This window comes from Juglans microcarpa x Juglans regia, chromosome 7S (assembly GCF_004785595.1).
Source record: "Juglans microcarpa x Juglans regia isolate MS1-56 chromosome 7S, Jm3101_v1.0, whole genome shotgun sequence".
Taxonomy (NCBI): domain Eukaryota; kingdom Viridiplantae; phylum Streptophyta; class Magnoliopsida; order Fagales; family Juglandaceae; genus Juglans; species Juglans microcarpa x Juglans regia.
Genome location: NC_054607.1, coordinates 5,725,807 through 5,797,895, shown reverse-complemented (window position 1 = coordinate 5,797,895; position 72,089 = coordinate 5,725,807). Strand labels below are relative to the sequence as shown.

Sequence of the window (72,089 nt, the reverse complement as noted above, 5' to 3'; positions counted from 1 at the left end):
TGGTTTTTTTATGTTTACTGATGGTTTTTATTGGTGATTTGTTTTCAGTTGATTTCCCAGTTCTGTGAGGTGTTCTTGGGTGTGGATCAACTGAACTTGCTGTGAGTGCATGATTATTCAGTGTAATATTTTCTTATGGTTGTTTAGTATAGTGCTTTCTAACTTTTTTTTTTTTTTTTATTCATTGATTATTGCTTAGTATTGCCTTTGAGTTATTTTTAGTGGTTTGTTTTCAGAACTTGTTAGTTGATAACTTTCAGATCTGCTGATTTTTACTGCTTCTTTTCTGGCTTGTTTTCAGGTTCTTCTAAAGTGTTCTCAGCCTGAGATTTAAAAAGCTGCAACTTTCTGTTGTTTAATCACTGTGAGTGCATGATTGTTTAGTGTAATATTTTCTGATAGTTGTTTAGTATAGTGGTTTATGACTTACTTTTTTTTCCCCTTTTTATTCATTGATTATTGCTTAATATTATCTGTGAGTTATTTTTAGTGATTTGTTTTCAGATTGCTTAATATTATCTGTGAGTTATTTTTAGTGATTTGTTTTCAGATTTTGGAAGTGTGTTGTTGCTATCTTTCTAGGTGCTGAATGTGAAATAAGAGGGGAAAAAATGAAGTTTTAAACTAACTTAAACTTAGTCATCTAGCAAATGAAATTTAAGCCAAAGTTCATGCCTTACATAGTGAAGATATAAGCTGAAAATGAAGGAAAAATTGCTGCAGCACAAGTAGCAAACATCATTGAGATGGGTTTAAATTGCAGCAGCACAAGTAGTATTTTGGACTCTAACAGGTTGGTTTAAACCTGTTACTTTCGGACTAAAAAGTTTATAATTATTGTATTATTATTACATGCACAGTAACAAATATAATATAAGATATCATTTATTTCCTAATTTTACCAATCCAACTAAATAAGATAATGAAAATCATGTTAAATAGTGATACATTTTGGACTCTAACAGGTTGGTTTAAACCTGTTACTTTAGGACTAAAAAGTTTATAATTATTGTATTATTATTACATGCACAGTAACAAATATAATATAAGATATCATTTATTTCCTAATTTTACCAATCCAACTAAATAAGATAATGAAAATCATGTTAAATAGTGATACATAAGTGTTAGAAAAAATTTCCAGAGCATAAAATTTTTACAACTCATTCTCAAACAATCAATAAAATTGTTTCATTCCATTAAAAGTAAATTTTAGTAGTATAAAATTACTCTACATGAAATCGGATCAAAGCAACCAGTGCAATACACACAATATTCACCCAACAACCAGCAGAAATATATTACAGATGAATGTTAATTTCCCAAAATCAAGTGATTTTTTTCTCGTTTGTAAATCTCCACATATTTCAGATTTGAAATTTGAAAGTAATTTTAACAACACAAGTCTAAACACAAAACCTAATAACACAAACAGAACCACAAAAATCCTAACTTTCGGATCCAAAAACCCTAATTAAACAATTACATAATATCATGAAGCAGATTTGAGATTTCAAAGTAATTTTAAAAAGACAAAAAAACTTACAATGGGGAATCGAAGACAGAGAGTGAGGTGAGGCCGACGGTCCGTGAGTGGTATCACTGGTAGGCTGCGGCTAGGTTGTGTGCGACGGAGAGTGGAAAGCAGAGAGAGGACGTGGTGGTGGGAGAAACAGAGAGACTCGAAAACAAGGGTGGATGAGTTCGGCGAGATGGGTATGGCGGCGCATGGTTCAGCAAGAAGAAGAAGAAGAAGAAGAAGAAAGAAGAAGAAGAAAGAAGAAAGAAGAAGAAGAAGAGATGGGAGAAGGGAGGGGAGGGTTCGTGCGGCACATCAGAGAGCGGAAGAAAAAAAAGTTTGGGTTTGAGCAAGAAGAAGAAGAAGAGGAAGAAGAAGAGAAGAAGAAGAAATGGGAGAAGGGGATGGCTTCGTGCGGCGCGATATGAGGGTGACGAAAGCGGAAGAAAAAAAAAGTTAGGGTTTGAGCAAGAAGAAGAAGAGGAAGAAGAAGAAGAGAAGAAGAAGAAATGGGAGAAGGGATGGCTTCGTGCGGCGCGATATGAGGGTGAGGAAAGCGGAAGAAAAAAAAAGTTAGGGTTTGAGCAAGAAGAAGAAGAAGAAGAAGAAGAAGAAGAGAAGAAGAAGAAATGGGAGAAGGGATGGCTTCGTGCGGCGCGATATGAGGGTGAGGAAATTATGAAACCCTTAGGGTTTTGATTTCAGATGTGCCAAAACGGCGCCGTCCGAAGGGCTGGGTTACTTCCCTTTACTCTTATACGGGCTGGGCCCGAAGTCACCCACAAAATCTAACTAAAATAAATAACTATAAAAAGCCCACTCTCAAACAAATAAATCACTTATATGGGCTTCCTTTTTTCTTTTTTTCTTTTTTTTTCTTTTAGATCTGAAAAATACATAAGTGTTAGAAAAAATTTACAGCTTAACTATAAAATGTTAAATAGTTTTTCATTACTGTATTTAAATGTTATTGTTGTTATTTAAAATGTTATTCATATTATTTTACTATTTTACAATAGTAAAATAAAATAATGAAATATTATTAGAAAATTGAAGTTTATATCATATATTATTGTGACACAGGAAGCTCAATCTGAAGAACAAAAATAATATATACGAAAACACATTAATACAAAATACACAATAATTTTTGCAATAGTAAAATAAAATTATGAATACAATCATAATAATAATAATAAATTGAAATTAAAGAGACAATAATAGTATAAAATATTATTAGAAACTGAAGTTTATCTAATATATATTATTGAGACACACACAGCCCAATTCCAAAAAAACACCTTAATACAAAATACACAATAATTTTGACAATAGTAAAATAAAATAATGAAGATGCTCATAATAATAATAAAAAAAAACGCACTCTCAAACAAATAAATCATTATATATCCCTTATACGGACTTTTTTTTTTTTTTTTTCTTTATATCTGAAAAATACATAAGTGTTAGAAAAAATTTCCAACCTAACTATAAAATGTTAAATAGTTATTCATTACTGTATTTAAATGTTATTGTTGTTATTTAAAATGTTATTCATATTATTTTATTATTTTACAATAGTAAAATAAAATAATGAAATATAATTAGAAAATTGAAGTTTATATCATATATTATTATGACACAGGAAGCTCAATCTGAAGAACAAAAATAATATATATGAAAACACATTAATACAAAAATAATATATAAGAAAACACATTAATACAAAATACACAATAATTTTTGCAATAGTAAAATAAAATAATGAATACAATCATAATAATAATAATAAATTGAAATTAAAGAGACAATAATAGTATAAAATATTATTCGAAATTGAAGTTTATCTAATATATATTATTGAGACACACACAGCCCAATCCCAAAAAAACACCTTAATACAAAATACACAATAATTTTGACAATAGTAAAATAAAATAATGAAGATGCTCATAATAATAAAAAAAAAAACACACTCTCAGACAAATAAATCATTATATATCCCTTATACGAACTTCCCTTTTTTTTTTTCCCTTTAGATCTGAAAAATACATAAGTGTTAGAAATAATTTCCAACCTAACTATTTAAAATGTTAAATAGTTATTCATTACTGTATTTAAATGTTATTGTTGTTATTTAAAATGTTATTCATGTTATTTTACTAATAAAATAATGAAATATTATTAGAAAATTGAAGTTTATATCATATATTATTGTGACACAGGAAGCTCAATCTGAAGAACAAAAATAATATATACGAAAACACATTAATACAAAATACACAATAATTTTTGCAATAGTAAAATAAAATTATGAATACAATCATAATAATAATAATAAATTGAAATTAAAGAGACAATAATAGTATAAAATATTATTAGAAACTGAAGTTTATCTAATATATATATTATTGAGACACACACGGTCCAATCCGAAAAAAAACACCTTAATACAAAATACACAATAATTTTGATAATAGTAAAATAAAATAATGAAGATGCTCATAATAATAATAAAAAAAAACGCACTCTCAAACAAATAAATCATTATATATCCCTTATACGGACTTCTTTTTTTTTTTTTTTCTTTATATCTGAAAAATACATAAGTGTTAGAAAAAATTTCCAACCTAACTATAAAATGTTAAATAGTTATTCATTACTGTATTTAAATGTTATTGTTGTTATTTAAAATGTTATTCATATTATTTTATTATTTTACAATAGTAAAATAAAATAATGAAATATAATTAGAAAATTGAAGTTTATATCATATATTATTATGACACAGGAAGCTCAATCTGAAGAACAAAAATAATATATATGAAAACACATTAATACAAAAATAATATATAAGAAAACACATTAATACAAAATACACAATAATTTTTGCAATAGTAAAATAAAATAATGAATACAATCATAATAATAATAATAAATTGAAATTAAAGAGACAATAATAGTATAAAATATTATTCGAAATTGAAGTTTATCTAATATATATTATTGAGACACACACAGCCCAATCCCAAAAAAACACCTTAATACAAAATACACAATAATTTTGACAATAGTAAAATAAAATAATGAAGATGCTCATAATAATAAAAAAAAAAACACACTCTCAGACAAATAAATCATTATATATCCCTTATACGAACTTCCCTTTTTTTTTTTTCCCTTTAGATCTGAAAAATACATAAGTGTTAGAAATAATTTCCAACCTAACTATTTAAAATGTTAAATAGTTATTCATTACTGTATTTAAATGTTATTGTTGTTATTTAAAATGTTATTCATGTTATTTTACTAATAAAATAATGAAATATTATTAGAAAATTGAAGTTTATATCATATATTAATGTGACACATGAAGCTCAATCTGAAAAATAAAAATAATATATAAGAAAACACATTAATATAAAATACACAACAACTTTTACAATAGTAAAATAAAATAATGAATACAATCATAATAATAATAAAAAATTGAAATTAAAGAGAAAATAATAATATAAAATATTATTAGAAATTGAAGTTTATCTAATATATTATTGTGACACACACGGTCCAATCCGAAAAAAAACACCTTAATATAAAATACACAATAATTTTGATAATAGTAAAATAAAATAATGAAGACGCTCGTAATAATAATAACAATAAATTGAAATTAAAGAGCGAATAATAATATAAAATATTATTAAAAATTTGAAATTTATCTAATATATTATTATGACAAAACAGGAGAAGTATATAAATAATTCTCATATCCTCATTAGGTTTGGGATTAATGAGAAAGTTTTGAATAAAATACTATAAACAAATTTTAAAAATTGTTTAAAATTTTTTGCATCATTCCAAAATGTTTGAAAATGATATATTTGAACAGTCTTTTTGTGCTTATAATAGTGTGTATGTGTACAATACAATCAAAATTTACAATGTATTTTGTGTCTAGACAGGAATTATCGTCGTTGTCAAGAGATCTAAATATATAAAAGACTCTCTACTATTCGTTACAAGACATGTAAGTGCCTTTTTATATAATATATATATTTCTTCTTTTGCTAGACCCTACTTGTACTTTTTAGTAGGTACTTACTAATAGCAAATTAATTGTTTATAGCATTTAAAATGCGACATGAAGGTATGCATTTCGCATTAAGTAGTTATTAATTATTCATTTAGTCTTCGTTGTGTGGAACAGTATCCAACCTTTTGAAGAATTGTTTGCTTCATTAACATAATGAGAAGTGGTAAGATTGTGTTAATAAATTATGTAACATTTATTTTTAAATAGTAATATTAATTTTGTAAAAGTTAAGCTTGAAAACTCTTTTTTGAAGATCATGGAAAACAACCAGCAAAGAAAATCCCGTATAAAGATTTACCAGAAGAGAAAAAGGAAGAAGTCCGTAGAAAACAAAGAGAAAGATATGCTAAAAAAAAAGCGTTTAGAAGCAATTCCATCCAGTTAAAAGATTCAACTTTATTTGGGGATGATCAAATGACTACGTCAATTGATGAACCTTCAAATAATGATGTCCAACATATAAACAGCATTCAGGACTTCGCTGTTCTACAGAAGGTGTCAAAGAGACAACGAATTTTTCGCGCTAATGTTGACATCAATGAATTGACTTCATCTCATGAAGTATGTGTTCCTCCTGGTGTTAATGTCTGTATGGTTGGTTCTGAGGCAACTTCATCATTAAACAATGTGACGAATCATTCTGATTGTCCGAGTGATTCTATGGATTCTCTGATATGCAAATCGGGAAACACATATATAGATGAAACAACCGTCTCTAATCAGCTTTTAATTCAACAGGTTTTCCTGAAAATATTTTTTTTATCTTTCTTATTCAAGCAACCTTATATTCTTTTTCATTGAAATTTGAAAACATCCTATTCAAATAGGCTCCATATGTTATTCGAGAAGAGTCAAGCTTTGAAACAAGTATACCGCCACCGTGTAGGGGTAAGAAACAAGTATAATTATATTATTCGTTCTTCTGATTCTTTTGTCAACTCTTGTCACTCTCCCAATATTGTCCTTAGTCAAATCATTCAAAGAATTCGATGGGTTTACGCCTATTGTCTTGTGTTCATTTTATTACTGAATAGGTGGGGGTCATCGCCGCTCTGTTGGACTTCGACAGTTATTACAAGTCGTGCCATATGAAGCATATTCTTTGCCATATGTCCCTTGTTGCAGACATTGTAAAGCAAAACGATTCTATCACGAGACAAACGGATTTTGTTGTGCTGATGGGACAATTTCTTTGGTCGCAAATGATGTCCCTGATCAGCTTTATGATCTTTTTACCTCCAACACAGATGAAGCCGTGCATTTTAAAACCTATGTTCGAACTTATAATAACAAGTTTGCATTTACATCTTTTGGAGTTAAATTCGATAGAAATCTTTGCAGACGGAATAGAGGGATTTATACATTCCGAACTCAGGGACAAATCTATCACTATATCAATGATTTAGTGCCTTTAAATGGCCGTCCTTCTTATCTCCAACTGTATTTCTATGATACTGAGCATGAATTGGAAAATCGCATTTCTGATTCTGGCAGAATGAATCCATCAATTATAGCTCAACTCATTGATATTCTTCGCATCAATCCATACTCTGTGTTTTTCCGGTCTCTTGGTGATTTGCCAAATTTGGAAAATCAAGTAATCCATATAAGATCAGATGCTGGCCTAGATCAGCGTGTATTCAATGCCCCGACATCTTCACAAGTTGCAGCAATATGGGTTGAAAATGAAGATGCAGATCAGTTGGAAGGACGGGACATTTGTGTCTTCAATCATTCCGGTGGAAGTCATATAGTTCAGTACTATTTTGGCTGCTATGATCCACTTCAGTATCCGCTGTTATTTCCTTTTGGGGATACTGGTTGGCATCAAGGCATTCGAAAGGTCAATAGAGGAAGCATATTAATACGTGATCAAACAACCCAATCAATAGATCCTCACCAATCAATATCAGCAGAAGAGTTGCTTAGAAGAGAACAACGAGGTGAGAGTGTAAATTTAATCTTCCCATTTTGTACTTAGTTTGTAGATATCCAATTTTATAATGTTTCATTCTTCTTCAACTTTTGTAGCATCAAACAGAAAAACGAAGGATCCCATTGTTTCATGTCGTGAATATTATTCCTACAAATTGCAAATCAGAGAGAATGTCAGATCGATTTTATTACTATCTGGTCGTCTATTGCAGCAATTTGTTGTTGATATGTATGTTAAGATCGAGACATCAAGATTAGATTATTTTCGTACCAAACAACAACATATTCGATCTGAGTTATATCAAGGTATTGTTGATACTATAACACTTGGGGAAACTAATGCTTCGAATGTTGGAAAACGAATCATTCTGCCTTCGTCGTTTATTGGAGGTCCAAGAGACATGCGAAAAAGATATATGGAAGCAATGGCTTTAGTTCAGCGTTATGGTAAGCCAGACATTTTTTTAACAATGACATGCAATCCAAATTGGCAAGAAATTTCAAATGAATTACGCGTCCATGAGGAGAGTCAAAATCGGCCTGATTTGGTTGCTCGGGTGTTTCGTGCAAAATTAGAAGAATTAAAGGATCGTTTATTCAAACGACAGATATTTGGAAAAGTTTCAGCATATGTTTATGTTATTGAGCATCAAAAAAGAGGGCTTCCACATGCTCACTTTTTAATCATATTACAGAGGGATTGGAAACTCTATGCACCTGAATCTTTTGATGAGATTGTGTCGGCAGAAATACCTGATAAAAATACGAATTTACACTTACATAATGCTGTTGTCAAGCATATGATACATGGACCATGTGGGGTGTTGAATCCAACAAATGTTTGCATGAAAAAAAATGGTTATTGCAAAAACCATTATCCAAAAAATTTTGCGTCGCGTACAACTGTTGGAAATGACTGCTTTCCAATATATAGGCGTTCTGACAATGGAATAACTGTCAACGTGAGAGGTCATAATTTGGATAATCGTTGGGTTGTTCCATATAATCCGTATTTGCTTGCAACATTTGACTGTCACATTAATGTCGAGATTTGTTCTACGGTAAAAGCAGTCAAATATCTATATAAGTACATTTACAAAGGGCATGATCGTGTTGCTTTCAATTTGGTTTCTGAACAAAATAATCCACAAATTGATGAAATCCAACAATTCCAATCGGCTCGATGGATTGCTCCGCCTGAAGCTATGTGGAGAATATATGGCTTCATTGTTAATGAAATGTATCCAGCAGTGTATAGCTTACATTTACATCTTGAGGATCAACACCAAGTAACTTTTCGAGCAAATGAAGACTTAGTCAATGTTCTCAACTCTGATCGGTCTGCAAAATCGATGTTAACAGAATTCTTTGCATTAAACCGAGTGGACGAGTATGCCAGGACGTTGTTGTATAAAGAATTTCCAGAATTCTATGTTTGGAACCAACAATACAAAGAGTGGACTTGTCGAAAAAATAAAACTGTTATAGGTCGAATTATTACAGCAAATCCATTTGAAGGTGAGAGGTATTATCTACGGATATTACTAAATCATGTAAGAGGGCCTTTGTCATTTGAAAATCTTAGGACAGTTGATGGTGTTGTGGCTCCAACATTTCGTGAAGCAGCGACTATGCGTGGTTTGCTACAGAGAGACAGTGGCTTAGAAGATTGTTTACATGAAGCAGCTCTATATCAAATACCATCCAGTTTGAGGCGACTTTTCGCAACTATATTGGTTTATTGCAATCCAACCAATCCGAGAGAGCTTTGGGAACGTTTTGAGCAAGATATGTCGGTTGATTTTAGGTCAACTGAAGATTCTATGTTCAATATAAGAATGCAAGTTTTGCGCTCAATCTCTTTTACACTTGAATCAATGGGAAAAGACATTAATTCATTTCATCTTCTTGATGACAATATTTGTTTCGATGAAGACCAATTCGAATCTAGAGAAATTGATGATGAATTGGCTGTTGAAATTCCAGAAGAAGATATTGCTGCATTAGAATCCCTTAATAGTGAACAACGACATGTTTATAATGAAGTTTTGGGAAAGGTTTTTTCAAATAGAGCTGCAACATTCTTCGTTGATGGCCCTGGTGGGACAGGAAAGACATTCTTGTACAAGGCACTTCTCGCAGCAGTGAGATCAAGAAAATTAGTGGCTCTTGCAACTGCTTCATCTGGTGTTGCTGCATCTATCCTTCCTGGAGGTCGAACAGCACACTCACGCTTTAAGATTCCATTGGATACTGATGAACATAGCATGTGTTGTGTCAGTAAACAAAGTGCCATTGCAAAGCTATTGCGTGTAACAAAGTTAATTATATGGGATGAGGCCCCTATGTCAAGAAAACAACACATCGAAGCATTAGATAAAATGCTACGAGACATTAATGATTCAGAGTTAACATTCGGTGGAAAAGTTATCGTTTTTGGTGGAGATTTTCGTCAGGTTTTACCTGTGGTTCGTAAAGGAACAAGACAAGAACAAATCGACGCCAGTTTGGTTTCTTCCTATTTGTGGCCTACATTCATCAAGTTTCATTTAACTCAAAATATGCGAGCAAGATTGGATCCAATTTTTTCAGAATATATCTTAGAATTAGGCAACGGAATGCCACCAATCACAGTTGATGAAACTATAAAGATTCCTGATGGTATGCTTGTTTCGTATGAAGATGACTGCACTTCTTTGGATCATTTAATAGATGCCGTTTTTCATGATATTCATGAATATTCAATAAATATTTCAGCTATGATGAATCGGGCCATATTAACACCGAAAAACAGTTATGTTGATGAAATAAATGCATCGCTAATTCATAGATTTCCTGGTGAGCTTAGGCAATATTATAGCTTTGATGAAGCAATAGATGCATCTGAACAATCAATCATGGAGGATTTTTTGAATACTCTAACCCCAAATGGACTTCCTCCTCATGAATTGTTACTGAAGATAAATTGTCCCATCATGCTGCTTAGAAACATCAATCCTTCAGAAGGACTATGCAACGGAACACGCCTAATTTGTCGAGCTTTTGATCGAAATGTCATTGATGCAGAAATCGCAGTTGGACACCATTGCGGAAAAAGAGTCTTTATTCCAAGGATCCCATTCTTACCAACTGTTGATGAAAATAGTGGTTTCCCATTCAAACGAACCCAGTTCCCTATCAGATTAAGCTTTGCAATGACTATAAATAAGTCACAAGGGCAAACGTTGGATTTTGTTGGGATATATTTACCTCAGCCTGTTTTCTCACATGGTCAATTATATGTGGCTTTATCAAGGGCTAAGACTGCATCTACAGTAAAGGTTTTAATACGGCCAGTGTCGACTGAACGATCAGAAAAGAACTGCACAAAAAATATTGTGTATACAGAATTATTAAGATTGGGATGTTCAGATTAATATTATATGGGTAATGATTCAATTGCATAATTTGAGTTTTATATTATATTCTTGAAATATTTATTGTATTCTTTAATTTTCTTTGCAATTTCCTTTCTAAATTTAGTATTGGGTTTATCATACTTATACGTTTAATATATTTGTATGTGAACAGCTTTAAAGATGAGGACGGTTTATACATCGATAAAAGATATCACTCCAAATATAAGAAATTGGAAAATAAAAATGATCGTGGCAGACAAGTCACCCAAACGAACAGGGCAACGCTCGCCAGTAAAGTACCAAAACCTAACGTTGATTGATCCAGAGGTATAATATTTATTTCTATCTATCATCTTTTATTTTTTTCCATATACTAAAAACTTGTAAATGATTTTCTTATTCTTGCATCCTATTTATTAAATTTGTTTATTTGTTTTTTTACTACTGATTTGTTGGGTTTTTTTTTTGTTTCATTTTTTAAATCGTTTCATATTATATAAATGTAGATGATGTTCCGTTTATTTAGTTCTCTTCCTATAACACATTTAAAAGAAATTATTTTTTTAAAACCCAAAAACAATTTAAAATTAAACAAAATTATTATGCTCAATTATTCACAATAATTTTTTGTTCGTTTCAATTTCTTATACTGTACAGGGAAATCGAGTCCAAGCCACAATGTTTGATAAAGATATTGACTCACGAGATAATACTTTACATCTTTTCCAGTCATATTACATCAGTAATGCATATGTGAAGCCGCTTGATCCAAAGTATAGAATTGAAAAATATGAATATCAATGGATCCTAAATTCTAGAACGATAATTGAGGAAGTTCCGAAAGATGAAGAACAATTGGAGCCACCGAAGTACCAACTCGTTCCATTCAATGAACTAGATGCTTACAAAAATTCAATTGCAGAAATAGGTAATTGACTCTTTATTTTAGAATATTTGATTATGAATATATTAAAAATTTAAATCTTATTTCTCAGATATTTTGGCTGTTGCAATCCACATCAAGCCATGTAGAGAGATAACTTCAGCGCATGGACCTACAACTATTCAGGAAATTTACGTCATTGATCAAAGGTAAAAATATTTTTTTGGGTAGGTTACTCTTTTAGAATTATGTTTCATTCTTTATTTCTTACATATTTTGTTAATTCTTTTTTTTATTCCAATTTTGTAGCTTAAACCCCATATGTTTAACTATGTGGGGTCAATTTGTTCAAGATGAATGCAAAACAATCTCAGAAATAATAAAGACAAAGCCAGTTATACTTGGAACAGGAATAAGAGTTGGTTCTTACAATGGTATTTTTAATAATTAACAATATTATATTTTTTTTATATTGTATATGCTTGCATTAACTATGATCTCTATTTCCAATGAAGGATTGTCTCTTTCATCGCGTCCGAAAAGTAAATTTGTGATCAATCCTGTTCTTCCTGAAGCAACTTCATTGCAGGAGTGGTAATTATTACAAATATAAGTCATTATTTGTTTCATGCCACTTGAATATTGAAATCTCCATATTTTTATTTTTTATGTTGCATTTGTTTTTATGAATTTTAAGGGCGGTGATTAATGACTTATTACTTGAGAGTATTATTGCAAAATGGTTGACATACCCGTCAACATCTCTATCTTCTGTTGGTATTCGAGAAATTATCAAGAATTGTGATGTTGCTGAGTTTATTAAAAGTTTACAACCCATGCAGGTAAAATCCTATTCTTTGTAGCAAATTGAAATATTTATGCAATCAATTCACCTAAAAAATTGTTTCTAATGTAATGTAGAAAGCAAGATTTTGGATAAAGGCGAAGATAATTGTGGTTGACTTGCGCCAGATATTTTTTTACATGTCATGTATTGGCTGCAATAAAGGAACTGGGTATGATTACAATGATACATTCCTTTGTTACCATTGTAAACATCAAAGCATTTCTCAACCACGGTATGTATCTTTCAAATTTTTTGTTTTATTTGATGATTTACGTAATAGATTTAATGTGTAGCTTTTATTGATTCTAACTTAAAATGATATTTCCATCAAATTTATAGTTCTCGAGCATATGTTGAACTCGACGATGGTACAGGAAAATTATCTGCTGTTATGTTTGGTGAAGTTGTAGAACAAGCATTCGGTTGTTCGGCAGTTGAACTCATGAATCACACTGGTGATGTATGTTTTCTTATTTTTCATTAAATTTATTGTTGTTAGTAAAAAAGTTCATCTTAGAATTTTTGACATGTTTACTACATTATCTATGAGCACATTGAGTTTTATATTAATTTCCCATATTTCTGTTCTTTAAATTTTTATTAATCATGGAAGCTTATTAAAAATTTTCTTTACAGGAGCATCTACCATATATTGAAAATCTTGTAGCAGAAGTTTCGCAAAAAGAATGGATGATCCAACTTTTAGCAGATCCCAATCGAATCAACCAGCAGCAATACAAGAATTTCAATGTCGTCTCTATTGATGCAGTAGAAAATGACACAAAATGATGCATCATAGTAAAAATATCAAATGACTCATATTATGAACTGATATTTTAGTTAGTTTTGTAAATATGTGTTTGATTATGTTATATTATAAACTAATGTTTTATAAATATTAATGTTTTACTGAACTAGGCAAACGTGCTTTGCACGTTGTTCCGACCTAGTATATATATATAAAAGAAGAAGAAGAAGAAGGGGAGGAGGAGGAGGAGGAAGAAGACAATTACCTTATAGTTGAAGCTACGAATCTGTCAAATTATTGAACCTAATACGACATTACTTAAGGACAATGATAGGTTGCACGTTAAATGTACGCTTTAAATATGCACGTTAATGCAAATGGTTTTTTTTTTTTTTTTTTTTTAGGTATTTTTTAAATATCTTTAATTATTAAAATATATATATATATATAAATTTACTAATAGTCACTTTCTTAATTATTAAAAAAATAAAAATATATGAGTGAGTACATTTAGGCCTCGTTTGGATGTTAAGCTGAGTTGAGTTGAGTTGAATTCTTTATGAATATTAGTGAGTTGAGATGGTTGAATGAGTTTTGTAGGGCTCACCTAATATATTTTAGATGTGTTTGGATGTTGAGATGAGTTTAGATGTATTTATGAAAAATTGAAAAAGGTTGTGGAGTTGAAACCGCACCCCGCCTCCTGCTCAACCCAATGACACATCAGGTCTAAAAAAATTTTATACCCAAATTATAATATAATTGAAATTATAAATTGAAATTTATACATTCAAAAAAAAATATAAACTTATTAGAATTGTATTTTGGTTTGTCTTGACCTCTTAAACCAACCATTATATAGGAGGCCAAGACAATATAATAATCATACTTAAACAATGTGGGACTTACTGTTAATCCGCTGGGGCCAACCCGCCCCTCCCCCAGCATGGGGTGTTCCATGCCCACCTGGCCATGCGGGGGAGGGGTGGACGAGGGCGTGGTAGTGGCCGCGGGGGAGGGGGGGGGGGGGCGCTGCCCACCACTATGAGAGCCTAGTCATTGGCTCCATATCTTTCTTCTTCTTTTATTTTTATTTATTTTTTGTATTAGTTGGTTTGGGATGATTTTTGAGATCTTCCACAAAAATTCTAATAACTGTTTAATATATATAATTTACTTGCTTAGATAAAAAAAAAAAATTCTAATCGAAACCCGCTTTTACTCAAAGTAGATAATAACAAATAAAGTTGACCAAAGAACATAATACCTTATGCCGAGAAAAAAAAAAGATAATACCTTTAAAATTACATTTATAAAAGATTTTATAAAAGTAAACTTACAAACTAATGTTATTTGATATGGTACATCATATTGTAATTTTTTTATAGTAAAGCATATATGACTCTTTACATTAAATCACATTAATTTATAAATGTACTTTTATAAAATCTTTTTTATAGATGAAGCAATTATCTTTGATGGCCAATAGCATCCTTTCTCTGGCTTATCATTACCTTCTTAGTGTCAAGCATACAAGGAGACTCGTTTGGATTTGGAAAATGTTTTATTTCATCTCATCATTACAATTTTTTTAAATTTTCACACAAAATATAATAAATAATTTAATTTTTTAAAATCTCAAAATAATAATAATATTAAAAAATAATATATAATATTTTTTTTCAACTTTTATCTTTCATTTAAAACCATCTCATCTCATATAACAATTTCATTGGAGAAATGCTTGATTCAATGCAGTTCGTCATATTTTAAAAGTAATTTTTGTTATAATATAGATATGATGAGATATAAATTTTCCTATATAAAATTTCTTTAATGCAGAAATAACCCTTCTCATTGTATTGATGCCTTCCTACAACACGCATAAAAAGTGAGAGCTGCTCAGAATTGTGTATCACGGGAGATGGTGCGAACATCTTTCAAAAGGCCGTGTCGTTTAGCAGCTGCATGCATGGTATCAACTATCAAGTCACAGACCCAATTTATGAAACAGACTGCTATTAGCCTCTTTAAAGAGGCTGCCAACGACAAATATAATTAGCCTCTGATGTGATATATGCATGAACTAGCGTGGCCCCGGGGGGAGATAAAGGTTATGCTTTAGCCATGATTTTATAAATTAAACGTGGTACGTTATATTTAAAATTATTTTTATTTTAAAATTCATCTTTATCGTATTAAATTATATCAATTTATTTTATAATTTTTTAATAACTTTAATACTTCTCATAAAACGAAAGATAAGTACCATATATAAAACCCGTTTACTTCATATAAAGTAATATATAATGTGATAAAATCAATAAATATAATTGAAACGATAAAATTTAAAATAAAAAATAGAGTAAGTTATGTTCGAATATAAATTATTTTTTGCTTTTGTTTTGAAGAAAATAAAAATGGTTTGGTGAGCAGATCCTAGTCATCAAAACGGATTAAACAAGAGATAAACTATATGAAAAAATTTTTTACTCATTATCCTCATACCACACTACTTATAGTTTTTTATTTTTTATTTTTATTTTTATTTTTTTCTCTTATTAAATTTGTGATATATGGATAATGAGTAGAAGAATTCAATTAATTTAAGAAGAATAAAAACTAAAAATAAAATAAATGTATTGTGTAGTGTGTAAAAATGATAATAACAAAGTTCGATAAAGAATGCTTGACATCTTTATCATCTAGCTGGAGAAGTCTAGACAGTCTAAGCAAAACTTTCCAATAGCATGACCTGACCTATATTCATGTCTAAAAAGAGAGCCTTTAATGGGACCTCATGTAAGAAAATGAAATTTATTTCTTAAAAGTTGATGTGTAGAACACACTTTATATATGATGTAATTTAATTAATTTGTATAAAAATTTAATTTACAATTCTTTTTATGAATAAAATCCTATAATGTCAAATGTTAAGATGTGGATGGTGTGTTTTTTGTATAAGCTTATAAGTGAAAGGACTTAGAACGAGAAGAAAAATATCCATGTATATGAAATAAAAATGTGAGAGTTGGAAGAATAATTAAAAAATAGAGAACTTTTTGGACCAACACTTTGGGATGTATACAATAAAAAACTTATTTGGACTATCACTTTTCACAAGAACACACTAAATTCTTTTCTCTCTATTTTTTAGACTGCATTTGAATAGTGTGGTAATTTCAGATGATTTGTAAATAAAAATAAAAAAGTAATGATAAAATATTGAATAGTAGTGAATAGTAATAAAAATAGTATAAATAGGTGAAAAATAATGATAAAATATTAAATAATAGTAGAGTGATCTATATCAAATTCTTTCAAACTTTGACGTGACAATTTCTCTTTCAAAATTAGTTTTTTTTTGTTAACCACTATGGTGATAGGTCCCAAACCAACTAATACAACACAAGAAAAAATCATCTTGTATTTACATATTTAGACTTTACATTACAAGGTGTATATAAATAGACATGTAAAATTGAGGCAAATACAGTTTTCATTTTCCCATTCTTCTCTATGTTCTTTTTACTGTCTTTTTACTATTTTTACATAGTATCCAGAGCCACAAAAGCTAACACCGAAATTCATCATGTCAAATACATCATCTGTTGCTTCCTTTATCATTCCAAATCTCACTCAACTCATCTCCATTAAACTAGATGACAACAACTATTTGTTATAGGTTTCACAATTCCTACCAATGTTAAGAACCCATGATCTTGTAGGAATTATAGATGGATCCAAGCCATGTCCTACCAAATTCCTTCCTTCTCAAGATGGGTCTGCACCCACTTTGAATCCAGATTATGCTCATTAGAATAAAAAGGATTAGTACCTTCTGAGTTAGATTAATGCGATTCTAACTGAGAGTGTTCTTTCTACTATTTTTGGTCTCAACACTCACGTCACGTATGGATTTCCTTGGCATCTCGATTTTCCTCTCATTCAAGGTCTCGAGTTACTCGTTTGAAGAGGCAACTTCAAACACTCAAATAGAACTCAAAGTCCGGCACTCAATATCTTTAACTTGACAAATCTTGGGCAGATCAGCTTGCAGCAGTTGACAAGCCTATGGATGATGAAGATTTGATTTTCTTCATCATCAGTGGCTTACATCCATCTTATACTCCTTTTGTTACTTCCTTTTCCTTTGCCACTCGTACCACTCCAATGACCTTTGATGATTTTCAAGCAGAATTACTTAACTATGAAATTCTACTTGATTCTCCGCAAAAAGCTATTCCACATGAAACTGGTACTTTTGCTCTATTTACTAGCAAAGGCAACAAGAATTTCAATAATTGAAAATTCAGACAATACCTTCTCCAAAACTTTCCCTCCTAAGAATCCAAATCAGCAGCCTTCAAACAGCATCATACACCTTGTCAAATATGTGGCAAAACTAACCATCAAGCTTTTGATTGTTTTCACAGGATGGATTACTCTTTTTAAGGTCGTCATCCTCCTTACCAACTAGTTGTCATGGTTGCTCAAATTGAGGAAACTGACTCTTGGTTTACAGATAGTGGAGCAAACCAGCATATCACTGTCTCAATTGAAAATCTGAGCCTACAACATCCATTTCAAGGCATTGACTCTATAGCTGTATGCAATGGCTCTAATCTTAACATTGCAAACACTAGATCAGCTACCCTTCCAGCCAATGGTTCATCTTTTCACTTGCAAAACATATTACACTATCCAAAAGCCTCTGCAAATCTTCTTTCAATTAAAAAATTCTATACTGATAATTCTTGCTATTCTTTACTCACCTCTAATCATTTTTTTGTTAAGGACATCACCACAACGAAGATCCTACTGCAAGAAATGAGTGAGAATGGACTTTATCCTATTCAACTGGGAAGAATCTCCAAAAATAAGACTAGTCAAATCACTGCTCTACTTGGTAGTTGGCACCAAGACCTCTAGCTCAATTTGGCATCTTAGAATAGGCCACCCTTATCTCTTTGTAACTAGAAAAGTACTGCAATATTTTAATCTTCCAGTTACAGATTCTATTAATAAAACTCCTTTTTGTTCTTGATGTCAACTTGCAAAACACAAACAATTACCATTTCATAACTCCATTCGATAAAGCAATGCTCCCTTTCATTTAATACATTTTGATGTGTGGACATCTCCCATTCCATCACATGGTGGCTGTAAGTATTATGTCATCTTTGTAGATGACTATTCTTGATTCACATGGTTGTCTCCAATTAAACAAAAGTCTGATGTCTATACATGCTTTGTCAAATTCAAATGTCTAGTAGAACATCTGTCATACTCTAAGATCAAAATCTTACAAAAAGATAGGGGAGGAGAATACTTTTCTAATCAGTTTAAGACTTTCCTTGAAAATCTCTTGTCCACATACTGTCCAACAAAATGGGGTGGCTGAGTGCAAATATAGACATATTGTGGAAACAAGTTTAGTTGTCTTAACCATCTCTGGACTTTCAAAATCTTATTAAGTTGATGCCCTTCTCACATCACTTTATTTGATCAATAGGCTCCCCACTCCACTCCTAAACTTCACTTCTTCCTACACCAAAATGATGCACAATGATCCTAATTATGCCTCTCTTTGAGTATTTGGATGTGCTTGGTTCCCTATGCTCAGACCTTACAGCAAGCATAAGTTAGATTTTTGAACCAGACAGTGCACCTACATTGGCTACAGTCCAAATTAAAAAGGCTATAGGTGTCTTGACACATCAACAAATAGAGTTTTTATTTCAAGACGTAATTTTTTATGAAGATTCTTTCCCAATTAGAGATTTAGCCATCAAGTAATGCACTTCTCATTTCTCCTCCTTCATTGCCATTTCTTTCTTCAGCAACATCTACAATTTCAGACCTTCCTACTACAGAGCCTACATCAACATCTTAATATAATAACCCATCCCCACCTCCACCAGCCTCAGCAGAATTCACTCAACCATCTCACCCAATGATCACTTAAGTCCAAGCTGGAACATCCAGGCCTAAGTCCTTTCCTGGACACTAGTTATACTACTCCAGCAAACATCCCATCATGGCACTTCACATACCATTGTTGCATACTGAACCCAACACTTTCAAACAAGCTTCCAAATTTTTCTAGTGACTTGATGCTATGAAATCTGAGTTCACTGCATTACAAGCAAATAAAACCTGGACATTATGTCCAAGACCCTCAACCTAACATGTCCTCAACTGCAAATGGGTGTTTAAAATTAAGCAAAACTCAAATGGCTCTCTAGACAGATATAAGGTTAGACTTGTTGCTAAAGGATATGAACAACAAGATGGTATTGACTACATTGAAACTTTCAGTCTAGTCATTAAACCAGCCACCATCCGAGTGGTTTTGACTCTTGCAGTCCATCATCAGTGGCCAATTTGTCAGTTAGATGTCTTAAATGCTTTCCTACATGATCAACTAAATGAGGAAGTGTTCATGGAACATCCACCAGGTTTTGTCAATAATCATTTTCCTGATCATGTATGCAAACTTCAAAAGTCTATCCATGGTCTCAAACAAGCCCAGTAGGCTTGGTTTAATAAGTTGTCACAAGTATTGACTACTCTTGGCTTCAATGAATCTCAAATGGATCACTCACTTCTTACTTTCCACATCAACTCCATTCACATTTTTGTGCTTGTGTATGTTGATGATATTATCATCACGGGAACAAATCTGAATCATATTCAGCAGCTTATTCAACAACTTAGTTATTAACTTGCAATGAAGGATCTCGGCTCTTTATCCTACTTTCTTGGCATTCAAGTGCATGATGACAATGATGGTCTTCATTTAAATCAAGCCAAATACATAATGGATCTTCTCAACAGAACCAAAATAGCAAGAGCAAAACCTTATTACTCTCCCATTGTATCTAGTTCCGAACTCTCTCAAACTGATAGAGTAATTCTCAAAGATGGCACTGAATATAGGCAAATTGTAGGTGTTCTTCAATACTGCACCTTAACCTGACTTGAAATTACCTTCTCAGTAAACCAATTATGCTAATTCATGCATTGCCCCACCACTATACATTGGATAGCTGCTAAGAGAGTTCTTAGATATCTTAAAGGGTTTCTTAATCATGGACTATACTTCACTCAATGATCTCTACAGTTGAATGCATTTTGTGACTCAGATTGGGCAGGATCCAGAAATGATAGAAGGTCCATAATAGGCTATGGTATTTACTTAGTTCCTTGCCTAGTATCCTGGAGTGCTAAGAAACAAGTTGTAGTCTCCAAGTCTAGCACATAAGTAGAATATAGATTCTTGGCACTAGTCACTATAGAACTATATTGGTTATGAATGTTACTTCAAGATTTACATATCCTTCTCATTACAGTTCCTACAGTTTGGTGTGACAATGTTGGTGCAATAGCTCTAGCATCAAACCCCATATTTCATTCTAGAACCAAGCATATAGAGGTAAACTACCACTTCATTCGTGAGAAAGTCCTCAACATAGACATCTCTTTGAAATACATCTCCTCTATTGATCAAAGTGCTGATGTGTTTACAAAAGGGTTAACCACAACACACTTCTTATTGTTAAGAGACAAGCTTCTCCTGGTCCGTCAACTCCCCATGCACTTGAGGGGGGATGTTAACCACTATGCTGCAATCATGTCAGACATGAAAAAGGAATCTGCCATCCAAGATCAAGTTGGCAAATAAGAAATCACTGCTGTAATCAAGGACAACACTGATTGTGATATGATCCAGATTTGAAGGAGAAAATCATGCCGTTTCTATTCTTTCCTTATATATTCTTTTGATACTGTAATCTTGTATTTACATATTTAGACTTTACATTACAAGGTGTATATAAATAAACATGTAAAATTGAGGCAAATACAATTTTCATTTTCCCATTCTTCGATGTATTCTTTTTATTGTTTTTACATTTTTTTTTCCCTTTTTGGAGGAGTTGGGGCTTTAAATTGGAAGATATCAGTACTACATAGTAAAAATTATATTAATGGTTTCCAAAATTATAAATTATAATAAATGTAACAAAATGATCACTTACGTGAACATCATAATGCTCGTTCTCTCTCTCTCTCTCTCTCTCTCTCTCTCTCTCTCCTCCATGAACATCATAAAGTTAAACGAGGACACTTCATGTTTTGTGTGGAATGGGCTCATTATGACCCGGAATCATGAGGCCTGATCTAAAGAGTGAGAAAGGCCCTTTATCTCTTCTAGACTGAAGCAAAAAGCCCATTGCAACAGCAAAACTAAAAACCTTCCCAATGTATATTTGGTCCCGGCGGGGCTCGAACCCGCGACCTTCGGCTCATAAGACCAACGCTCTAACCAACTGAGCTACGGGACCTTGTTGGCATACAATATCACAGTTAAATATAAAACAAAAACAAATTTACAACGCGACACCAACTCCTCGTACCAACTGATCTAATCATCCTCGATTAGTCAAACCTTTATGCACTAGAACTCTCTTCTACATAGAAATCATCACGCCTTTTGGTTTGTACGTATATTAATATATGAACCCTTAGCTTAACTATATATCCTTTTCTATGATTTTCATTTCCACGGAAAGTTTAAGATAGTTGTTCATGCGTTGAAATCATTGAACAAAAGTGGTTCATCATAACCACAAAGCTCAACCCATGAAAATGCAAATTTCTGCAAAACGGATCGTTCAAGGGTCTTGATCCATCGTTTAGAAAATGACTGGAACAATTTATATATATATATATATATATATATTTATAATGTTTTTGGCTCTTGATCAAGTGAGCATGAGTACTCTTCACCTAATTATATATATATATATATATGTATATAAAGAGAAATATTTTGGGTCCCGAATTCGGGATCCAAAAAGTGTCTCGAATGAGGTTAATTTTTTTATTTTTTTTTACTTAGTGATTAAGAAAATATTTTTTAATAATGTTGTGAATTTTTTTATTTTTTAAAAATGTTCACGATGATTAAAAAAATACATGAAAAAAAGAAAAATAAAAATAAAAAAGTGAAATGTCTATTCGGGACATCTATTCGGAAAGTGAAATGCTGCTCATATATAACAGATTCATTCTTGATCATTCAGCCTGGATTTTACAGAAGGATCAAATTAAAGATTTAAAAATCTCAGAAAATTATCTGATTTAACTAGCGTAAACATCTAGGCAGCTTTTTAGTTTTTACCTAGTATGAATTTTTCACTTTATCTCCAGCTTTCTGATCTGTACGTGTATATGTGTGTGTACACACTGAAGTAGGTTGAAGGTAATGCACAGATTCAACAATAAAGATCATGAAACCTTGTATCCACAAAAATCATTATCAATGCCCTTTATAAGTGCCAGTACTTAATTGCCAATGATCGAACGCCGCATGTTCCGCTCACTGAGAATTTTTTCTATCAGAAGGATAAAAAGGCTATTTGAAGAATCAAAGCCCATTTCAGTATGATATATAGTTAATTGGCTAGCTGGGTGTGTGATTGGACTTCTCCATCCTCCCCCAGCTTTCATCTAGCCAATTAAAAATAGCAATATCACCATCAATATCAATACTTTCCTCCTTATCATCATGCTAATCATGATCATCGTTAACAAAAGGGCACAGGGTCCTTTTTCTGGCAATTATGCGTTTTTTTATCATCTTTTTTAGTCCTAGCCAGCAGTAAAGGCCGGGGCTTAGTATCTTGTTTGGCAGGACAGAATGCGCACCTAACTCATGCAGCTAGCTTTATCTAATCTTGGCCACGATCATGAACTAGGGCTCTGAATAATGCGGGGATTCCGCATTTGGCTGGCGACAATGCTGTAACAAGGAAAGGGGTTCAAAATTTCCAACTTGAGATCAGTTACTTTTGTAGGAGTTAATACATTGAGTGGTCTAAATACACTTTAGAAAACCACTTTTGTTCATACATATGATGATGATGATGATCATCTTCTCTCTCATTTCGATGAAATTCTCAGTTGTCAGTATGTTGTGGCATGTTAGGGAGATGGATATATGGTGTGATGGGACTCAACAAAGGAGGGGATGGTCCAGCTAAAACTTTTACCTGAGAGGACGGGACAAAAGTTGGACCACCGCGCTTATTGATCAGTCTGAATCATGAGGAGCAAAATCTAGTTGTGAACAAGGACAACAAAGAGTGTCACCTATTTAAGGAAATCTTGTGAGATTTTGTGTCACCGATGTGAAAGGAACAAGAGGAAAACCCCCACCAGGAGAGATAGATTGGACATATCATACATTACCATGAGGTGGGGTTTGGCTTCCTCAGGCATATATGGACAGGTGATCATCAGGATACTTTTTTGGGTTCATACCTCTCTAGGGTCTACAAAAAGAGCTCTCGTTGGTGGAGTTTTTGTCAATTCATGGAGTGTGTTTCTCTCTTCATTTTTCAAGGCTTTCATGCACCACAAATCTTCCAGGCATGAGAGCAATCTCCAGCGCGGGATGTGATGTCTCAGAGTGTCGTCACCTGCAACTTCTGTTACGATTACCTTGCAGTCCTTCGACTTTGTTGCCATGTTGTGCACGAATTGGCACAAACTCCTCACCAGCTTTCCAGACATCGGTCCTTCCCGGTGCACCCCATACATGAAGTAGAATCCAAATGGGTGGAAAAAATTTGGCAGGAATGGCAGTTTCAAGCAGGGGAAAAACTTATCCATCAATCTTGAGCTTTTTGTGTATATCAAGCAGGATAAAGGTGCTTTCCCCAACCTCAGCTTGAATATCTCTCCACTGTTCCATACGCTAAGCATGGCCCAACTACTTGGAACTTGCCCATTTGACCCAAAAGACTCCCCTCTCGGATAAGCCACCCATGTTCCCAAGCTCAGCCTGTTCCTCAGCACGTTGTCTATGTCATGAGGGAAGAACTCCATGGACGCCATGAATTTTCTGTACAGAAATTCAGCTTCTTCTATCTTGATCTTCTGTATGTCAACGTTGGATGAAATATGAAATGGGTGATTGTGAACCGGGTTAACGAGTATAGCCGGAGTCCTGAACTTGCTGTAGCCAAACTTGTTCACGAAGAGCTTAACCGAGGCCTCGTTTCCTTTCTCGGTGGCCATGTACGCATAATCAACATCATTGGCAATGAACCACTCCTCCAGCCGGCGCACCAGGCTCGAGCCAATCCCTCGTCGCCGATGAACGGGTGCAACCCTTAGGCCTAAGATGTAGCCAACCCTGGCTAGATCCATACGATCATCATGCCTATGAATCGTGACAACCTTAACCGAACCCTGAATGACACCAACCAGTTCCTTGTCCAACTCCGCCACCTAACATGATCATGATCATCAGTAAGTTTTCTTCGATTAGACATTATCAATTAAGACGTTGTCTATGTCACGAGGCTGGAATTAAGAACATTAACAACTCTTTGTCTAGAAAATCAATGATCATAGTGCAGAGAAAAGGAAAGAAGAAGATGAAATAATAATAATAATAATAATAATAATGGAGAAAAATAAACTTGTACCAGCATCTTGTACATCGGACTGTTTCGAATTCTACAGATGGGGTCGCCCATAGTGTCTGTGAAGAGAAAAACTCGTTCTGCTGGCCCTACCTCGCATCTTCTCTCGAGATCTTCCACTTGAGCTCTATCGGATTGGCCCCCGTCATAGCTTCGAATTATAGCCCTCATCTCAAACCCCATAATTCTAAATCCAATATACACTTCGATTCCACACCTAGCACCCCCCGCCAAAATACGTCAAAAAAGCACGCCACACAGAAAGAGTGTGGCTTGCTTAAGATATATAGGGATGAGAGCTCAGAGGACGACGATGACCATAATATTATCTATATATATCATGTATTATATATATATATATATAATAGACTATATATATATGCCTGGTTTGAACTACTTCCATTATTTTCATCATTATATATGTGTATGTATATATATATATATTTTTTCATCATTATATATATATATATATATATATGTATGGAGGGAAAGGGGGGGCAATAGGAATGTTGTCTATCATGAATATCATCAACATCAACCTCGGCCTCGACAATAATTCTAGACAAAAGGTGATTACAATAATAGTATGCGTATTTTGTCTGATCTATCTATCTTTTGCACTTGTTAAACACTTGATGATAAAAAGTCTATCCACCACACACCACTACCTTATAAGCTAGCTAGGATGATAACCTCAGGCTCACGCCATGGTACTGCACACGCCTAGCTAACCAGCCAGTAGTCTCTCATGTGGTGTTGTCCTATCGACCAAATTACAAAAATTGTTATCATGTCATTCAAAAATATATATATATATATATATATATATATTTATTAATTTTTCCACCTTCTAGCTAATTAATAACCTTAATTATATTAAATTATTATGTATTTATATATAGATCAAGATGCATTAAATTTATATGGTCATGCATATATGTAACAAAAATAAATTATTTGGGGTATTAAATTAATAAATGGGTTTAGGGGATGTTAGTTCGAGCTTTATGGAAGGATGTCCTTTTCTGCTAGCACTGATCTTTATGCGTTTTGGATTATTTTTAAACTATGATGATTTGTGTTGTTTTGTATAATGTGTGTGGCTTGTTTAGGTGGTCCATCACTCCATCTCCCTTTTAGACACTTAGATTCGGTAGTGAAAGTGAAACCCCACTAAAGAGTAGTACTTGTGTCTAGCTCATTTGCTTTCTGCTGATTAGGTAAATTTTATAATTATTTGCTGAATTAATGGCCTCATGATGAGCTTCTTGCAGATCATCACAAGTACTGCATGAACCATATTATATATATATATATATATATATATATATATATATATATATATAAATTGATACAGAAGTTTTTAAAAAAATAAAAAAATTATTACTACCAAAACTCCATTAAATCTATAATTCTCTTGATCTGATGAGTATTAAATCCGTTAATTAGATCGAGTCACGACCAATTAATCCTGCGTCCTTTGCTATTATAATTATTTGTTTTCGGTCTTTTATAGAGTGATTTGATCATGATTTGTATTATTAAAAAATGAGTAATACTATATACAATTTAATTTAGAGTGTGTAAACTCCGCACTCATTCTTTTAAAAAAAAAAAAAAGAAATAGAGATCACTATTAAAATATGATTTTTTTATGTCAATTTTTTTTAAATAAATGTATAAAATTTACATATTTTAAGACTGTAAATATCATTGATTGACAAGCGTAATGACGAAAATATCATCAATATAAGCATTAAACCGATAATCCCCATCGCATATAAGTGTATATATATATATAGAGAGAGAGAGAGAGAGAGAGACCTAGCTAGCTAATATTCTTTCACCTACTTTATAAGTTCCCAGCCAACTACCTACCAGATCATCTTTCCAAATTAATCATTGGGCTTCCCATTATTACTAGAAAGAAATAATGAGATAAATATGCCCCAATATTAACCATGGCAAAAGTATACACGTGGGCAAAAAGCCATCCCCTGCAGGCTCCTCTCCCCCACCACCATTACCACTACCACCAAAAGGATGTGATCTCTGCTACTTGACATCTTTCTTTCCTTGTTTTTTTTTTTTTTTTCCCTTTTCTTCTTCTTCTTCTTTTTTTTTTCTTTAATCTTTACGAAAGGGCCATCTTCACTCATTATTATTATTATTGATGAATCTGCTGCCCTCCACAAGTGCTCCTCCAAGAAAGTGTACAATCTGTCTTCTTTGTGTTTTTCTTTGCATTGCATTATGCTGTCCCTCCGACTCTACATTTTCTTTCTTTGGATGGATACGTTGGAGCTATCCCCTAATTATAATAACGTGTCCCACATTCTCTCACACAGCACTTGTGCAGGTTTTGCGGGATTTTGATTGTTTTCTGCAGGTTCCCAAACGATTCTTCACTGCATGAGAAACACAGCAACCTGTTAATTATAGAGAGAGAGCGCGGGCGCACACATATATATATATGTCAATTACTTAAAAAAAAAAAAAAAAAAAAACTGCTTATATGTATTAGTTATTTCTTACGAAAATGACTATTTCTTGTTAAAATAAATCTATTTTCATCGTAAATAATCCGTCATAATACTCATTTTTTTTTTATAGTATATATATGTATATGCATGTATATATGTATATGCATGTATATTTGAGCTTTGCTAGCTACAATGCATGTGTGGTTGCTTCAAAGTAGCATGTACTCGATTCTAACTAATCAATACTCTCTATATCCATGATCATGTCACTCGAAGCCTTTTAGATATGTTTACCATGTTGGAATAGAGGCCAGGGACCAGTACCTGATAATTGATAAACTTTGTCCATTTCTCTCAAACCCTTTTTAGAGATGCTTCATGAGTACTACTGCTAGGACTCGCTTTTTTTATCTAAGAACTATATATGTTGGAGCTGTATCGACTATTACATGCGGTTGAGTTTTATTTGGCAGAAGGGACCTCACTTGATAGCTAGGGTACCGACCTCACTTCATAGAGTACCAGAAAAGTATCCTGCAAAACTAATTCACGTCTTATCTAATTTCTTTTATCGAAATAAATGGTTTAATACAGAGAGATAGATATAGTATTAAGCAGAGGTGTATGCAGCTCTTCATTTTGTCTTACTAGATTCAGATATTGGTCTAAACAAGATATATAATTCTTGAGAGAGATGTACTTAATGTTGTCAACGAGATCAATGGAAATCAGTGACGGAATCAGGAATTTGTTTTAGGGGGGCTAAGTAAAGCTAAAAGTATAATAAGATTTTTTTTTATTTTATTTCTATACAATTTTTTCTGCAGTATAGAGCAATCAGATAGTAAAATCTAAAATAAAAATAAAATACGTTTAATATAACCTATGTATTAAAAAAGTATCATGTGTCAAGAATAATATATCATTGAAATAACATAAAGACGCTCATATAAATATATCAAACAAAAGAAACATAGTGTCTAAAATTGTAACCTGCATTCTTTTAAAGAAACAAAATCATCAAGAATTGAATCTAAATCAAAATTCTTAACTATTTCTCTTTCAATATAAACAACTAAATTATTTGCTAAAAACTCATTTTCAATTTTGTTGCGAAGTCTTGTTTTAACAATCTTCATAGCTGAAAATGCTTGTTCATTGGTCGCTGTAGATACTGGAAGAGTCAAAACAAGACGAATCAATCTATCAATAAGATAGTATGCTTTTGATTTCTCTGTCTCTACCAATCTTCGACATAAATCTGTAATGGATGACAAATTCTGAAACTTCGGATTAGTAAGCACATCAACTTCAAAATGCTTCAATTGAAATCTTAAATTAATTTTCTCATTCTCAGAAAAATCCAGAAGATAATACTCTTCCACAAGATGAAAGATATCATCAATATTAAAGGATTTATAAGCATCATTTGGATCCAAAACTGAGCTAAGGGTTAATAGTTTTGTCGCTCCTTCACCAAACCTACTGTCAAGCTCTTGCATTTGAAAGTCTATAGTAGCATTAAATATTTCAAAATGATAATGATGCTCTATCGTAATATAATCTTGTTGATGATGACCACGACCTTGGACATAACGAGAGCTCAATTCTGGAATGTCAATATCAAATTTCTTGGAGAAAGAGACAACATTCTCAATCAAATTTTCCCAACCTTCATTTCTTAACTTTTGGATGAGTCCTTTTGTAGTAGAAACCATATTCATGGCATTCAAGATGTATTGAGATTTTTGCTGCAAAACTTGACAAAGAATATCAGTAATACCCATGATTTCCTTCATTAAATACAAAATAAATATAAATTGGAATGATGTAATCATTTTATAAGTAGCATTTGCATCCCCGCGTTGAGAGTAAGTGAATCCTTCTTTTATTATGTTTTCAAGCACCGAGCAAGTGGCTCCAAACATTCGTAGTAGACTGCAAATAGAATAAAAAAGAGAACCCCAACAAGAATCACCGGCTCGTTTGATAGTGCCAATTTGATTAGCTCATTTTCCACTTTCAAGTTCATCAATAGCTATCATATGTGCAATTTGTGTTGCCTGAGCAGCTTGTAGTTCATCATGACGTTTATATGAAGCGCCCACCACATTGATAATGAAATTCAAATTTGAGAAGAACTCATAAACATAAACTACCTCTCTAGATACAACAACTAATGCTAACTGTAATCGGTGAGCAAAACAATGAACATAGTATGCATATGGGCAATCTTTAAGAAATAATGCTTGCAATCCTTTCCATTCACCACGCATATTGCTAGCACCATCATATCCTTGCCCACGAATATTTTGGAATATCAAGACAATGATGAGAAATAACTGCAGATATTTCATTCTTTAGAGTCAATGCTGATGTATCTTTAACATGTACAAGATCAAAAAATCGTTCTTGAATAAAACCATCATCATCAACAAATCTCAAGATTATAGACATTTGCTCCCTCTTAGACTCATCTCGTGCCTCATCAACAATAATACAAAATTTAGAATTTCCAACATCTTCACGAATTTTATTTCGCACTTTTTTTGCAAGAACTTCCAAAATCTCTTTTTGAATTTTCGCTGAAGTATACTTTGAGGATTTATGAGTATTTTCTAAAATATGTTTTCCAACCTTGTCATTATACGAAGCCAAGAGTTTAAGCATCTCAAGGAAATTACCTCGATTTTTTGACTCAGGGGTCTCATCATGACCTCTAAAGGCACATTCTTGAAATTCAAGCCATCGAACAACATCAATAGATGTTTTTACTCGGAGTCAATTGTTGAGAATTTATTCGGAGCTTTGTGCATTCATTACTTTATCAATATGGTGTGATTGTTTTAATAAATTCTCACAAAATTTCTCAGCATTCTTATGACAAGAGCAAGGATTCTCCCCAATATGATTCAACAAGGCACAATGTTTTCCATCATTAATCTTCTTCCAATTTCTAAATCCTTTGATAGTAAATACATCCCATCCAGAACGTTGAGATACTTTCATTGTAAAAAGATAACAAGGTAAACAATATGCAGCATCTTTTGATGGAGAATACTCTAGCCAAGATGCAAATTGTACAAACCAAGAAGCTTGAAAGCGACGAGGATGCTTTTCAGAACCAGAAAATGGATATTTTAATAGACGTATTTGATATAGACCCATTTTCAAGCAAGCTCTTCTTATTTCATCACGTTGATTGACTGAATAGTCCCACATAGGAGGACGTAATCCTATATTTCGTTATAGAGAATATATATTTATCTCTTTAGAATCAAGTGTTGACAATGTAAACTGAATCTCTTCAGACTCCAAAATTGGAGAGTTAAGATCAGGATTTTCCTCAGATTCAATCCTTGGAATTTTTGAAGAATTTTCTGAAATATCAACTTCTTTTCTTTTAAAGAATGAGTCGATATTTTTTAATTTAGACATCATTCATTAACCTGAATTTAAAATCAAATTTAAAATCAAGCAATTTAAATCAGTACACATAATCTATCAAAAGTAAAACATGAGAAATCAACAAAAATCAAACCGTGTATAATATACAATATACTTGAACATAGAGACTCAGACTATCAAACTAATCGAAGAGTGCAAAAACTAAATAGAACCATAAACAAAAATGAAATATGGCATTGATTTAACATAGTGAAACATAAGTTTGAAACAAGGGATATATCATAAATCATATATCACTTAAACACTTTGAATTGAGTCTATTGAGATTGAGTCGGAGTAGAGTTGTCAAATGTCAATAGAGAAGAATACCTTGAAGCCTGAAGGAGACTACTCTAGAGACTCAGAGAGGGAGTGGGAGAGACTGAGAGTAGGACAAGGCGTCGTTGTCGATTGTCGAAGAAGCACTCATCAATGGATGAAAATTGAAAGGAAATGACTCAGTAAGAGTATTCAGAGTTCAACTTGGGACTTCACCAACTCAATCAATGCAATGGTGACAATGGACGATGGAAATATTGAAAAGAGTCAAAAAGAGGTTTTGGAAAATGGAGAGTTGCAATGGCAGACTACAGTAGCATAATTACGTAGACTTGTAGTGCTTAGGAAAATGGAAAGAGAGGCTAGAGTCTGCAGAATTGTAGGCTATAAACCATCAAATTTGTTTTTTTTATAATTTTTATATATAGCAAAAACGTGTGATCATATTATTATTAGATCATTTTATTTTATGTGAAATATATTTTATTTATTATATTTTTAAATTAGATTAATTTTTTTTTAAATTAGACTTATAAGTAATTAATCTATAAGAACAAAATAATTTTATAAAAGGGGGGTCAAGATAATTTTTTAGAGAGGGGCCAACACAAGATAAATTAATATCATCCTATTAAATTATAAAAAACTAATATATATATATATATATATATATATATATTTTCCAAACTTTGGGTGGGGGGCCATGGCCCCCTGCCCCTATTAAGTTCCGCTACTGATTGGAATGGAGAACATTGCGGTTAATCTGATTTGATAAAATCAGATGTGAACAAGAGCCCTAGCAAGTTCTGAGTACTGGGCAATGAATCACACCAAGAGGGCCACCAACTAGGTGGCTCATTGTCTAGTTAAGAATGCTCTTAATATAGATGATGTACTTATTGAGCTTGAGAAAATCCCAAATTGTATTGCTACTCTGGTATAGAGTTTTTCATAGCAATAAAGTTAAAGCTTCATTTCAAAAAAAAAAAAAAAAAAATGTTCACGATGCGGGTAGGTGTTTATAACTCAAATGATATATTTATCTTACTCTAGAATTAGACCATTCAATTCAGGGAATATTATTGCCTATCTTGAGTTCAAACGTCTATGATATATAGGATTAAACTTTAAAAGTAGTCTAATGCTATTTTTGAAACACAAACTCATATCAAACCAATCGTTGACGAGGCTCACTATTTTTTCAACTTTTCATAAAATTGTGAAACCCATTTTAACTTAGCTATTTCATACATTTAAACACATATCTCAACCTATTTCAAATACATCTCAATAAGACCCACAAAATACTACTATTCATATATCATCTCGACATCCAAACGCAGCCTAACTTTTGGACAAATTATTAGTCCCTATACTCTAATTTTGAACATTTTATCCATATATAATTTTTAACAGTCATTCCATTGAAATACCTTCAATACTCAATTAAAATTAAATGTAACATCAAAAATTGGATGACATGTGAAATCTAAACAATTAAAAAATTCTAAAAATATCATTTGAAAAACAACTTAAAGAAGGAAAGGGATAGATCATAGAGACCCAAGCATCTAACAGGGTTGTGACCAAAGCTTTGAATACCGTTTCAGTTAACGCATTGAAATGAAATATTTCAAAACCAGTACTATTTTGGGATAGTCGATATATAGATAAATTAATTATATATGTATAAATTACATTCCAAAATAACATCAATGCAAGTCTTAAAAAGTTAAAACACATATTTATAAAACTCAATAATACTTCTAAGTTTTCAATCAAACTATTAAAAAAAATAATCACTCATCTTTATCACGAAAATTAGAGTAGGGATTTGATTTTCAGTTCTTGAGAAAAGGGGATTAAAAAAAGTTAAGAAAATAGTCTTCAGATGTGAGAATTAAAGTGAAGATTATGAAAATACACTGAAAATACAAAAATATAAAATTTCTACCGGTATACTGAAAACTGGCCAGTATTGACCGAAACGCATCGAAATGACCGGTATTTAACCCGGTACGAAACACATATCTCTCTGTGCCAGTTATTGTTCCGGCATGGTAAATACCGGCTGGCCGGTACGGTATTCAAAACCTTGGTTATGACACAGACTGAGCTATTAGGTGACGACCCAAGGTTGACATTAATTATCTATCTTTTCTTTAATGATTATTAAATTTTTAGATTTTAGATAACATGTACCATCTAATTATTAATTTGGTGTTGACATTCATATTAATGAATTATTAAGGATATTTTATTGGAAGCACAAATTTCATCAATATTGAAAGCATAAAAAGTTTATTAGATAGATTTAATTGATAGGGACTGATTTATTTAAAAGGCAAACCACGTGAACTATTTAAATACTTAATTTTAAAATGCATAAATAAAAGAAAAATATTTTAGTCTTAAAAGATTTCATAAAAGTAAATTCATAAATTAATGTGGTTTGATATGATGTGTTACATTAGATTGTAAAATAGATCTAACAAATAATGTTAATTTGTAGATTTAATTTTGTGTGATTTCTTAGTGTTGTAATATTCTCTAAATAAAAACATTATATTTAAACTTGATGCTTTTTTCTCCATTGACACTCTTGCAAGAATTGATCACCTGGTGAAAGCTCCTTATCCACGTGAATGAAGAATGCAAAAAACTTATGGTTAAAATGTAGGCAAAAATATAAAAGAATTATTAATAGACACAAATAATTAACGAATATATATACTTCTACACAAGATTTGTGCAAGTACATAAGTTACAAATTGTAATATAATTAAGGGATACTGGAAGTAATAGCTAGATTTAGATTCCTTAAAGTTCTTATTAGAACTTTGAGATCGAGAACAAAAGAATGTTACAATTCGAGAAGAAGGAAAACTCTTTATTTCTGATAAGCGTAATCTGTTCAACAAGTTACAGAGAAGAAATGAACTATGCTATTTATAGAGTTCCAGACTTACAAAGAAAACCAAGAACTAATCAACTAATCTTGCTAACTTATCATGTATTAACATGTATGTGGGCTGACATGTGTTTATTTCTAATAGTCCCCTTCAAGATGGAGTATATAAATCATATATACCATCTTGGAAAGCAAATAAGTAAACAAGGACGAGCCTAAAGGCTTAATGAGAATGTCAGCAATCTGATTTTGTGAAGATACATGAAAAGTGTGCAATAAACTAGATTGAATTTTTTTTTGAATCAAATGACAATCCAATTCTATGTTTTTAGTACGGTCATGAAATACTGGATTAGTTGCAATGTGTAGGGTAGCTTGGTTATCACAAAATAATAGGGCAGCATGAGAATGATCCTGATGTAACACTTTAAACAAAGACAAAATTCAAGTAACTTCACATACAGCAGCAGGCATTGATCTATACTCTGTTTCTGCTGAAAAATTAAAGAATGACTTATAAGAAGAGTGAGAAATTGTTTGTTATTTTTTGGACTTCCATGAAATTAAAAAATTACCAATGAACACCTAATACCCAGAAATTGATCTTCTGGAATCTGGGCAGCTTGCCCAATCAGAATCAGTAAAGACTTTAATGTGTAATGAAGAATCAACTGAAAGAAAAATGTAGAATATTGGGGTTGAATATTGGGCCTGCTTGTGCGGAGGGGGGGGGGGGGGGAGGGGGAATACACCAATGGTTATCTACGGCTCAAGCAGTTTCTCATATCAATGTGGTGATTGGTATTGTACCGTTTATTATCAGTTGGTTTCTCTGGATTTTCAAATGCAAAGCCCGCATGGAGGGAACTGTGATCTCAGAGGAACAAGTATACAATAAAATCAAACACTTCCTTGCTCAAGTCTTATATACTAAATCGAATAAAAAGTTCATCAAGGCTTCAGATAGTGCTATCTTACAGCAACTCGGCTTACGGTCTATGCTTGTCAGGAAAAAGAAAGTTCAATTTCGGCAAAGGATGCGGCCTACACAGAACTTTATGAAATTGAATATGGATGGTAGTAGCATCGGGAACCCAAGAAGAAGCAAAGGTGGAGGAATTCTTAGAGATATGAAGGGTCATATGATTTGTGATTTTACCAAACATTATGGCATTAGCTCAAATAATATTACTGAGATTTGAGTGTTTTCGGATGGGCTGATCATTAGTGCACAGATGAATATAACTCATATTGAAGTAGAAACTAATTCTAAACTTGTGACTCAAAGGTGGGATAAAGGTGGGCCTGTCCCGTGGAGGAGTCAGGCTTATTGGCAACAAGCTAAAATGATGGCAAGCTCGATTGTGATATGGATCTCCCACTCTTATCGAGAAACGAATCACATAGCTGACAGACTTGCCAAATTAGGTTCAAGTGGAAATGAGGCTTTTTTTTAGTCCACTCACAACTTACTGAAAGAAATTCTGGGAGCTGTTTGTATGGATAAAGCTGGTTTACACGTTCTCCATCAGAAATAACAGGTTGGTTACATGTTTGTGTTTTTTGGACTTTTAATTTTGTTTTTGTTTATCTTTATCATTTGTTGCTTTTGTTATTTTGTTACTTTGGATACTTTTGTTAGTTTGCTACTTTTGTTCTGATGCACGGTATAGTGTTTACTTAGTTTGGATGCCTGGGTTTGGTTTTCTAGTTAGTTTTGAATATGTATAACCCTCAGGTGTCAAGATGTAACCACGATTTTCCTCCGCCATAAGTGAGGACTATCAATAAAATTGGGATACTGTTCTCTTCTTAAAAAAAATGTAGAGGAACATTATATTGAAACCTAAGTGCCCTAGCTACATTTGAAAGATGTTGATGCTTCCTTTTAGCTACAACATTTTATTATGGTGTATTAACACAAGAAATTTGGTGAAGAATGCTTTCTGAAGAGAGGAAATCAATCATAAAAAATTCTGAACCATTGTCACTTCTAATAGATTGGATTTTGGTTTTAAACTGTATTTCTATCATGTTGTAAAATGATGTAAAAATATGCTTAACATTAGGTTTTGATTTCATCAAATAAACCCATGTGCATCTCGAATGATCATCAACCAGAGTTAAAAAAAATATTTGAAACCATTAAAAGTTGAGATATTAAAAGGACTCCAAACATCACAATGAACTAATTGAGAAGATAAGTTTGAAACACTAAAACTATGAGAAAAGGGTAATCTTTTCTGTTTTGCCATAGGACAGATAGTACAAGGAAATGTATGAGAATTTAGAAAGGAAATTATTAGAAATGTTTGAGAAATAAGAGACATTCTTGGTAAAGAAGGGTGACCCAAGCGACAATGCCAAAGGCCAAATTTGAAAAAATTTACAGTATTTACAGAAATGGAATTGATAATACTCATGGATGGTTTTGATGGTCCACAAACAAGTGGCTGTTGCAAAATATATAATCCTTCACATCTTCTACCCGTCCCAATCATCTTCCATGCCACAAGGTCCTGAATAAAACATAAATCAGGTAAAAAGACAATTGCACATTTCTAATTAGATGTAAGTTTGCCAACAGATAGTAAATTGTACAAAAAAGAAGGTACACAAAGTACATTTATCAATATCAAGGAATCTGATAATCAAATATTACTAAGATGAGTAACAGCAACAATTGTGTCATTGAGAAGTTTTACTTAAGTGTGAAGAATAGAAGTAATAGTAGTAAAGAGATCTAAAGAATGCACTATATGATCAGTAGCTCATGTATCAATGATCCATGAGCGAGATAAATCTTGAATAAAAAGATTATTGGAAGAAAAAACTGAGTAAGAAAAACCTGATGCAGAAGGCACATTATCAGCAGAATAAGGCAAGACCATGGTTGCTTTGTGATTTGACGAACTGTCTTCATATTTATTTTGTGAGTTCAACAAGTTCAAGATTTGCTGATATTGTTCATAGGAAAAAGTCATAGGCAAATTATTGTCAAGAGGTGTACTTGCAAGCTAGCCAGACACTTGATTTGCAGCCAAAAGCTTATCTTTGGATCTGTACCCTAGAGGAAAACCATGTAATTTATAGCATTTCTCAACTGTGTGATTATTGAGTCCACAATGAGAACATACTGGATGATACTTTTTGTATTGTTGTTGCTTGGAATTAACAAATCTTGGAGCATCTACCCTTGGAGCATTTGTTCTTTTACTGAGAAAAGCTGTTGTTTGAACATTAGGTCATTAGGTACTACGACCGAGGCACCAACTTCTCTTTGTTTTTCATCTTGAACAACCAAAGAGTGAATTTTTGCAATTGAGGGTAAAAGATCCATGAGAAGAATCTGTCCCCTTACTTGAGAAAAAATTTTCATTAAGTCTCATGAGGAACTGTATAACATGCCTTTGTTGGAAATGCTCCAAGGAAATTTGTTGAGCACTACAACTGCAATTTGGAAGTAGACCGTATGCATGTAGCTTATCTCATAAACCTTTGAACCGAATGTAGAAATTACTAACAGATGAACTTCCTTGAGTAAGAGACAAAAGATCATTCTCCAATTGAAAAATTCTATGACCATTGCTCTATGTGAAAGAAACTTGCAATTCTTGCCATATTTCTCTTGCAGTGTTCAGACCATTAATCATGATATTGCATCCATACCAAGCAGCATAAGAAGAGCATGATTCATCACCTGGTTCCAAAATTATACCATTCACAAACCCTAGCTTGTTTTTAGTAGCAAGAGCTAGTTGCATTGAGTGTCGCCATGTGTAGTAGTTATCTCTCGTGAGGATGTGAGTTATAAGATTTGTGCTAGGAGAATCTCCATTTTGTAAAAAAAAAAATGGAATGGCTAAGTCGTCGAACGTGGAGGATAATGAATAAAAGGCCATTTTGTAGGGAAAAACCTAATCTGATACCATGTTACAATTAGAGTATAAGGAAAACTCTTTATTTCTAATAAATGTAATATATTCAACCAGTTACAGAGAAAAAATGAACTCTGCTATTTATAGAGCTCTAGACTTACAAAGAAAACCAAAAACTAATCAACTAATCTTGTTAACCTATCATGTATTAATACGTGTGTGTGCTAACATGTGTTTATTTCTAATAAAGAAAGATAAATATATAAAGACTTTGAAATTTGGATCAAAAATTTTAAGAAATCTAAATCTAAACTTGACAATCTAATTTTTATTAATTATTTTTGTAAACATTGATAATTAATTAGTGGGTTGGGGAGATAAATCCTTTTATTTTATATCATTAGATAGATTTTCTTAATCCACATAATTAATAACACACCTAGAAAAGTATTAATTAAGGCCTGTTTGGATGTTGAGTTAATTGAGATGAATTGAGTTATTTATGAATAGTAGTGAGTTGAGATGGTGGAATGAGTTTTGTAGGGCCCACCTAATATGAGTTTAAATGTGTTTGGATATTAAGATGAATTTAGATGTATTTATGAGAAGTTGAAAGGTCTCATGTGTAAAAAAGTTTTGAGTTGAGAGATATTTAGTGATTTAGAAGTTGAGTGTTTGGATATTAGACTCAGCTTAAAATTAGATTAAATTGAGTTAATCTCAATTATTCAATATGATCCAACGTCCAAATGTTATACTTTGATTTGAAATTAATAAGTTTTAAAATTTGAGTCTTACAAATCAGTTTCTATCATTTAAGTGACATAAATGGTATGTTGTACAAACCTACTTGAGAATAAAATAACTCATTATTATATTATCTGCAGTAACATCTGGACCCTTTTCTTTAAGACATCTCCTTATATTTTCTCATCAAAATATTAGTTGAATATAATTTTTTTAAAATGTTCCTCCTAATTTGGTTAGATTTTAATTAATATTGTTTATTAGCATTTTTATTACCTGAGAACAAAATCATATTGCCAAAAACCTATATGGAAACCACAACGAAATTGACATGAAAAAAAAAAAAAAAAAACCCCCGATGCAATGGCTGTGGTTCCTTGCTAGAATGTTTTTTACTTTTTTCCTCTGTAAACTTGGAAATTCCCTGGCAGTCTCCTTCCAACAGCTAAAGACCAAAAAGCTAGCCTGCAATGGCTGTCCCTAAATCTCATAAGGTTCAAACATATATGATCGATTGCTGACTAATATGGGTCCCATATCAGGTGATGATCTACTGCATTTCGGCTTTATATGCAGCATTATACTCATCAAAGGCTCGATCGTGATATATATAAATTAGAAATCCAGGGTAAACATTATATATGGATGAGCTTTTACAAATAATTAATAATTGTGAAATGATAAGTTGTCCTGCAAATTTAAGGAAATAATATATTTAATTATTTATATTATATTGTTAATATTCTTCTTCACGTCTTATGGGCGCCAAATAATTTATTAAAATAAGACTAAAATGTCCATATATATATATATATATATATATATTTATATTTAAAATTTCCAAAGGAGGATTTCAGGCTGTATTCTAAAAGCATATATATGCTTCCTCGCTCTAGTTTTGAGTGCCTTTCTTTTAATCCTGGTTCTATATTTTTCCTCTTAGATATGATATTCAGTCTATAATTGTCTAGTGTATCATGTTTTGCTTGATTAAAGCCTATTAATTTCGTTCTTCTTTGCTGTTTTTATTATTATTATTATTATTCATAAAACATCTATATAAAAGTGAAGAAGTATTCATGTATTGCACAAGAAATATCAGAATTAAACAAGTTTTATTTAGTTATATATAAAAATAAAAATAAAGAAAATAGTATATACAATTTTTATTTTCAGACACTAAGCCCCGTTTGGTTGTTAGATTCAATGAGATCAACTCAGTTCAGTCTAATTTTAAACTGAGTCTAATATCCGAACACACAACTCTCAAATTACTGAACTCATCTCAACTCAAAACCTCATTACACGCGAGACATTTTTCAATTAAATACTTATTTACATGCAGAACCCACAACATTTTTCAATTTCTTATAAATACATCAAAACTCATAATCACATCCAAATACATTTAAACTCATCTTAGGTGGACCCCACAAAACTCACTCCACCATCTCAATTCACTACTATACATAAAGAACTCAACTCAACTTAACATCTAAACGCAGCTAAGAAAAACCATAGATTCTGTATATTTCTTCTTCTATAAAACATTATAAAATGTTTCTTGTGATTTTAGGTATGTTTTTTTTTAAAAAAAAAAAATTATCATACGGTTTGATGCATTTTAAGAGAGAAATATAAAGATATTTGGAAAGCATATATAATTTATATACAGTGCCTAAGAATAAACTAAACATGAGAATCTCATATTCTTGAAAAAAACACTTATGCTCACAAGCGGCCGGCTTAGAGGGCACACTCTTTAAATTGCTGACATGACATAATTTGATTTATTAGAAATTTAATTCTTAAATTTCTCTTATAAATTAATGTTTGCTAAGTTAGTACCTAGGTTTCTTGTATTTTAACAAATCAAGATCTAAATTTTTAAATTTAGCAAAATTGATACCTGAACTTCTAAAAACTCTCAATTAACACTTTAGTCAATCTCACGTAAAATAAATAAATAAATAAATAAATCAAGGAGAGATTGCCACATGTCAGTCTTGGATTGCTGATGTGGCATAGTGATGCCATGTGTTAGACAATCAAGGACTGCCACGTGACATTAATATTGAAATTACCCAAGTACTCTTGTAATGCAGGAAATATCTACCAATTCATTCAACACATTGGTTAGTCGTCAAGCATGCAATTAATTTATTAATTAAGCAATAATATAAAATAAACGAAGCGCACAACACTAAGATTAGTATCAAAGGGAAATCTTTTAAAAAACACTTTAAAGGTAAAATCCTACGGGGCAACCAAACTCAGAAAAGTCAGTTTTATTATTTGAAAATTAATTACAAATAAAGTTCAATTACAAAATTTTTATCAATTGACACTCTTACTTGACCAGACAAATGACCCATTTGTCTTCTATTGCAGTAGCAGCCAGAACCTCTGATGATCTTCAAATATTGACTTCTCTCCTGGAACTTCAGTGGCTGAATTCGATCACCTTCACTCCGACACAGAGTACGCATGCACTAAAAAAGAGAGATAAAACACTAAAAGAGTTTTCTCACACTCAAGTACCACTCTTTGAGAGAAACAGTATGAAAATTCTCTAAGAAATTTTCTCACCAAAATATGCACTTGAAAGTGCTCTAAAAAATATGTAGATCTGAATATCTACAGATCCTAACCAATAAGATCTCTTAAATAAACAATCTAAAATCAATTCCAATTGTAGTAGGAGTTTGATCTGCAGTAGGACTCTGCCGACGGAACAAATCTTATAGGAGTTTGATCTACAATAGGACTCTACTGACGGAATGAGTCTGGTAGGAATTTGATCTGCAGTAGGACTCTGCCGACAGAAGGACTCTGCTGGGAAACGATTCTGCTGACGATTCTATTGACACCTGGCGCTGAGTCTTCTCATCAAACATAGTTTCCATTCAACTGGATAATTTCAGACTCCTTGAACTTCAAATGCACACTCTCATGACTTATCTAAGATATTATCTAATAACCGCTTAATTCAAATTAAATGTTCTTAGATAAAAATAAAATATTTACATTCATCCAATCTCAACAATCTCCCTACTTAAATAAATCTCTATCGTCCTAGTCATCTAATCCTAACTAACCACTTTTACATTTACAATCTCCTCCTTTGACGGATTGGTGACAAAATACTCAATTGATGAATGTAGTGTATACTTGAAACAAAAACAACTAGCAGACCAAGATCTCGTGAAGCATCTTTAACTAATATTAAAAGTTCAGTTCAAACCATTCACTTGAAAACAATGAATTTAGACTTGGAACTGAATTAAACCACATTTCGCAAAATATGAAAATTATCATTAGCCACAAAGGAATTTCAGTTGCACTGCTTTACTGGTGTTGCTCTCCCTCAGTCTTCTACTGTTACCCCCTCAGTTTTTACTCCCCTTCACAAAAGACTTTAATTCAAAAACTTTAACTCTCCCTCAACAACACACTTAAATCTCCTAACTCCCCCTCAACCATACACTCTTCCCCTTTTTGTCACAAATTTGTCAAGGCTTAAAGCTTCTCCTCATCAGAATCAAAAGAATACATATCAAGCATATGTGTGCCGAGATGAGAACACTAAGAGCGATCTTGATTTGACACTGCTAAAACTCTCTCTGATCTTAACTCAACCATACATTTTGATAAACCTAATATATGAGTATGAATGCATGTCAAATAGTGAGCAAATAATGAAAGTAACCTGGTTGAGACATAAAGCCAAACACTTGGTGGGTACTACTTGAAAACTGAGATGAACAATGTCGTAACCCACACAAAATCCTTCCTCAATACAAATAAAATACAATCCCAACTCAGATAAATTAGTGATTCATACCTCATTTTTTTTTTTTAAATCAATGACACAAACACCCAACAAACCAATGTACATTCCCAATCGAGAATCCCGTGCCCTAGAACTGGAAAAACAGTGGAGAGTCGTATGGAACACATACCTTGAATAGGAGTAGTGCAGATTAAGAGTCTTCTTTGATTTCGTACTCACTTGGTGGATAAATGCACGCTCAAAATGGGATATGGCATGAAAGAAACTGAGAGAGGCGTGGAGAATGGATATTGGGAATGAATGAATTTGGGCTTATCAGCCTGGGTGAGTGACTTAAGTCACTTAAGACACGGAACGTGCTATCCACGAGACCCTCCTTTTTAAAGCAAAGTCCCTACTGGGACTTAAGCTATTAAAACATAAACCCACTCCCAAATAAACAATCAGACTTATGCACATACACTGAACTACTCAAAATTGAGTAAGACCAAAAATAAAAAATAAAACCATAAAAAGAATGTAAAATATATTTTATATTTTCCCTTTTTTTTCTTTAAAAAAATAAGCAATGTGCATACTTAAATGCATATCAGTTTAAGCATAGTGCCACTCACATAGAAAAATAAAATACATTCTCATATTTGTAACAATCACAATAGTTATTCACTCCTCATAAGATCATTAATATCAAAGTTCATGTGAGTGTGTGAGTGAGAATACTTATTCCAAGGAATCATCTATATATATATATATATATATATATATATTTTCCACCACTTTTTTTTTTTTTTTTTAATTTCTTTCTTTCAATAGATACTCCCAAGAGATTGTCTTTACCTTACAAATCAAATTTTATGCTAGGGCCTAGATACTTGAAAGACTATCTTTTCCAAACACTAATTTGCACAAACCTTTGATATGTCCATTTTTATTTCTCATATTTTTCCACAATGACTAGAGTAATAATTTTTTCTATAAGGACTTAAGAGACAGATTTGTATAGGGTATTTGTCTTTTTCTGCAATGATTAAACACCATTTTTTTTTTATATGGATCAACCATTTATGTTTGGTAAGGAGAGATCTCTTGCGTTTAGTACTATGTTCAACTAGTATTAATCAATTTAAGACATGGACTCCCTCTACGGTGAGCATGTCAATAGTAAAAACGGAACATAATTATAATAAGCATAATTATAAGTTCCACACAGTGATTGAATATGAGCTTTGTCAAGATGACCCATAGGGTTAGTAAGCTTAAAGTTGACTACACAAAATAAAGAGATGCATAAGTTTAAAAATTTACTATGTGAGAGCTCAAGTGCTTGAACCTTGACACACTAAGTATGTACTTTCCTTCAAAAAATAGACTCAAAAACAAGAAAAATAATGTATTTTACACTGAAAAAAGGAAACATAAAACAAAACTAAACAAAAATGCATGTCCTAAGCTAATGATATGCAAGGAATGCAAGAATATACAAGTAGTCCTATCGCTTAATGCCACACACACGTTCATATGAAGACTTTTGGAAAACCCTCATACGAAATTTTCAATAAGCATAATTTTCCTCATCAAAGTGTAACGGGACATATAATGACAACGACATGATCTATAGGGACACGGATCACACTTGGATGAGTGAACCACGCTTTGATGCCAATTTAAATTACCCAAGTACCCCTGTAACGCAACGAAAATATCTACCCATTCATTCAACAAATTGGTTAGTCGTCAAGCATGCAATTAATTTATTAATTAAGCAATAATATAAAATAAACGAAGTGCGTAACATTAAGATTGGTATTGAAGGAAAATCTTTTAAAAAACTCTTTAAATGTAAAACTCTACGGGGCAACCAAATCCAGAAAAGTCAATTTTATTATTTAAAAATCAATTACAAGTAAAGTTTAATTACAAAACTTTTATCAATTGACACTCTTACTTGACTAGACAAATTACTCATTTGTCTTCTATCGCAGTAGCAGCCAGAACCTCTGACGATCTTCAAATAATGACTTCCCTCCTAGAACTCCAGTGGCTGAACTCGATCACTTTAACTCTGACACAGAGTATGCATGCACTCAAAAAGAGAGATAAAACACGAGAAAATTATCATTTTCTCACACTCAAGTACCACTCTCTGAGAGAAACAATATGAAAATTATCCACGAAATTTTTTCACCAAGATATACACTGGAAAGTGCTCTAGAATATATACAAATATGAATCTCTACAGATCCTAACCAATAGGATCCCTTAAATAAACAATCTGAAAATCAATTTCAATTGTAGTAGGATTCTGCTGATGGAACAAATATGATAGAAGTTTGATCTGCAATAGGACTCTGCTGACGGAATGAGTCTGGTAGGAATTTGATCTGCAGTAGGACTCTGCCGACAAAAGGACTCTGCTGGGAAACGATTCTGCTAACGATTCTGTTGACACCTGGAGCTAAGTCTTCTCATCAGATATAGTTTTCATTCAACTGAATAATTTCAGACTCCTTGAACTTCGGATACACACTCTCATGACTTATCTAAGATATTATCTAATAACCGTTTAATTCAAATTAAATGTTCTTAGATAAAGATAAAATGTTTACATTCATCCAATCTTAACAATCTCCCAACTTAAATAAATCTCGATTGTCCTAGTCATTTAATCCTAGCCAACTATTTTTACATTTACAAATATGTTAGATGAAAATCATCCATAATATTCTAGCAGAACATTGATGGATGCACCTAATTGCAAGCCTTTTGAAGTTCATGAATAAACTTTGTACAATTTAAAAATTAAGAAGAGCTATACCACAAAAAGATTTCAAAAAAATAAACTTAAATTAATATGACTTTATGTTATACGTTAGATCTACTTTACACAATAAAAATAATTTTATAATTTAATATATCACATTAAGTCACGTCAATTTATGAGTTTACTTTTATATAATCTTTTTGTGGCTAAAACCTTTCTCTTAAAAATTGAACTCATAACTTGTAAAAGCATCAAAATTCAAAGTAAAAATTTTACAATTAATAATAAATAAATAAATACCAAGAAGAACTATGAAATTCCCTCAACTCCTCGCACCAACTTTTATAAGCTGTAACCGACCAACCGCTAGCTCTTATTACGAGGTCCCTATCTTAAAGTTTCTTTTACTTTTGCTTACTCAAACCGCTTGCTCTCTGACCCGTGTCTACCAACGCCCTTTTACCCCATTCTATATTCCATGAATTTCAACCAATTTTGGTGACTATGAAAAGCTCAACTTCAAAGCGTAGAGTGAATGATGGCTTTAATAGAGAGATTGGTTGGGAGCTCAGGCCGGGTGGCATGCTTGTTCAAAAGAGAGATGTTGGGGATGCATCTTCTGGGCATATGGTCAAGATCAAAGTCTCCCATGGTTCTTATCATCATGATATCACTGTCCCCGCCCAATCCACTTTCGGTAATCATCAACATACAGACTTTCTGGGTTCCTTTTGTTTTACTCTATTTGTGTCAATTTAGTGAGTATTTGTGCCCCTTTCCTAGTTTGGTGCATTTCACTTTCACCTTTTGGTCTTTGGGTCATTGCCATAAAAGCAAGTCTTACAATTTTTTGTCCTGCATTTCAGCAAGTTTAGAAGGAATTCGAACTTGATCTTTCTCCATGAAGACCATGAGTTCAACATTGACCTCTATAATTCAATAGGCAATTGCTTCTCGAAGTTGGCCTCTTGAGATTTAGTAATCTTGTTTCTGTCTGCTTTATTTGTCATTTATTTTCCCTTCTCTCTTAAACCTATTATTTGATATTCATTAGGACTTTAGAATTTTGCTTCATTAATTGGTTTGTTGGGATTATCATAATTCAATCCTGTATCTGATGCTTAATCTCTGTTTATGTTCACTGAAAAGGGGATTTGAAAATGGTTCTTTCCCATGAGACTGGTCTGGAGCCTAAGGAGCAAAGATTGCTGTTTCGAGGGAAAGAAAAGGAGGATGAGGAATGCTTGGAAATGGCAGGTGTAAAAGATACGTCCAAAGTTATACTGTTGGAGGACCCGGCTAGCAAAGAGAAGAAGCTCGAGGAGATGCAGAGAAACCAATTTGTACTAAAGGCCTGTGAGGCAGTTGCCAAAGTGAGAGCAGAGGTTGAGAGGCTTTCAGAGAAGGTTGGCGTCCATTATCTGAATGCTCCTATATCATCATCATCATAAAGACTTATTTTAGTGTTTGTTAATGTTTTTCTTAGATTATTGCTTTGGAGGCAACCGTTCGCAGTGGCGGCAAGATCATGGATAAGGAATTTGTTGTCTTGACGGAGTTGCTCATGATGCAGTTGCTTAAATTGGATTCTATTGAGGCTGATGGAGAAGCAAAAGTGCAGAGACGGATTGAGGTATGCCATTATTCCTATTAACACTGTGACATGAAATATTTTGTGTTGTTTAGTGAGTCAGAAATTCAGAATGCTGGTTTTGAACTTGTGTCCTGATTGAAGGGATCATTGTAGTTGGGTAGTGCTATGGAAGTTAGATTATTATGAAAACCTACTTCGATTCGGATTGTTTCGAATAAGAGTCTTATGGCTTCTCTGCTCAAGCCAAACACGATTTAGGTGGATGATATTTATTAGACCTTGTTATGTTTCTGTGCTTAAAACAGAAGATGAGCAAGAGATTGCCTATAAAGTATCTGTCCAGTAATAAAATATATGTAAAACGATCGAGGTTTTCTGATTTGGGAGCAGGAACAGACAGCCATTTCTGTCTGATCTACTGAGCTTCTTGTGGGGGTGGTAATCAAGTTTATTAGAGAGAAAAAAGAAGAGAAAAGATGATACATATAGCAAACAACATGTCTGACAAGATGGCGAACTTGACATTGATTCTTTGTTGCACAGGTTCGTCGAGTCCAGAGCTTTGTAGACATGCTCGACAAGCTCAAGGCACAAAACTCCAATCCCTTTAGCAACAGTAAGGATGTGGCGTCAGTGAATACCAAATGGGAGACGTTTGAGTCGGGATTGGGAAGCCTGCATGCCCCAACCCCACTGCAATCCTCAACCAAAATAACTCAGGACTGGGAAGTGTTCGACTAAATGGATGTTTGACTGAAGTTTTATGGGTTTTTATATTCAATGCTGGAAGACCATCTTCATAGAAGCCGGAACCCATTTATATTTGTACAACTTTGGGTGTGTAAGCATGGTTTAAAATGAAAGATTAAGGTGCTTTTCTATTCGATTAAGTCTGTTGTAGTTCGTGTAATTGAGTACTCATTTATATTGGAACAACACGGCTTTATCGTCTGTGAGGGAGCTAAAAACTAGACATGATACACGAGTTTCTAATGTCAGTAATATTTGCCTTTCTTTTCCTACTAAATATTTATTATTCTATTCATGCATATAAAAATGAAAATCAACAGGTCATCATGTTGGTGAAATATGTCATATTAGGGGTTGAAAAATGCTAATATGACTCTCAAATGTGCTCACTCATATTTTAATTTTTAATTTTTAATTTTTTTCTTAATGGTTAAGAAGTGATTATTTTGTGAATTTATATTTTTTTAATTTTTTCTTAATAGTTAAGGATGTTTAAAAAATGCTTAAAAGAAAAAGAAAAAGAAAATCATTTGCACTAGTGTGAATAGTTGGTGTGCACCATAGCAGTATCCTTGGGGATTACTGCAATTTTATGCTCCTTCACCAAAGCTTCAGAGTCCACTAACCCACTTGGGACTGTTTTTAATGTGCTTTGCATTTTCAAATTTCAACTCTATGCTTCTTTCTTCCAAAAGCTATAGCTGCCAACTTAAATAAGATAGATTCAGGGGGTTCATGAAAACTTCTTGCAGGGCAAAAACCATACAGTGGGATTTCATTTATACTGGGGTTGAGATGGGCGGAGATAGGGAAAATGGACTTAAAAGATGCAAAGAAAATATCTCAATACATACCATTTTCTTATCAAAATAAGATTTTTCATTTGCCTTTCTTGCTCTTGCTGGCATTCAAACAAAAATCAATCAGTGGGACTTGATCAAGAATATTGGTACACAAGCCATTCACCATTGAGGGTTGAGGACCAAGCATATAATATTGAACATGAACTCACTATACTTCAAGAAGACATGCCCAGAAAAAATCATGTCATTTGCCTTTATCCTCCTGAAGTTAGCCTGACAAGTTCATCCGTTTCATGGCTCTTGAAATGTGCCATTTGAGTACTCCTCACCTGCACCACCGGATGTTCCATTTGATAACCGGCTTGTGCTGGTGGAATTTGAATAAGGAGAGTATGTGGAAACCGGGCTGCCTTGTGAATACCGGTTCTGCACAGCCGTGCTACTTCTTGTTACCTTGAGTCGAGCCTTTCTACCCTGCAGTAGAGTACAGAAGTGAAACCATTAAGGAAAACAGGAACTCATGAAGAAGGCCTTGCATGGGTTTTTACGTAATAGTGTTTACAGTTAGCTGAGACAACTGTGACAACCAAATCAAGGGGACAAAGGATCACCTTCCCCATGCACTTCTCTAGATGAGGAGCAAATCTTCCAGCCATGATAGATCGACCACAATTCATGCAATCAAATATTTCATTTGCTACAGGAGGATGTGTTTGTCCAAATATGTCAACCACATACTTGCTATTAGCTTCACCACTATTACTAGGATCAGCTACCCTTACCCGGGCTTGTGCTGACAGTCTCAGTTCTTCTTCCTCTTCTTCCAAATTACGATCAAGGCCCAACCTTGCTATTCGATGACACTCAGATGCCACATCAACAATAATGGAATCCAGGAGATCCCCAAAAAACTGAGATGAAAGCTGCAAGCAAAAAGCAAGAAAGAGCAAGGAAATGTGACAAACATAACACAGAAAGATTTCTACAGAAGCAAACAAGTTTCTAAATTTTATTGTAATATAGAAATCAAGCAAGAGCCTGAACTATCTTTACTTTTGGTCATAGTTTCTAAACTTTATTATAATAAGAAATCAAGCAAGAGTCGGAACTATCTTTACTTTCAATTATTGAATCAAACCAATCTGCAATATTTAGGGTCATACATTTGTTGTGCAGTCAAACCAAGAAAAGATAATGTCAGTTTATAGAATGACTCATCTGATATATTTAATTCCTTTTAGAAAAACCAAAAGATCGCAACAAAAGAAGGGAAAATAAGCAAAAAGACTCAAAACGCAACAAAAACCTGATGACCTACATGAACAAAAAAGAAAAATTATCTTTCAAAGGAGATAGTGATGCTCTGAACACCCCAGGGCCACAAACACACCCTTTCTTCCAACGTGCTTGGCATACAGGGGTATTGCAATATCTTCCGTTTTGTTTAGCCCTGCTTTCAGCCTAAGATAGGTCTTAACTCAGAAAACTCAAGGTCTTTAATCTTATTATGTGCAAGAAGAATCAATCTGATCTGAAACTAATATTTTGGAGGTTTTCATCTTATCTTCCATTGCTCAACAATTAAGCCACAAAACAAAAATTGTGTTTCTATAAATGAAAAGGGATACCTGAGCATGAGAACCCATATTATCCTCGTTAAACCCTGACATGAAGAGCAGAATTGCAAGTCCAGTGTGACGCCGGCTAACCAAAAAATTCATTTTGACATGAATGTAAGCAGCAGAGATGCAACTGTCTTATAAGGAAATGATGAATCGTTCGAGCAATCCAGAATCTCATGATTAAGATGCAAACATCCTTCAATAGTTTTTCATGATTGATATTGATACACAAGTTTTTATATTAGATCTCCTTCTTTTGATAATTATTTAAAAAAAAAAAAAAAAAAAAAAAAAAAAAAAAAAAAAAAAAAAAGAGATCTCCTCCTTTTAAAATCTTCTCCAAAAGTTGCACATATATGCAAAGTTTATCCATTTCAAGGAATTCCTGTAACAATCACTATATAAACCCATTTGATAATTTAATAAATAATTGGTCACAAGCAAAAGTAAAAGATCCCTCTATCAACTTCCCCCCAAGAAAAAAAAAAAAAAAAAAAACTGGGAAATTTGTATGAAAGGGAAAGCGGTAGGAATCAATTTAGAAGATTATCACCTAAAAAGGGAAAATCGTTTGCATCGTAACAATCTTAATGAAACCAAATACGCGTTAACATGTAATATTGATACTAGCATAAACACTACAAAATGATTTTGCAGATCCAGAAAAGTAGTTGCTTTTGTATCAGACAGAGAGAGAGAGAGAGCGAGAGAGAGCTCACCAAGAAACTATTGAAGCGCGGAGAGAGAGCTAGCTCGCTTTGCCGTCTGTACTGTGGAACGAGAAGGGCGAGGTCGGGTTGGGAATTTGGATGGGGAATTTGTGCTGAGCGACATGTGTTTGTTAAGGCCACTTTCCGAAGTGTGGCCTTAACAAAGACAACGTGTTATTAAGTTACGAATGCGAGAAAGGACGACTCGAAGATGCTTTTCGTAACGCCAAGAATATCGCCTTAACAGATAATAGAAACATGAAGAAAACAATTCCGTTGCCGGGAATCGAACCCGGGTCTCCTGGGTGAAAGCCAGATATCCTAACCGCTGGACGACAACGGAATGGTGATAACCACTACTTATTTATATATAGATAAAATGTTCCCTCATCATTTCTGTACATTTTTTAATTCTCTCGTTCAAATTAGTTCTATCCAGAATACATTACTTACCTCTTGATCAAATAAAGTTCCAACGTAATAAATCACTGCTTTGATGAACACTCTAATGACTACGCACATAGAAATATACCAGTAAGGAGCACGTAGCCCTTGTACGTAGCGTCCGGTTCGAGGGAAAAAAAATCTGTACAAAAATAAAATTTCTTTGCAAAAGCATATTAACAATTCTTTAATTAAATAAAAGATTTTTAAAAGTAGATTCTAAACAACACTTAATTAAAAATATCATTATTTATATAAATGGGCCAACGTATAAAATCACCATTCAATTGACAAGTTCATGAGAATCGTATATTTAAAATTATCAAGTTTATAAACACAATTTTACATAAATATTATCAAGTTTATAAGCAACATAATAATAATAATAATAATAATGCATGTTGAAGTTACAATCAAATATAATTATCTAATATATGCATAGCATCATGTGTATAATGTCGTACAGTATGTAGTAACTAAAAATTAATAAATCCAAATTTGTTTGTTCAATAAAAAAGTCGGATAGAAATAAGATTAGTGAGCCGTGTAGTATAGGTCAGATTAATAAACCGATCGACGCCGCAAATGGCAATCTAGAGGACAGGGTAAAAAAGATAAAAACGTAAATAAGATAGAGATCAAGTAATAATGCAATATTAAATAAATAATTTGGTTTCACTCACCAATTACGTGCATGTTAGCTAGCTAGCTGCATGATTTGATCGTCACCACATGATATACATAATTATATGCTAGCTAGCTAGTTTTTTCTAATTTAATTTGGACTCTTCTCCATAAATATATACATGATAACATGGCTAGCTTTATTCTTAACAAGACATACTATTCAGTAGCTACAATTTAAAAAAAAAAAGTGGCTCTACAGCCACCGCTGCTTTGTTGAGGGCTCCCGCTAGTGTATTTCATGTGTTTTTTTTATTTTTTTTACTTTTTCACTGGCTGTAGTTAAAAAAAAAAAAGAGTAGCTCTACAGCCACTGCTGCTTTGTTGAGGGCTCCCGCTAGTGTATTTCATGTATTTTTTTTTTATTTTTTTTCACATGCATTTTTTTAACATTTTTCAGTATTTTTTTTAAAAAATAGACAACATCATTAAAAAAAATTTCATTAATTTCCAAATAAAAATAAATATACAAAAAAATTCCAGAGGCAACAAGAAGACTAACATTTTTCAAAAACAATTGTGCATGCCTAATATATATATACGTATGAGCTTATGTGACTATATCATACTGCACGTACGCCAACTCATCTAAAAAAATCAGGGTCATTTTTTATTAATATACTAAAAGAATTCAAAACCTTTAGAAGATGAGAAAATATATTTACAATTGTGAATTATGTAACCGTCGCATAATCGTTTTGAAAAAAGTGAATAAAACGTAGGACCCACATGAAAAAAATTAATTTTTTAATAGTAGACCTTACTCTTTTTCAAATCGATTATACGACATTCACTTACTTCACGATTGTATATAAAATTACTCAATGAGAATACTACACGGCAAAGGATTTTTAATGGTAATTTTTGTAATTATAGTAAGTTATTTATGTATTTTTTTGTAAAACTGAAGACCTAAAAGGGTACAATTATAATTATAGTCAGTTACATAGGGATATATATGAAATAAAAGTGTCTAAAGAAAATACTATTTAAAACTATTTATCTTAGTGTTTATATGAGGATAGACACTTTTAAAATATGAGATATATATATATATATATATATATATATATATATATATATATATATATATATACACACACAAACCATTTAGATACCTAATAAAATACTTATATAACATCATTTGACTTGAAGAAAAATTTTAAATTTTAAAAATCAAATCTTGTGATATGAATACTATATTTTACTAATCGACTTATAAATAGAATAGTTTATATATATATATAAAATTCTATTGTTAAGTTGATATGTAAATCACATTTAACAAAATACGTACTTGCAATTCATTGTGAAGTCGTATTCTGTCGTTTGAGTAGCACTGTTTTTAATAATTATTAATATTTTTTTTTATATTTTTTAATATATTTAAATATTTAAAAAAATAAAAAATATATATAAATACACTTAAAATTATTTCATTAATTATTAAATAAAAAAAATTATCCAATATATTTGAGCTGTACACCTTGACGGCAAAATAGCTTTTTCCATTTTGTTAACCGAACCTCCAGCCATGTCCATCAGGCGCCTGCATGTACGTCATGACCTTATCTTGTTCATCATGATCTTCTGCCACACCACCGGTCTCTTCTGCATCACCTGAAATGCCCCATCATTCCCATCTCTTGTTATCCCAAACCATATATATCACATCCCATGATTACTTTATACATCCCGTGCTGATACATCCATGTCCAAAATGTCTCCAAACAATCATGTCCTATATATATATATAAAGAATAAATATAGATAGAAGTTATTATTAAAAATAATTATTTTGTATACATGATGTGATATCATCTAAATTATATATCTCTTAAATCTAAAATAAAAAAATAGATAATTAAAAGCAGTCATATAGTGAGTACAAAGTATGCATTACTACAATAACTTCTCTCTAACATTATATATATATATATATATATATATATATATATGATATATTGCTCAACCAAACACCTGGCCAATTGCTTCTCTCATTTAATGCATGCAACTGCATTGCCCGGTGAGCCTTGTTCTTTTAAATAAGCAAGCTGCTGCAAATCACGTAAATGGATGGATGGATTGATGCTATATATATGATCATGGGCATGCATTGAAGTCAAAGCCTTGCAGTCTAACCCACATGTAGAGCACTGGTCATCAAGTTCCCCGATCTACATATCACTTTGCGATGATCACTTTTAAGCTGTGTTTATCCAATATTGAAATATATATATATATATATAATGAGAAATAATTTGTATAAATTCTAAATATATAAATCATGAATAAGTCTTTATAGAAAGGTAAATTCTACCTTAAAAAGATGTAATAAAAATTATTTTTAATTAATATAACTCATTTTTTTATAAAAAATTTACATATATAAGACTTATATATCTATTTAAAATTTATATCCAATATTATCTATTTATAATCAGATAGATTGGTGGTATTTTATATATATTGCAATTGCATAAATAGATCAAGTACTAGTACTGTATTACATATGACAAAGAGATGATCAAGTTCTTATTTCACCGTCTCTGTAAGTTTAATTTTATCGTTTCTGTTACGTAAAGTACAACAGCAGATATACCTGCACATAATTAATTACTGAGCACTTGTAAAAGAAGGCCAAAGTTAACTTACTTATCAATACAAAGAAAAGTCAAGCCTTGAATTGCTCAATCATTCATTCTTCCGAGTAATTTAACAGCGAATTAATTGGACACTGATCATCAAGAATCTCGTGGACAAAATAGGGCCACGTACGTACGTACGTACCTTGATCAACATAATCAGCATAACCATGAAAATTAATTAAGAAAGGTCGCGCCCATCGAGGAGGTCTTCGCCCCAGCCTGAGTTCATATTCTTTTACTGTTTTCTTACCTCTCAAGTGCTACATAATCCAAAAGCTAAATTGGGTACGTATCTATCGGCAATTGGGGTTAATTATTATATTTGTAAGCATCCTCACGGCATTATGCATTCGTTTTTAACCCGAAATATTCTTGTTAACGGTCATTATTTATTATTTCACCCTTTATATTTTATAAAAAAAAAAATTATAAATATAAAGTATGAAAAAAATAATAATTGATGTATAAAATTCATCTTTTAACAAATATATTGATGTTTGTGATAAATCAACTATTTTAACACAACCTTGAGTTAAAACTACAATAAGTTTGATCATTTCTATCATCATGTATATCACACGTATATTATTAAAAATATAATATAAATAATTAAATTTATATTTTTTTATTAACTTAAATTTTTAGAATAAGTGATAATTTCATCATATTAGAGGTATTAAGTTTAAATCCTAACTCTATAATACTCTATTCTATTTAATTAAATATTTTATATGAAGTTAGATCAGATCTACTCATTAAAAAAAAATATTAAAAATATAATATAAATAATTAAATCTACATTTTGAAACGAACGTGATTTCACACTCATATATATAAATGTTTGGTCAAATTTTTTAATCGCAAAAAAAGGGAAAAAGCTAGAGTAGCTTATTTGATCATGTGCATGAATCCAAATATAGATATATGTTACAGTCATGGCCATTGATTTGTTTAATTTCTACGAAATGAAGTCATGCTTGTGTGAAACATGATCTGTCTTAGCATTAACTCTTTTTTGTTGGCTAGCTACCTAACTGCAGGGATAAGACGACAATAATCCATGCATGCCCCCAGATTCATGTGTATATACTATATATAGATATGGTACGTACCACATGATCATCGCTGGGTATTTTATGCGGCAATATAGACCCCACGTGGAAACTATATTATTATATGCCAGCTTGCTAGCTAGCCCTATGATCAAACCTGGCTTAGTACTTTAATCTTAGGCGCTAAGATTCCAGCTGTATATATTCTCCATGAATACCAAACGTTAAGCTGAGGACCCTGTACTGTACAATCATTGTGTTTCGTAAATAGGACCCTCATGCAACGCATGACGAATTAAGGAATCACACCATCACGTTGATCTAAAACACCTGGGACGAAGGGTCAGATCGAAGTCAACAAAACAAGCTTGAGCTTCTCAAATGGTGTCGGGACGAGTTCATGTATAAATTTTTGAATTTTCTCGATTTAAAATTCTGTATTCATATTGATTTTTTAGCTATCGGCCGGATTGAAAAAGTAAATAGAAAAGAAGTTTGAGCTTGAAGGTCCACACGTACGTACATATATCCACCCTAGGACAAAATGGGCTGGAAATACCGAAACGTAGATTTTGGCGGTTCTGCGTTGGTCAAAACTTCACATTTCCTTTGGAACGCCTAGATATGAAGCAAGAAATTATGAGCACCAAAATTAACGAAAAAGATATCATGATGAAGAAGGAAGCAATGACACAAAGATGGGAAGATTCCAGGCAACGGTACTACTACTCTATCTCGCCTGCCATGGCTCCCGGCAATTCAACACAGGAAGATCATGGACTTCCCTTCTTGCAGGACAAGCACTTCGAGTTACATGGAGCGATCTTGATGCTTGTTCTTGTCTCTATCTTAGCTCTTTGCATCGTTTTCTTCTTCATGCTTCCTTATCTCAGGCCCGTTAGCCATCATGAGTCGGAAGGCCCTGTACTGAGCGACGATGTCCCTTAGTCAAGGCTGAGAATTAAACGGATCGACGCACACCCAGAAGCGTCCCCAGCAATTACTTGGTTAATTTGAAAGAGCTTAATTAATTTCCGTACAAAAAGCTGTAGTTCTTCCATTTATTGTACAGGTATCTTAACCATGATATATAGCTTGAAGATTAAATATTGTTTCAAGATCGACCATATTTTTTGTTTCTGTTCTAAAAAGTAAAAACCGATGGATCATGAAACGTTTTTAGCTCTGATGCGTGTATTTAGGTTCAGTTGGTCTACAGCAAAGCCATATATTTGTAATTTGTATCACTAGTTAGCTAATTTGTGGTTGTGAGCCTCTCTATTTCTGCATATGTTATCGTGTATTATATATCAGCTTGTGTTTTCATCAATTGTTTGGATTAATGCAGTTCCCTCAGTAAATAATTAGAAGCTCTCTCTCTCTCTCTCTCTCTCTCTAAAGATCTTAGAGGGGACAGAGATATTTGTAAATGTATGGACATGATCGATTTCGAGAGGAGAAATCATTATGGTTCCGAACTTTTGAAGATGAAACCAGATTGATGCATGCATGTAACTCCAAAAACTTTATCTTACAGCTTCCCGTACGTACGTACGTGTGATAGAATTCATGTAATCAAAATAAGTGTTTAACATAACATTAATTGCTATGTCCAAAATTAAGATTAATTTTTGTGTTAAAGATGATGTTTTGAGATCGACCTGTTACATCGAAGCCAGCTTTGAGTACTTCGTTTTATCTCTCCAACGCTGATCTACATGAGATGAACAATTAAGGTACATGCCTGTTGGTTTGTCCCATTTAACGATAATAAGAAACATGCATATATATGCAGCTATTATCAAGAGCAAGTAAACGGATCGAGAATGGAGGAAGTTGACGATAATAAGCTAGCTAGCAAGCTGCCCATGACACAGATGAACAAAGCTGGTGTTTGACGTTCAAGTTCAGGCCTACAAAACCTTTAAAAATTATAAGTCGATTAATTCACTAAAAAAATGTGAATTTTTCAATTGGATCTCACTTTTTTTTTTTTTTTTTTTTTTTTTCCAGAAGACTCCTTAATTACATAAATTATTTTTTAAAATATTTGGATAGCATGTAAATAAACTATATATATATATAATAATGAAAGTATTAGTCATTTTAAGATCTTTCCAATTCTGAGATAATAGGAAACACGACCGTGATGCAGGCAGATCGGTTAATTTAGAAAAAAGTTACTTTGCCTCTCTATTTTGTCCACTTATTTGATCGTTGGTCAAAATTTTTTATTTTTATTTTTATTTAATAATTAAAGAAGTAATTTTAAGTGTATTGATATATTTTTTTATTTTTTAAAAATATTTAAATATATTAAAAAAAAAAAAAAACTTTACACTGAACGTAACGTCCAGCGGTCAACATGGGGCGGCGATGTAGCCGCACCCGTTAATTTATCGTGCAGAATGTGGTGAGGTAGCTAAGAATACGAAGGCATTAGTGTCAAGAATTGTGAAAAAAGGGAAGGGGTCATGATGACCTTTATGGTCCCGAATCCCCATTTTCTTTTAAAGCTTTTAAACCCTCGATCTGAAGCAATTATCCATGCGTTTATTTGCTGATCATCGGCCACGAATCCGACAGTACGTTTGATCTACGATTTTGTTGAGGACTGTAAGCTTGTTCATGTAGTATAGTGATCTTCTCGCGGTTTATGGGATTCGGATTAAAATTTTTTAGAATTTGCTAACCCAAACGTCATCTGTTTTTCTTTATTTTTTCGTCTAAAGGCGCGCGCGCACATATATATTATATGTAAAATGCTGAATACAATCTTATAATATACTAATAAAAGTAGAGGATATATAACCAAAGGATTGGTCCCGATCATTCTTCATTTTAAAATAGTGGTTTTTGAATTCTGATACTGTTCGACGTGTGAACTGTGAAGTCACGTACGACTGTAGGCCGTGATCATGACATGCTGGGCGGTGCTGCACTTCATTGTCTTGGACTAGTTCTAATTGTTGAAGAGACTTCATTCTCAAAATGTCTAAAACCTAAATTTCAAACTTCTTTCACTTTACTATTATTATATCATAAAGGTTTTGACAGTAATACAATATTTTTTCAATATGCAGCAAACCATATATTAATGCCAATTTTCTGTACTGAAATTTTTTTCATGTGCATGTGTTTTCCTTATGGTCTGAAAACATGTTGTAGTTCTGTTGCATGGTGCTTTCTTCTTTAAACTGTTAATGATGCTTGCTTTATTTATCTCATTGCAGTTGAGCTTGGTGGAACCCAGTGCTACTATACCTTCGTCGATGTCTAAATCAATCTCCAATGTGATGCATTTGGATAGCTCTATGCCTCCAAGTTTGGATAGCCCTTTGCCTATAACTAGTCCCAGTGGTCGCCCTCCTCTCAAACAGAAAATATTTCGGAGTAGTTCAGAAGTATGGTAACATTTTAGTAGGATCGAAGATGAGGATCATAATGAGCACGCGGCATGCAACTATTGTGGTAAGGTTTTATCATATCATCCTAAAAAAATAAGGTACTTCATCCTTGAAGTACCATAATGGGACATGTAAATCCTTTCTTGGTAGTGGGATTAGAAGGGATAACCCCCAATCCAAAACGACACGAGCTAGGAAGGGGGTGATGGCACAACTATCAATCCTAGTGTTGGACTTGTCAAGTATAATGAATAGAAGATGAGATTGGTTGTAATTAAAATGATAATTTTGGATGAGATGCCATTTAGAGTTGTCAAAGGTCAAGGGTTTAAAGAGTTTATGGCCATAATTAAGCCTAGATTTTCAATCCCTTTTCGCATTACTGTTATATGAGACTGTTTGAAGTTGTATGTGTCAGAGAAGGACAAGTTAACATAAATGTTTATCACATCTAGTTATAAGATTTGCATCATCATTGATTCAAAATCTTAACTATAGGTACATAACAGCTCATTTCATTGATAATGATTAGAACTTGCATAAGAGAATAATAAATTTTATGAAAGTTTCTTATCATAAAGGGTCAACAATAGAATGAGAAATTCAGTCATCTATTATCCAATGGGGTATAAAGAAGATATTTACCATTACAGTCAATAATGCATCTTCCAATCAAACAACTATTGATTATTTGAGGAGAAGGGCCAAAGTTAGAAATTGTATTGTATTAGATAATGAGTTTGTACATATAAGATGCTATGTACATATTTTAAATCTTATTGTCGATGAAGGGTTGAAAGAAGTTGATGAATCGGTTGTGAAGGTCCAAGATGCAGTTAAGTATGTGAAGTTTTCCCCTGCAAGACTCGATAAATTCAAGTTATGAGCTGATGCAAGATGCAAAAGCAAAATATATTGGGTGGCGAGCTACTTTGTCTTGATGTTCCAACCAGGTAAAACTTTACATATCTAATGTTGAGTGCGACTTTGAAGTATTGTGCAACATTTGACCTGATGCAAGATGAAGACAATCAATTTGTACCACGTCTCTTGGAGGTTGGAGGAGGGAACCAAAATCTAATGATTGGGAAACCATTGAGGCCTTTGTACGGTTTTTGAAGATTTTCTATGATGTCACTTTAAGGATTTTGGGTTCAACTTATACAACTTCGAATTTGTTCATTAAAGAAGTTGTTACGCTATATAGTCATCTGAACAAATTTTCTAAGTGTTGATAAGAAGATGGAAACCATGTTAGAGAGGATGCTATTGAAATATAACAAATATTGGGGTGATTTTGAGAAGGTGAACAAAATCTTGTTCATTGTAACTATGCTTGACCCAGGCTCCAAATTGGGAGTTTTGGTAATTTATATATTGACTTTCTTGGCCCCGAGTGAGCATCTGAGCTTGTTGCACAACTAAGGGAAATCATTGAGCGGTTGTATAATCAGTATTGAAGTAGGGGCCAATCAAGTGCTGGTGAGGCCCAAAACAACACTTCTTATGATGATGAGGATGATCTCTATAGTAGGTATCGCCAATATCAAGCGTAAAAAAAGTGTTGTAGAGCCCAAATTAGAATTGGATAATTATTTCATGAGAGGCCCTGAAGGATTGAGACCCGACTTTTATATTGTAATGTGGTGGAAGATGATGAACTCAAGCAAATATCCGGCCCTTGCCAATATAGTATGGAATGTGCTGGTTATTCCGATATCTACTATTGCTTCTGAGTTGGCATTCAACGTTGGGGGTCATGTGTTAGATTCATTTCGAAGCTGCTTGACCCCAAAAATAGTTGAAACTCTTATTTGCACTCAAAATTGTTGAAAACTCCCCCATTAATTATGACTCCCAAGACTTGATGAAAGATGCCGAAAGCTGGAAAATGGTAAAACTTATTTTGAAATATCATATATTTTCATGTGTTTTTCTAATAATTATATTTTTAACATAATTTTTTTTCTTCATGTAGAGATGATTTTGAATAATATTTTGAATATAGATAGTTGAAGAATACGAGGTATTTCCACTTCGTATGTGATATGTGTTATCTAAAAATAGAGCGTTAAGTACAAGTCCGTTGCTAATATAGTATTTCCTTTGTCATGGTTACATTTTTTAGTGAGAGAGTTGCTTTATGTTCTATCAAAGTAAATTAGTAAAATGAGAGATTGTAGGTTTTTATACACACACTAGCTTTTTGCATCTCGAGTACTTTGGAATCATTATGAAAGGCAAGAACTCTATGATTTGAAAATGGTTTGATGGAGTACTATCATGATAAAATTCTTAATGTCAAACATCAGCGTTTAGCAAGAGAGTTTTTGGTCTGAATTGGTACTAAAAAAAGAGAACAATAGAATAATAGATTAAAAAAAAAAAGCTTGCTTATTGGTATGCTTTTTTGGAATCATGAATCTAGTAGAAGGTGGTTTCATTTAGAATGGCTTGTTATTTGATCAATACACATTACTCAGAACACATGCAAAGACACATCCAACTTAATATTTACTTTACATGATTATAACTGAGCCTATTATAGTAAACATCAAAGCTTCATTTAATAAAAATAGACATAATCATATCTCAAGCGTTAAAAAGAAATAAAATTAAACACTTACTGCTGAGATTTATTTATAAAAATTTTGATACTAAATAATATAACAATAAGCAATATAATTTAAAACCCTAACTATCTTTTCTAATAATATTTATACTTAAAATGAATCATTCACAGAGCAAATTAAAACCAAGCCCAACGTATAACCAGCCTACTTACATAGAGGGACGAAGAGAGACAGTGGGGGAAGGTTTGGTGTGGGCTTACCAAGAGGAGAACGACAGACTTGGAGTGATGTGAAGTGCCTGACGACGCTTTCTGTGTAGGTGGTGATGATGTGGAGGGGGGCTGGCGATGTGGGGTGGCTGGTTTGTTGCTCACAGTGGGGAAGAATAATTCCTCTATTTCGGTGTGGTGCAAATAGAGTAACCCCATTGGAAATTTCCAGTGGATGGGCACTGAGGTGTAGGGCAGCGTTGTGGAGGATCTCGGCACATTGGGTGGTTTCTGTTCGGGGCCATTATGTTGTGAGATGGAGGCTGAGTGTGGTCTGGTGGTGCAAGACAGCTTTGTGGAGGAGTTTTGGTTATATATGGTTTATACCATAGTGGTGCAACAACAAGGTGGAACGGCTGGTTGGCATTATCTATGGCTCTGGAAGGAGGCGTGGAGAAACTGTGAACGTGGGTTGCTGCGACAGAGGAGTATGGGTTAACGGTAGCGTGGGCTGGTGGCTTGTGGAGATGTAGTAGGCTAGGCCTTGGGCTGTGGTTGATGGTAGCTACGTGGAGGAGTTGCTTCACTGAAAACTCAGGCGGCGACAACCCTAGCTTAGGTTGAAGAGGATTTACATGAAGGGTGTGTGTGTAAAGTGTGAAGTGCGTAGCATGTATATATATATATATATATATATATATAGGAGCTGAAAACCCTAGTGAAAAATGAAATTTGCATGACGTGGGGTCTAATTCTTGGTTCTCATAGGCTTGGGCTTTTTTACTCATTCCAAAGTATTTGATCCAACGTCTTAGATAGTGTATGGACATAGTAAATGGGCTAGACTAGTTAGCGTAGTTCCAATCATCTCTTTGGTTTAACAGTATCTCCATGGGTCGGATATTTAATCAACACTAATGGGCCTCGACTCTTTCAACCCATAACTAAATAAAAAAAATTTCCACCCAATCTATAAAATATCAAATGATTTTAACCTAATTATCAGGCTAATAAGAATCCACATCCTACAAAAGTAAAATTTTAAACACATAGCCTATCCCAACAATTAATCGTTAATCTCAAGTAGGCTTTTCATACGTATAAATCCAAAAAAATTTAAAATGCAGGCCTAGTGTTCGGCTTGGGTGTTACAAGGCCGGTTTGCACTTGAATTGAAGTGATGAGGTCTTTTTGTGCCATATAAAGCTAAAAAAAAAGTTCAAAATTTTTTTTGAGTCCTACAATACTAGCAAAAATATAAATATATATATATACACTAATTTCCGACACTCTTGGCTGGCCGCAAGATAAGAATCTCTTCATTTTATGTGAAAGATAGTATTTATTTTGGTTATTCCTGCCAGGTAGACCTTTAGTTACCCACTTAATTACCTGTAATTAATGACAAAACCAAATATGACTTCTCTTCTTCAGACATTCGATACAATTCAAACAGCTTTTTGTGTTAACTCCTTCAAACCCTGCAGGTATCTTCAAGTTTGTCCAATGCATTCTTATCAAAACTTTACGTTTAACTGAGATTCATATCAGGATGTTACACGTGTAAAAATTTAGCTGAGATTTTTGCTGTTATTGTAATGATTAAGCTTCCATATTAACCCCAATTCAGTTTCAAAAACTCATGCATGCATGGCTGCTGCTTTCTCGTGCACTCAATTTAATTGGCACAAGCGACAGCTTCAAATTTTGTATTAACGTGTACTGTTAATTACCATTGGAGAGGTCTCAATACAGATAAGCGTGAAGACTAGAAAGAAACACACATATATAGTGAGCATCAATATTATCGAATGCGGCTATGCAATGACATGATTAAATTATATATATACACACACACGATGCATATAATTAATATATATTGGTATCCAATATGTTCATTTTTAACAACATGGTAATCTATTGATTGATACGCCAAACACACTACTTATGTACATGTTAATTTGAATATGAGAACTGCTATATACACAAAAAAGATTACATAAAAATAAATTTACAAACTGATTTGATTTTATGGGATCCGTTAGATCATCTACTTTACAATAAAAATAACTTTACAATCTGATGTACCATATCAATCCATATCAGTTTGTGGGTTTACTTTTGTGTAATCTCTTAATTGTGTCTAAAATATTTCTCTTTGAATATATGTAATTCAAATTATATATATATATATATATATTTTATAACTGTCGTAGTATTATAATAATTGGTCATGTATCCACACACCGACTTGTAAGTAACATATTTCATGATATGACAAATAATTCGGTCAAGTTTGGTAAGGAAATATTTGGTAATTTTGAGTGTATTTTCACTTTATATATCAAGGGCCAGGCAAGCGTCTTAATCTCATTGCCCATTTAGTCATTCATCTTATTAGGCTTATAAGTGTGAGTGGAAAGTCCATTTCCTTCACAAGGTTTCAATATCATCATCATCGGCATAATCTTGTTCTAATATTACAGCTTGTTTGTATTTCTTCTTTTGCAGGAGCAAATTAAAGCATTAATATTATTGAAATATGGAAGATACCAACGCAACGGTCATCAGTACTGGCGATAATGGCCAGCAGCCGCAGGGCGTGACACCAATATGGCCTAAAAGGTCAATTGAAACGATGCCGCCCTTCTCTCCGACGTTTCCACCAAATCTTTCTTTAGGCAGTAATGGATCATTTCAAGTGTGGAAAAAACCTGCAATCCTCACCAACCATGGCTGCCACAATATTGGTTCTAGCAGCGAGACGAAGAGCTTTTTCCGGCCACCTGCTGCCAGCTCCTCTCTTGCACCTAAAGGAGACGATGATCGTAACAAAAAAACCCAGAACGCATCTCTTTCATCCGATGACGCTATTGCTGTAAACATTGTTGCTAGCGCAAGTGACCCTTCCAAAGCTGAGACTCTGAATGGCACTGTGCGAATCAGATGGGGTAAAAACCTAAATCCAAATATGGAACCCAAAAAGATGAAACGGTACTGAGCCATTTTCGATCCTTTCATGCATGATTAATAATGCTTTAATTCTTTCTCTTTACATGCGGGTTATGATGATCTTAGTTGAATCCATGATATATAATATATATATATATATATATATACACATATAATATATTTTCTTCATGATATTCTAGGACATGTTTTTTTTTTTGTAGGATTATATCAAACCGTGTTTCTGCACAGAAATCTCGAATGAAGAAGCTTCAATACGTTACTGATATGGAAAGGAAGGTGAAAGCTTTAGAGGTAACCATGAAGCTCATTAGTACGATCTTCATCAGAAACGGGTAGCTCTTCAATATGAAATTTTTCTTAAATACGTGTTGATTTAACGATGAAATATATATTATATGCAGGCTCAAATTGCAGTCTTATCTCCTCAAGTTGCACTTTATAAAAACCAGCAATGTTTGCTGCAAATGGAGCAAAGAAGCTTGAACCAACAAATGCTCCATTTCAATACCAATAAGATTCTTAGAGATGGTGCGTACGCGTCGTCCTTGATCTCATTGAGTGTATATATATGTCTGTGTGCCTTCCTTTACTTGCATCTTTAATGGTAGTTTCTCTTTTGGTAGCCGAAATTGAAGAGAACAAAACAGAAGTGAATAGGCTGAGGCAACTCCATTTGAGCCAAAAACAGCAGCAAATCCAGGCCACGCAGACAAGCTTCCTTAATTGGGAAACAGTTGGGATAGAGCAGATGGTGTATCCAAACTTAAATCAACGTCGGATGAGAGAAATGGTTTATGCGAACTCAACCCAAGGTAAAATCACACTTTAAATAATTAACCTAGCTAGATAGCAGCGAATTAACTACTAGATCCGGCCTTTACTCATGTTTCTATGTTTGCTTGATTTCTAGAGTCCATAACCATGCATATACATATATGGTTAGAGTAAGTTTTCTTTCCATTCTTGCGATGCGTTTAAAAATCAAGGAACATAAATTTGCAAAGCAACCCTATAAACAAATAATATAATTTCTCTATTGTATAGATCATCATCTACATCTGAATTGTCATTTCTTATTGAAATTCTTGAAAGGAAGACTTAATAATTCCATCCTACATGATAGTTTAATTTTTTTTAAAAAGAATTATTATGTAATACTTCACAAGAGAGACAGAAACAGAGATGGCATGCATTATAAGTAGTTATTATTAATTAACATGGTGGCCAAGATTTGACATCTTATCTTCATCCCAAACATATTGACTGATTTCCTTTGGCTCAATCTAAGTGCTCAAAAATAGGACAAAAGAAATAAGTAATATGTAGAAGTATGGAAAAGAGTTATGCGTAGTCTTTTAGGGTAACATTATATCCTTAATAAATATTGTTTTCTTTTATACAAAACTCTAATTTGGGAAAACCTTGATGGATCTTAATTCGTAAAAGTATTTACTTATAATCTGTCTTAATCTTATATATGTAACGTCATACAAAATAAAGAGAATAAGGGTGATCAAATCTTATGATTTGTTATGAATTATCTCCTATGTTTAGGACAATTATAATCAAATTATTCTCTCCTGCATTTTAGGATCGATTTGATTTTGACATTATCTCCACTTGCCATATTTGTATTGTCGTTACGACCTTCCTTGAGTTACAATTATTATGACTCATTTGTAACGTAAATACATTTTGTTTGTGATGTATGTACATTTACGAAATAAGATAATAAAATGCAAAACTTAGGGTAACCACAGTGGTGGATGTAGGTTTGTGTGGCTAAATCACCCAAAACCCTTTCTGTTTTATTTTTCTTCTTCCTATTTTTCTCAAAAAACTCTGGTTATATTAAAAAAATTTTCGTGTGGTCAAAGTCATTGACTAATGCCAGGTGTTGATCCTTGATCATCTTGTGGGCTTCGGTTTTTAGGATTTCATTCACTCGCCTTTCCTGATCTTCCACAATGGTGCTCATCCATTTAGCCAATTGTTGTTTCTCTTCCACAAATATATAATAAACTTTCTCTCCTTTCATCAATTGGTCTCTTTCATGCATTACCACACCAATCAAACCATATCTACAATAAATACAAACTACAATCATTATCAGACACACTCCCTTCTCAACAAGAATTTCAATGGCATTTATGGTGAATACTTGTATGATATCTTTAAATTTTTTGATTTTCCATAGGAAAAGGTGGGAATGGAATCCGGGAGTAGAAGATTTTAATGCTTAATCAGACATTAACGGATGTTTGGATAAGTTTTTCATCGATTTTGTAGTAAAATTTGCAATGACACTACAAAATGTCTTGAAAATTAACCTTTTTGCTCTGCATTTGTAAAAGAGTTGCAAGTAATTTTAAAAGTCAATTATGATACTCCATATTGATGATGAGTGTATGTATTATATAGGATTTCACATTGGTTAAGAAAGAGAAGTTATTACTCTATATAAGATTCCAATAAGACTCCATTCTAAAAAGCAACAACTCTTTCTTACTTGAAGCCCCACAACCATTGACCTTAAGATTATCATCCTTTTAACTATTGACCTTGAAATTATCATCCTCGTCAAGCCTATATAGCAACTCATAACATTCCATTTTCTTCTCTTCTTACATTGTTGAGCCTAAACATACATTTTTGCTTTCTCTTTTCTTTATTATTTTCATATTTATCATTGTTTAGCTAAGGAAGTTTTGGAAAATTCTCGATTGTGGTTGTTTTTCTCAACAAACTCCTTAGAATCATGAGATCATTTGGGCTTCTAAAAAGTGAAAAAAATAATTCTTTCTTGCACTTGCTTCAACCTTACTTTTGAAGAATCACTTTGTTTTTTGTTTCAACTTGTTTTCTATGGTCAAAACCCTATATAATTCATGCATATTGTTTATAAAGAGGGCTTATATGTCAATAAATGGACTCTTTGTTACTTGCAGCCCAGAATAACGGAGAAAACACAACACAAGTGAATAGGCTAAGCCAAATGAATTTAACACAGCAGGAAGATCAACAACCACAGCAAATTGGACAGACATGGATACCAAGTAATTGGGAATTTCCTTTGGGCGAGATCATGATAAGCCCAAGCTTAAATCAAACTGGGATGCAACAGAAAGTGAACATTAACTCAACCCTTGGTGGAATAGAGGCGATGCTAGGCTACAATACTTTGAACCCAGATCATGTAGCTCACAATTGATATATTATAATTTGTATGCATATATGAACCTTGGAAATGGCCGGTGCATGTACCAGTCGTCTCTTAATTGGATTTTCCTGTTTCTTTTCAGTTTAATTGTCTGTTTGTTGTAACCTTATGATTGTATGTTGTTCTATGGATTTTGTATGCCTGTTAGACTGTGTTTATTTTCAAAGATTTTTGGGAAGCGACCAAAAATTATATGTTGTTCTAGATTGATTGTGACACAGTACATATGGCTGCGATATGTACCATATGTATACTAGGGAGAGTAATCCATGACTAAACCTTAATACACCGTGACCCTATAAACAATATTAATGGCATGATAAATATTTTATTATATCACATACGTTATTAAGTATATATTATTTATATAAACACTATTTTTAATAATATAGTATCGAGATCGTGATCGAATGGATGTACCATGAATCTATACTCCAAAGTTTTCTAATAATTTAAAGAGATCAATGCATGATCCCACATATTTATACACACACACACACACACACACACACAACATTTTTATTTTAAAAACAACATACGTGACCGGTTAAAAACTTTAAATAGAGCTATGCTCGGTTTTCTTCAATTTGTATCAATAGTGGGATGCTGTTAAATGTCACATGGACGTACCACAATCCATTTAATTCAATATTTCACTGGATGTAATTGTCCCCATATATGCATATGATCTAATGAACCCCGCCATATAATTAATAGTAGGCTTGAGAACCCTAATATAAATTTGTGTAGCCCAATCCTTTTTCTTTGAGAAATCCGTTTGTCCTCTCTATGTTTAATTGATAGGAGCTCCAACCAAAAATAAATTATATCTTTATTTCAATGTGGTATTCTGAGTTTACAATATTTTTTTAATTATGACAATCTTTTCTTCTGCAATGAGTTTATAATTACACTATAACAAATGTGGATTTTTTTGCATCAGTTTTGGCCAAAAATGGTGCATAAAAAGGTCGCAATAGGTCATTTGTGACCATTTCTGATTGTCATTGGCTCAACCCTTAATTTTTGTCCGAATCACCACTTTTTTCAACCATTTATCTAGTGGCCACAATTAATCAAGTTTTTCTAACAATCGAGTTTGCCCAACATAGTTTTCCATACTGTAAAAATGCTACTAGTAAATCCCTATGTTTTGGTCGAAAAACAGTTTTATCTACAACAGTATTTTGCTGAAAGTATTCTTTTCCTAGGGATGAGATTTCCACAATTACTCATGTGTCACACTGTCTACTGATCGAAAAATTCTTTTACATGCTAAAATCATTTGCCGCTAATGACTTTTTTCTAAAAGCTTGGGCCTTCTTCTATCATCTTGTTGCAATGCTTTCTATATGATAAGACAATGTGATTATTAACTTGATCATGTCCAAGTGTATGCATTTAAGAACTTAAAACAAATAGGAAATTGATAAACTTACTCTAAGTAAGGATCAGTCCTACACAATTATTAAAAACATACCATAGAACCTTTACTAAAAGGTTGGGCTCTAACATATGAGATATTGGCAAACCCAATAGACGAATGTTTTGTGACAAAACAGATAAGCCCCTTACCCCTTGATCTTGACCTAGGTCAGTGTTTCATTCTTGTGGATGATGTTTAGTCTCAACATTATTTAGATGCATTGAGCAAAATGTCAAACACTCAACATGAACATATCCTTCGGCAATTGAACCCTCAGGGTGAGCTTTGTTTCAAACATAACGCTTGAACCTACCCATATATCTCTCAAAAGGATACATCCACCTATATTGTACATGTCCTGCAAGCAATGCCACGTGAGGTAATGAATAGCAAGGTGCACCATTACATCAAAAAAGGTGGGAGGGAATATCATTTCAAGCTTACATAGGATTATGAGAATGTCAGATTGCAGTCGATGCAACACATCTAGAGTCAATGTTCAGGCACATAACTTTTAAAATATGTACTCAGATCAGTCAGCGCAAGGCATATATTGGGCCGTAAGTACACTTCAATTACAACGGGGAGCAACTGCTACATGAAAATATGACAATCATGTCTTTTCATTCTTGAGATTTTTCCCTCACTAACGTTAACACATTGGGAAATATATGCTGTACAGCCATCAAGAACTTAACTTGTGATAACCACTCACAAAAACTCTGCCCCTTCGTCGGATTTATCATGTAACATCCAAATTTCATTGACCAATAGTTACTATCATGTTGTAGATGTAATTCTTTCCTTATCCCAAGATTTGCCAAATCCCTACGAGCATTGATAGTGTCCTTAGTTTTGCCTTCAATATTCATCAGGGTTCCCAAAATATTGTCGCAAATATTCCTTTCAATATGCATTACGTCCAGATTATGTATCAATCTTATGTCTAACCAGTAGGGTAATTGGAAGAATATACTTGTTTTGGTCCAGTTCAACTCTGCATCATGTGCTTCCTTTTTTTGATAACTTTTACAAATTAAGCATCTCTGACATTCTCTAATTGTTCAAAAATAAAATCTCCTAACAATTCCATTGGTATACTATGGTGATCTTCGCGACCATTGAACAAACCCTTTTTTCCTTCTCCATGGATGTTCCGAGGCCAACCAACGCCGATGACCCATATAACAATGTTTTCACCCCTATTGACTCCGTGTGAATATTACACGTAAGACAAACCAATTTTTCTTTAGTGCTTCAATCAGAAAGATTGGCATATGCAAGGAAGTTATTAATAGTCCATAACAATGCTGCATGTAACCGAAAGACACATGAACTAGATGCATCGAATGTATCCAAACTTGTTTCCCACAAATCTTTTAGTTCATCAATTAAGAGACGCAAATGCACATCGATATTATTTCCGGGTGCTTTAGGGCCAGGAATTAACAAGGACAACATGAAGTATGTATCTTTCATGCACAACTGTAAGAAGGTAAGTTATGTGGCACAAGTATCACTGGTTGCTGTAGGGTTTTGCAATATTGTTAAACGGGTTAAAACCATCACTGGCGAGCCTGAATCTGACATTGCGAGGGTCATCAGCAAATCATGTGTGCTTGACATCAAAATCCCTCCATACCTTAGAATCTACATGATGCCTCAAACAAGTTGGATCATCGACACGTTGATCATGATTCCATTTTATTGCATCAGATCTCTTCTTTGATATAAACAATCTTTGGAGCCTCACCTTCAAAGGAAAATAGTGCAAGATTTTTTGAGGTACACATGAATTTTTGTCCATGCTTGACATCCTTCTTAATGCCTTGCAAACAGGGCATTCTTGTCTCTCATTGTGTTGAGATAAAAAAAAAAAAGAATATAATCATTTGGGCATGCATTTATCTTGAAGTCCAACCCACACTCTAAACGATGTGCATCACTATACGAGTTAGGCAAAAGAGCATTAGAGAATGCAACTTTCAATAAATTTATAACCATATCAAATGATTTGATGCTCCAACCACCAATGGCCTTGATATAAAGTAACTACACAATAAATGACAATATGGAAAAGTTGGGACAAAATGGATATAAGGGACGTGATGCATCATCCAACAATTGTTGCATTGTTGAAGATTCACCAGTTTCGAACATTGGACCTTGAGTACTTTCATGATCCGTTGCAGAATTATCCATAAATGCTCTAGCGTGAAGGTCATTTAACATATCATCCATGTCGTCAATATATTCTCCAAAACTATAGACAATGTCACTATCTTCTTTAGTAGTAGTATTAAATAATTCTTCCTACCCATGAAAAATCCACTCTGTATAATGAGGACCAATCCTAACTATGAATAAATGATCCTCCACATTCGCTATTAGTTGGAAGTACCTATTACGGCATTGACAACATGGACACCTTATCGTATTACTTCCATGTGCATTGTCCACTGCCATAGCCATGAATATCCTCATGCTTTCATCATATTTATTGGATCTAAACCTATCAGTGATATGCATTTAGGATTTATCCATCTTCCTGTCCCATCAAATCAACAATAAACATGAAAATAAGAACCAAAGTCCAAAACCCCTTACTAATGTACTTACAAATGTTTTAACTAAAATTATAATTAGTTTTAAGTAAAAATTAGTAGTAGTTATATCATGAAAACCATAGATATCAAAATATTAATAGTATAGGTGAAATGTAAAGTCTTATCTTCCGCAAGACTTCCAAAC

General features: G+C 33.0%; 5 protein-coding genes, 2 non-coding genes and 1 pseudogene across 8 annotated transcripts; 2 read left to right on the top strand and 6 right to left on the bottom strand.

Annotated features, from left to right (window-relative positions):
* Positions 1-21,700: 21,700 nt before the first annotated feature.
* On the bottom strand, positions 21,701-21,774 carry TRNAI-UAU. Its single transcript has one exon. It is a non-coding gene; the product is annotated as a tRNA-Ile (tRNA).
* Positions 21,775-22,973: 1,199 nt separating this feature from the next.
* Positions 22,974-25,262, bottom strand: LOC121240496 (probable N-acetyltransferase HLS1-like). The gene is made up of 2 exons (XM_041137956.1): positions 24,928-25,262; positions 22,974-24,727 (listed from the first exon to the last, which is right to left on the bottom strand). Exons 1-2 carry the CDS (start codon positions 25,105-25,107, stop codon positions 23,750-23,752), a joined length of 1,158 nt encoding a protein of 385 aa, XP_040993890.1. The 5' UTR covers positions 25,108-25,262; the 3' UTR covers positions 22,974-23,749.
* Positions 25,263-28,387: 3,125 nt separating this feature from the next.
* Positions 28,388-29,335, bottom strand: LOC121240754. The gene has a single exon (XM_041138294.1). It carries the CDS (start codon positions 29,333-29,335, stop codon positions 28,388-28,390), a length of 948 nt encoding a protein of 315 aa, XP_040994228.1.
* Positions 29,336-29,416: 81 nt separating this feature from the next.
* LOC121240753 lies at positions 29,417-30,575 on the bottom strand (annotated as a pseudogene).
* Positions 30,576-45,603: 15,028 nt separating this feature from the next.
* LOC121240495 (BAG family molecular chaperone regulator 4-like) lies at positions 45,604-47,701 on the top strand. Its single transcript, XM_041137955.1, has 4 exons — positions 45,604-45,920; positions 46,373-46,629; positions 46,710-46,856; positions 47,361-47,701. The coding sequence occupies exons 1-4, from the start codon at positions 45,728-45,730 to the stop codon at positions 47,556-47,558; spliced, it is 795 nt and encodes a 264-aa protein (XP_040993889.1). The 5' UTR covers positions 45,604-45,727; the 3' UTR covers positions 47,559-47,701.
* Positions 47,702-48,429: 728 nt separating this feature from the next.
* On the bottom strand, positions 48,430-50,858 carry LOC121240494 (SAGA-associated factor 11-like). 2 transcript variants are annotated; one of them, XM_041137952.1, is made up of 4 exons: positions 50,712-50,858; positions 49,999-50,074; positions 48,982-49,293; positions 48,430-48,844 (listed from the first exon to the last, which is right to left on the bottom strand). In XM_041137952.1, exons 2-4 carry the CDS (start codon positions 50,038-50,040, stop codon positions 48,662-48,664), a joined length of 537 nt encoding a protein of 178 aa, XP_040993886.1. In that variant the 5' UTR covers positions 50,041-50,074; positions 50,712-50,858; the 3' UTR covers positions 48,430-48,661. The 2 variants fall into 2 exon arrangements, with proteins under 2 accessions (XP_040993886.1, XP_040993887.1); XM_041137953.1 differs by having other exon boundaries at positions 49,999-50,033; positions 50,712-50,837.
* Positions 50,859-50,973: 115 nt separating this feature from the next.
* Positions 50,974-51,045, bottom strand: TRNAE-UUC. Its single transcript has one exon. It is a non-coding gene; the product is annotated as a tRNA-Glu (tRNA).
* Positions 51,046-64,164: 13,119 nt separating this feature from the next.
* Positions 64,165-68,079, top strand: LOC121240493 (bZIP transcription factor 30-like). The gene is made up of 5 exons (XM_041137951.1): positions 64,165-64,713; positions 64,893-64,983; positions 65,094-65,220; positions 65,316-65,504; positions 67,641-68,079. The coding sequence occupies exons 1-5, from the start codon at positions 64,262-64,264 to the stop codon at positions 67,901-67,903; spliced, it is 1,122 nt and encodes a 373-aa protein (XP_040993885.1). The 5' UTR covers positions 64,165-64,261; the 3' UTR covers positions 67,904-68,079.
* The last annotated feature ends 4,010 nt before the right edge of the window (positions 68,080-72,089 follow it).

Coding starts and splice junctions, on each gene's coding strand:
- LOC121240496 (XM_041137956.1), bottom strand. CDS start 25,107: ATGGGGTTTGAGATGAGGGCTATAATTCGAAGCTATGACGGGGGCCAA. Junction 24,728..24,927: donor GTCCGATGTACAAGATGCTG/GTACAAGTTTAT, acceptor TGATCATGTTAG/GTGGCGGAGTTGGACAAGGA.
- LOC121240754 (XM_041138294.1), bottom strand. CDS start 29,335: ATGTTTGGAGCCACTTGCTCGGTGCTTGAAAACATAATAAAAGAAGGA.
- LOC121240495 (XM_041137955.1), top strand. CDS start 45,728: ATGAAAAGCTCAACTTCAAAGCGTAGAGTGAATGATGGCTTTAATAGA. Junction 45,921..46,372: donor CCCCGCCCAATCCACTTTCG/GTAATCATCAAC, acceptor TTCACTGAAAAG/GGGATTTGAAAATGGTTCTT. Junction 46,630..46,709: donor TTGAGAGGCTTTCAGAGAAG/GTTGGCGTCCAT, acceptor TGTTTTTCTTAG/ATTATTGCTTTGGAGGCAAC.
- LOC121240494 (XM_041137952.1), bottom strand. CDS start 50,040: ATGTCAGGGTTTAACGAGGATAATATGGGTTCTCATGCTCAG. Junction 49,294..49,998: donor ATATGGGTTCTCATGCTCAG/GTATCCCTTTTC, acceptor TTTTGCTTGCAG/CTTTCATCTCAGTTTTTTGG. Junction 48,845..48,981: donor TAGAGAAGTGCATGGGGAAG/GTGATCCTTTGT, acceptor ACTCTACTGCAG/GGTAGAAAGGCTCGACTCAA.
- LOC121240493 (XM_041137951.1), top strand. CDS start 64,262: ATGGAAGATACCAACGCAACGGTCATCAGTACTGGCGATAATGGCCAG. Junction 64,984..65,093: donor GGAAGGTGAAAGCTTTAGAG/GTAACCATGAAG, acceptor TATTATATGCAG/GCTCAAATTGCAGTCTTATC. Junction 65,221..65,315: donor CAATAAGATTCTTAGAGATG/GTGCGTACGCGT, acceptor CTCTTTTGGTAG/CCGAAATTGAAGAGAACAAA.